Below are 72,089 nucleotides of genomic sequence, written 5' to 3' on the forward strand. Positions count from 1 at the left end.
CGTCTGGTTTTATGACGAGTAAAATAACGCCACATGCGTGCTTTGAGTGTACGCTGAAATCGTTCCACGATACTGGCTTTAGTGTCCATATTACGAGTGGTAAAAAAATGAATGGATTTAAAAGCTTGTAAGAATTCTCGATTGGTAAATTCTTTTCCTTGATCCGATTGAATGCGGACGGGACGTCGACCGTCTTGTTGAAAAATCTCTTGTAATCCTCGAATCATTTCTTTTCCTGTTTTAAAGGCACTACCCAGGCATATTTAGATAAGACGTCAATGGCGCATAATAAAAACGTATATCCATCATTATGTTTCTTTAAACTGGACACATCTGCTAAATCTAATTGCCATTGTTCATCTATATCTGTCACTCTAGTCTGTTGTCTCTGGAATTTTCTTTGAATGGGTTTATGTAAAGTATAAGTATCTTGCTCTTTTAACCATTCTCGAATCTTTTTCAGGGAAATTCCTAAAGGTTTGACCTGACGATACAAAGCTTGTTTTCCTCCGTACCCTCTTTTAGGATCATAATAAATCTCTTTTAAAATATCTACCACTTGTTTCTTTTTCATATTTTAGGCAATGAAAGCCAATTTTCATCGATTTGTCCTAATTTCTTTTCTTCTTCCTTTTTAGCTTTAAAGGCTTTTAAGTCTTCTTCGACTTGGGCTTTTACTTTCTTTCGAGCTAAAGGACTATATCTGGATCCTACCCTTGTCCCTACAGGGGTTGAAATGGATTTTTTAATGACGGTTCCTCGATCTTCTATGGGTCTACTCACTGGAGTGTCAAAAAAGGAAGAAAATCCACTATCGTCTATTTCTTGACTTTTAGGAGTACTGATTTTTCCAGGTCTCTGCATGGCTTTTATAAGGTTTCCATTACTCACGTATTCCAGAGGAGTACGCGTCTCTTTTAAAGCTTGAGCGAATTGTTCTAATCCTGTAGGAACCGGATGATTTTTACGAGACTGAGATCTCATACTATCAGCCATTAAATCCACAATGTTAGAATCGGGAAAATTTTGACCTCGATAACTAATTTCACCTTCTTTATTCCAAGTTAACACTTTAGGGTTTTTCTTTAAATGATTTAATAATAATCCAGCTTTTCTTTTCATGTTTTTATTCACTGTTTCAAGGATTTCATCGTCAATTTCAGCTGATGGTAATTCTGCTGCTGCTGGGGCTGGAGCTGCTCCTGCTGCTGCTGGAGCTGCTGCCGGAATTTTCAGTTTAGAAATAGGCTCCTGTCTAGCTTGTTGTAAATAATTCCTATATCGATGAAGTTCCTGGCCATATAAAGCGACTTTTTCTTCTGGGGTTAAATCTTCACGTCTTGTAATCTCGTCCAATTCCTGACCTAAACTGATGGTTGATTGAAATTCCGGAGGTTTGGGTAATTTTGCCTTGAGATCATTTAATAAGACTTCGGGAACTAACACCATTTTACGACTCATTTTCCTAGGAGGGAAGAAGCTGCTCCCAAAAGTAAAGGAGCGACTGCTGCTAAAAGAGGGAATAAGCCTCCTTTTTGTTGGACTAACAAAGCTCGTCGTCTCTGGACAGATTGAGGTTTGACCAGTCTCCTGAAGATGTGTTTCTTAGGAGCTAGTTTTCGTTTATGAGCCGAACTAAGAGGTAACACTCCTTTTAATAGGTTGTACACGATCTCGCAGATTTTGAGAATACAATCTCCAGAACAATGTTTTAAAATACCCGTCTTTAATGGAGAGGAATAGTGAGGGTCAGATAACACTCTTAAAAGAGGCCAATGAGGTTTTAATCGTGTAGAACAGCAAGTCCTTCTTTTCTTCTTCTTCTTAGCCATCATGGGGTTAAAATGAGGACATGTCCCAGGTTTCTCCCCTTTTTATACTCTCAAGGAGGAGCATACATGTCGTGTTTGTCCTTCTCGTGTTTGTCTCTATTTTTTGGGTGACGTAGATTTTGGAACAATATCGGCATTTATATCTCATTCCTTTAGGAAGTTGAGGTGTAGAAGCGGTCAGAGGTTGAAAGCGTGCTATTTTAGGAGTGTGAATGGGTACTTTAATTCTAGGAGTGTGAATGGGTACTTTAATTCTAGGAGAGGGAATTCACACATTGACTTGAGGAAACATTTCTAAATCGGGAGCTCTTTGACTGCCTATGGGTCCCATAGGACGATCCATTCTCATTTCAGCTTGTTTTTTAATAACTCCCCAATAGTTTTTTGTCTTTGTTCCTTATAATACTGATTGATTTCGTTTTTTAAACTTTCAGGCATGGCTTTTCGTTGAGCTGGAGTTTTTGGAGTAGTTTTTTTCTTTCTACCACCAGGGGCTTTTCTTTGAGTAGCAGCAGGTTTTCTCTTTTGAGGTTTTCTCTTCTTTCTGGTCTTTTGGGCTGCTCCTCCTACTCGGACCATCCAATCTGGAAACACTCTTTGTTTCTTATTATCGACTCGCACTACCACACTTTTTAAACGACGAACACGTCGTTTCTTAGGTGCATTCCATTTAAATAAATGACGAATGATGACTCCGCCTAGAAATCCGGCTCCTCCGCGTTTTAAAATGGCATTTTTTCGGTCTTGATCACTCGCCGACTTATCGGCTATGATACTTAAATCTTGTCGATGATTATTAATAAACTTTTGAGTCTGTTTATTGATAGGTAAGACCCCACGTATCAAATTTCGAGCTCCCATAGCAAACCAATTCAATAAGGCTTTACGCCCTAATTCGATTAAATGGGCTCGCTTGGCAGGATCTCGTTCCCGCTGTAAACGTCGTAACGTTTTCACTAATTTACTCTTGGCTGAGAGAGGTCGATCCATGACGACTGTATAATGATAAATGACAAGTTTAATGTTGGTACATTTTTATTTATACTCTTGTGGCATGTGTATAGTTAACAATTCAAACAATCGACTTCTCAATCTGTATTCGTCTGGGGTCTGTGGATTCAAGTCAACCAGGAGATACCCGTGAGGAACACTGGTGGCTTCTTGATAGGCCGACATCAAATGAGGTAAGGCTAACTGTCGACTCAAGACACTGATTTGAGATTTTTCTCTGGGATTTTTAAACAACACTAAATAATGAGCATTCAAACTAATGATGCGATGCTGTGGTGCCCGATCAAATAAATTCTGAGTGATGTAAATCACACTGGTATTCCGATGATGCGCTTTCCGGGTAAACCAATCCACGATCGATTCGATGGCTTTTCCTCCCATCATGTCGTCAAAAATGAGTAAGTGAGGAATACTTAAATTGGCCACTAATTTCTCATCGTCTTCTGGAATATTTCGAATGAAGGAGACCTGATCTGTTAAAGAAGTATAAGCAGGTTGCCATTCCCGATAACACCAGACAATTTTTTGTGGCATGGGGGTAATCCAATGTAAATTTTCCACTAATTTTTTAACAAATTCCGTTTTCCCCGATTTAGAAGGTCCTGCTACCACCATGGTAAATTCGTGTTTCAATTGAAAAGACAGGAGTGTCTCGTCAGGTTGCATGATGATATATGAAGAGAAAAATAGGGTTTCAATCCTTTTTATTCAACACAGAAATATACGTTGAGTTCTTTTCACATCGGCTCGACAGATGGGGCAATACCGGAAGGTGGGAGCACATAATGAACAGCAACATACGTGTCCACAATGGAGTAAAGCAATTTGTAATTCTCCCTCTAAACAAATGTGACATTTTCCTGTGGCCTGAATCTCTGTAGAGGTTTGGTCTAGTAGAGGTTTAATTTCAGGTGAAGGTTTGTATCCCACCCGGAGTAAATGGTTAATGAATACATTCATCACCCACTCACGTCCTTTATAGGTATTGATGTAAAGACAATTAGGGTTCCAATAAGCATGTTCTACATAAGGATCGTCTGTAAGTTCCCAGTTGGTGAAAGTCATACCACAATGAAAACAGATGGTCTTATCACCCACTCCCCTGTAATAAAATCCAGCTTTGGCTAGGTTGGGTAATAATCCTTTTAAAAACTCGGGCCATCCATCTTTAAAGGCAGCTTCTCTCTTTAAGAGCAGAGCATAGTTAGGGTAAACAGGAAGCCCCTCTGGCTCCCTAGAATGAACAGCCATGACTGAAGTGTTAAAATATTTTTGCCCCCTTTTTATAACCCTTCATTTTTTTGGGGGGTTTTCCCCATAAAATAACAACACATTTTGAAATACAGTTTTTTAATAACCATAAGGTAAAGTATTATAATCATTCATCAATTGTCTCTTATCATAGACAATTCTATATTGTTTTTCTAAAGGTACTGTCTTGACTTCATGTTGACGAGTCCTCTGTATTTTGTAGGGATAAGAGACTTGGATTTCATCAATTTCTTTCTTGAGCATTTTTTCTAATGTCTCTGGGGACACGATATTGGAAGCCCGATAATTAAGAGTCAATCCTTTGACTTTACACACGGAATTTCCCTTGCCTGTGAGGTAAGCATAATTTTTAGGGCCTCCTGACATGAATTTGATAATGTGGTCCCCGTCTAATTCATCGGTCCATTCTCCTAAACTGTTGCCAAGGGTAGGATTAAATTGCCCCTCCTTATGTTGGTATATGATACTGTCCGTATCGAAATAAAGGACCCGATTTCCTAAAGGTTGTAAAGTCTCGTAAAGGTGTAATCGGGCATGGGCGGTAGTGAAACAGGCCAGTACCACGTTTCCGAAGGGACACTCTTCTACAAATTCTTGTTTCTCTTGATAATTGACTAGCATCATGTCCGATTCGGGCTGCTCTTTATTTTCTAAGAGTTCTAGCCCTTTGATGTCAATGGTCGAATCTTGTAAGAGTTGCTGTAATTCCTCTTCTTCGGTCAAGTATCGAGTTTTAGGTAATAGCAGGCGTTGAGCGAATTTTCCCCACAAGCAATTTAAAAAGAGTTTGGCTATCGTTCTTCGCACTGGATTTTTTTCTATACTTAACAGGTCCATTCTAATCCCTTCTCTTTCTATTACTTTACGAATGTAATCTAGTTTCTGTTCCTCCGTCTGACAATCAGGTGGGAATCCAGAAGCTTCCTGTTTGATCTTTAAGAAGGTATCGATGTAAGATCTGAATAAATCTTTACTGCTTTCTGGAAAATGCCAAACCTCGTAAATCCGCTCTAAGGTATATCCCATGTCTAAGGCTTTATGTAATTCTGTAGTCACCCAAGTACCTGTAAGACTGCGTTCCTGGTCTGTGTGTTGACATCGATGTTTAGAAGTAGAGTCCTGTCGTTCCGCACACGTTCGACATAATGGAAATAATAACTTGCCTCCCGTGCGATAAGGTAAAACGGGGTGATAAAGGCCTCGGGGTGGTAAGACCCGACAGTGAACGAGACCGAAATAAGTTCTCAGGTCCTGGAATTGGTCTGTTATGATCTGAGGATGGCCTAGGGGAAAAAGTCTGTGTTTTAGTACGTAAGGGTATAAGGAACAGACGTCCACGTATCTCATGTCCCCCTCCTCACAATACAAGAGTGTAGCATTAGTTCGGCCTCCGTACAGGGCTTCTCGGGGGTTCAAAGGATCTGGAATGTCCAGGTCTCGTACATAATTCTGTAATGCCACCTCTCTTTGTACTTGTTGATCGAAATCGTGTTCCCAGATACTATGTACGGAATACCCCATTTCCTCTAAGACGGTATTCCTCCTTAAAGTTTCCTCGTGTAATTCCTGGTAAGTAAATTGTGTCCGGTGAGGATGAGTTTCGGTCTGTAGATTCGGATAGCAAGTAGGGCATCCGTGCCAATAGCATCCGTAAAATTCGTAGATGGTACGAGTAGCTTCCTGGTATCCATCTACAGTATAAGTTCCGATCTTGACTTCTCCTCCGTTTCTAGCATGTCGTATGTGAGATCCGCTCTGGTGACTCATCCAGGTTAACCACCGACAGGCTTTGGCGGAATATTGACGCGCAGGCTGGTACCCCATGTTGGGGATGATGGCAATGTTATCTTCGGGCATGAATCCTCGACGGTAAGCTAAATTGGCCGCACTGGCAAAAGTGATGGATTCCTGGAAGGGGTCTACATTGACCAAGGTCTTGAGAGTGGCTCTAAACTGAGCACAGCATCGTCGTAAAATATCGACGTCTGAAATACAATAGTCTAAAAATTCCTTCTGAAAATCAAACACATTTCCGGCTTGTTCGTACCATTGGTAAAAAGCCTGTCGTCCACTTATAGACACGTCGTCCGGATTGTAGAATGCCGCCGGTGGATAAGGGCCCACAAAATTCTGGTTCTGTTCTGTATTAAAAAATGAGGGAAATACCCTTTTTTCAGTTCGGTGAATCCGAAAGCAGAGGGTATTTTGGACAGAGCAAAAGGTAAAAAATTATAAGAGTCGATGAATTTCAATCCGCAGATTTGCATGGATAGGATTTTACTGCCGTTCATGATGACTGTAGGCTTCATGCAGGCGGAATGCACCAGGTAATTTAAAATGAACTGTCCGTCATATCCTTTGAAATTGTGGGCAATGATGATAGCCTCGTCGTGTAATAAGGCGGAATTCTTATTTCCTGTGTCGGGTTGTAATAACCAGTCCATGAAGTGTTTTAAGGTATCTGGCCCTTTAAACACGTGTTGACGGAGTCCCATGTGTCGACAGTGAGGACAGCGATCTTCTATGGGTAAGTGTCCGCAATGTTGACATACGCGGTGTGCCACACATAAATTAGGGACGTGGATGCCGTTTTCCTGTGTACATTCGAAATCGAAATAAATATAAAACTGTAATGTCTCTTTGCCTTTCTTTTTCTTTTTCTCAGGCTTCAGTTGAACGTAGCACTGATGATCTGTGTCTACAGTTTTCTTAAAAATCTTACATTGTTTCTGTCCTCCGCAATGATGATGAGGGAGTAACATTTTAGGCATCCATTTCTCACAATGCTCGCATCGTCCCATTAAACTGCACACCGTTGTGGTTGTATTCTTACTGTGAGGTTGTAAATGGTTTTCGTAGCAAGTTCTGCTCTGAAAAAATCCCTGGCATTGACTACATTGAATGTGGCTCCCGTCTGGAGGGCAGGGTTTGTCCGTTAAACAAAATGAACAGCGGTAAGGACACTTGGTACGATGGTCTGTAATGTTCCTGTACCCCACATCGCAATGATCACAATAATATGGGTTGCCCGTCACACCTGGCATAGACAAAATAGCATCGTAATGATGGTCATCTAACAAAACATTTAAACAAGTTCCATCTCCGCAGCCTTTATAAAGGGGCTCTAAAATGAGTTTAGAGGAGGTGGACTTGAACTGATATATTTTCAGTCGATAGCGAGAGGCTAACACTTGTTGTAATTTCCCCCATTCTTCGGGTCCACAAGGCTGATGAATATCACACCCGGCTTGTTCCATGAGAGCTATAGCTTCATTTTTCTGGTATAATGACTGAGAATCTCCCTTCCGCATACGTAGCCATTGTTTTTCCCATTCAATTAAACTCTCTGGATTTTCCGGTTTTTGACTGTGTAACCGGGTGACTACGATAGCTCGAGCTAAACAAAATTTATCCCAGGGATTGTCGATCTGAACGATGGATCGTTTATTCTTTTTAAAACTCTCCTTATTGACCATCAGGTGTTTGTTATTCTGTCCACCACTGCCTTCTGGATATTTGACATGAAACATGTCGAATTCCATAGACCCGTCTCCCAGTTTAAAATCTTTCTTGGATTGTTGCACGGCTTCTATTTTGTTTAAAATGACGTCCTCGTACCAAATGTCGGAATCCAGAGAAGGGTGGTGAATGTTCAGGCGTACATAATCGTTAGGGTTACACTGCATTTGATATTTGACATTCTGTAGCATGTCTCTAAATAATCGCCGAACAAAGCCTCTGTTTTCCTCCTCTGGAAATTCTTTAAAACTCACACTGTAGACATCTTCTTTAGCTTTAAATTTTCTGGAATGCTTAGCTTGATTGAGTCTCACTTGGTAATACTGGGAAATGGTCTTTGGCTTCGGTGGTGGTGAATGAGGTGGCGATGAAGAGGGAGAGGGTTCTTCTTCTTCAGGTACATTCCTTAAAACTTGTAGATGTTGAGCTCGGTTGGCTTTGGCTCTCTTTAATCTTTCCATTAATCTTGCATTTTTTTTCCCTGAGAACTAATTCTCTGGTTCTCTGTCGAGAAATAATTCTTTCTAATTCTTTCTCCCGTTTTTTCCATCTCATAAGTTGTTGTGCATGTAACAATCGTTTCAAGGCACTATCAAAATTCATCTTGATAGATCTGACAACAAAATGAGCTGAAAGTCGAAGAAAAGCTGTATTTATAGAGTGTATGACGGCACAATGCATAGGTAGCTCGCTGATCCAAGACTAAGTATTGAGACGTACACAGTACGTACAAAAGGGTATATAAAGCAGAGCTGGAAATTTTAGGATCAGTCTTAGTGGGCACTTCGAACTTGACGGACGTAAAAAAAATATGGCAGAGGAAATTTCCATGAATTCACCTGACAATGAAGGCTATGCCTTACCAGAGACACAGGATAGTATTGAAGGAAATGAAAGAAGTTTGATATGTGATATCTTAGATCAAATTACCATGATAATGCAGGAAATTGATAATAATATACGTATGTTTAGAGAAGTGGTGATGCATGAGCTTCGTGAGTTTAGAGAAGAGATGGGGAATGAGATTCGTAATCTAGGAATGGAGGCAGACCAGGGAAAAATCCCCATTACTGTGAACAACAAGAGGAAACTTCCTGGTACCCAGACGGAGAAGACCCTGAAAGTCCAGAAGAAAAAGTAATTATGTACATTTTTTTTGTTGAATAAATCATCTTACACACTTTACTCTGTTATTGTTTTTTCCGTTTTCAGAAAATAGAGAGAGGGAGGTTTGCTCTGAATGACACATGACGTCACAATGGGTATACTTGAATCGCTGCCAAGATTGTGTATTGCCTATGTATTGACTCAGCACAAACGTAGATCAAACGTACCCCCCCTTTTGCTTGGGTTTTTCCAGGGTGTATACTAGATTGAACCGGCCATCTCCCCTCAAGGGACAAAAAAGTGCACTCAGTTGACCCACCCAGCCAGGATCTGGGGGGACAAAACTGCACTCAGTTGACCCACCCAACCAGACCCGTTATACTACTTGTGTGCTTAAAAATATGCAGGTTTTTATAATATTCCAGTGTTAACATATGATGAAAATTTTGTTTCATCAAAATTCAATTCAAAAGTTATATTGATTTGAAATTTTGACTTAAGTCTGTTCTCAGTCTATGGTCTTGGGGCCTGATCTCATCTCTGGAATTTAGGAATCTGTGTTGTCTGCTCTGTTCTCAAAGTCCTTTGTTAATAGGAATTTTGAGATCGATCTCTGTTTGGTATCTCAATCTATTTTTTTTTCATTGTTCAGTATATGTTTGTAGTTGAATATCAGTTAATTTGAAAACAAATTCAGGATATTAAAACTAAATTTGGGACTTAATTTTATTCTCATTTAAAGTTCTTAAAGTCTGTAGATTTTTCCTTTTTCTATAGGAACAGAGGTAACTTTTATTTGTATTATATGAAGCAAAATTTGTTCAAAATCTTTTACATGAAAAGAAGAAAACACTTGCTGTGAACTTCAACTCGACATTAAGATATATCAACGACGTATTGTCGATTAACAATAGTTATTCCCATTCTTATGTCGACACGATATACTGTACGTGTACATAATTTGGCGTATTCAAAATCACTGGGTACATAGTTGTTGGCGTAATCATGAATTAGCGCTACACATGTCTGTGTCCTGTATTGTATTTAGAACTTATTTCTTAGCGGTATTCATAAATTATAGTTGTCCGCACCAAAGCCGCTAAAATATGAAGCCCGCTTTTTTAAGTACACATACAGTTTCCCGGTGAGCTTGAAATAAAGGATACCACAGAGTCTGACACATCTGTTTTATATTTAGATCTTTTACTAGAAAAAGACGTTAATGGTTATCTAACAACAAAGCTTTATGATAAACGTGATGACTTTAACTTTTCAATCGTCAACTTCCCTTACTTATGCAGCAATTTACCCTTGTCACATGCATATGGGGTGTATATCTCTCAGTTGATTCGATACGGAAGAGCATGCTCCACGTATGTCAATTTCTAAAACGAGTTAAGTAATTCACAAACAAGTTGATGAAGCAAGAATATCAGCAGTCTCGTTTAAAGTCATCATTTCGTAAGTTCTATGGTCGATACTATGACCTTGTCGGCAATTAAGTCAAATGCTGACTGACTTGTTAGGCCATTATTCACACACTGAGTTGTCCACGGATTTTCCCGTTTTTTCACGAACATGACAAGGAGCACACGGTGGGTGTGACCGTTCGGAATTGGATGCTCACTCCTCCATGGCACCTGATCCCATCTCTGATGTTTAGGAGGTCCGTGTTTGCTCCGCTTCTATTTTATAATGTTTAATGGACTTTTGAGCTCGAATACTGTTCGTTATCTCCACATGTTTCATAATCTTTATTTGTGTTATGATATAAAAAAACTGTTGCAATCTTTGTTTATGTAAGATATGAGAAATTATAGAGTGAAAGAAGTATTTTTTTCTTCACATGATTAAATGTTCAGAAGCTTATTTTCATACTTATTGCCTTTATTTTGTTTTTGAGTTGTCTTTTAGTAAAGCAGAGTCTAGTATCGTAGAAGCATGATCCCTACATTCATATAAACTTTTTGTGATATCTGGTCTCCCTATAACACTGTAAAGTACAATATATGGAGACCTCTGGTCTATGTATTCATTCACAACTTTACGTGACCTCTGCATGGTCTCCCTAAGTATGTTTTATATAAGAGGACCTCTGGTCTTGGCATTTATATAATCTCTATGTGACCTCTGGTCTCTCTAAAGAACAACATAAGGAAACCTCTGGTCTTCACAATGAAATACAACATAAGGTGACCTCTGGTCTGCCTACTGATGTACAACATAAGGCAACCTCTGGTCTCCGTATTGATGTACAATAATAGGTGACCCCTGGTCTCCCTATTGATGTACAACATTAGGTGACCTCTGGTCTCCCTATTGATGTACAATTTAAAGTGACCTTTGGAATCCCTTATGATGTACACTATAAGGTGACTTCTGGTCTCCCTATTGATGTACAATATAAGGTGATCTCTGGTCTCCCTATTGATGTACAATATTAGGTGACCTCTGAATTCCCTATTAATGTAAAATATAAGGTGACTTCTTGTCTCCCAAGGATGTACAATATAAGGGGAACTCTGGGCACCCTAATAAAGTACAACATAAGGGGACCTCTGGTCTCCATATTCATATTATACACAGCCTTATGTGATCAGTGGTCTGCAAATGATGAAAAATATAAGATGTTCTCAAGTCATTAAATTCATACACAACTTTATTTGATCTCTGATCTCTTGAATAATGTACACCATAAGATGACCTCCGGTCTCCGTTTTCATTAACACTTTCATGTAAAATATGGTCTCCCAATGATTATCAAAATAAGGGGACCCCAGGTCTCTGTATTCATGCACAATATAATGTAACATGGTCTCCCTACTTATATACAACATAAGGTGACCTCTGGTCTCCCTACTAATGTAAAATATAAGGTGACCTCTGGTCTCCCTATTGATGTAAAATATAAGGTGTCCTCTGGTTTTCCTATTGATATACAATGTAAGGTGTCCTCTGGTCTCCTTATAGATGTAGGATACAAGGGGACCTCTGGTCTCCCTACTGATGTAAGATATAAAGGGACCTTTGGTCTTCCTTATAATGTATAATGTAAGGTGACCTCTGGTCTCCCTATTGATGTACACTATAAGGGGACCGCTGGTCATCCTAATGAAGTACACCATATGGGGACCTCTGGTCTCCGTTTTCATATTTTACACATATTATACTGTACTCATATACAATATAATGTGACCACTGGTCTCCCTACTTACGTAAAATATAAGGTGACCTATGGTCTCCCTATTGATGTAAAATGGAAGGTGTACTCTGGTTTCCCTATTGATGTACAATATAAGGTGTCCTGTGGTCTCCCTACTGATGTAGGATATAAGGGGACCTTTGCTCTCCGTATTGATGTACAATATAAGTGATTTCTGGTTTCCCTATTGATATACAATATAAGGTATATTCTGATCTCCCTTCTGATGTAGGATATAAGGAAACACCTGGTCTCCCTATTGATTACAATATAAGGTGACCTCTGGTCTCCCCATTGATGTACAATATAAGGTGTCTTCTGGTCTCCCTATAGATGTAGAATATAAGGGGACCTTTGGTCTCTCTGTTGATGTAGGATATAAGTGGACCTTTAGTCTTCCTAATAATGTACAATATAAGGTGACCTCTGGTTTCCCTATTGATGTACAATATAAGGGGACCTCTGGTCACCCTAATGAAGTACACAATATGGGGACCTCTGGTCTCCGTAATCATATTATACACAGCTTTATGTGACCAGTGGTCTGCAAATGATGAACAATATAGGGTGTCCTCTGGTCTCCCTAAAGATGTAGGACATAAGGGGACCTCTGATCTCCCTATTAATATAGGATATAAGGGGACCTCTGGTCTCCCTATTGATGTACAATATAAGGTGCCTTCTGGTCTCCTTATAGATGTAGGATATAAGGGGACATCTTGTCTTTCTTTTGATGTACAATACAATGTGATCTCTGGTCCCCCTAATGATGAAATATAAGGGGACCTATCCGTATTCACATAAACTTTAAGTTACGTCTGCTCCCCCACATAAAGAATATGGAAACACGAGGTTGTCTTATATTGTACATCAATAAGGATATCAGAGGTCAGACGAAGTGGTATATGAATCAGTAGACCAGAGGTAATTTCATATTTTCATTATTAGGAAAACATGAGGTCACTTGAAGTTATAAGGAGACAATAATTTTTGAAAAATGTGGCATGTGAAGAATTATTTTTCAAATCCACTCCAAACAAAAATTGAGACCCTGATCTTTTTACAAGCAAACGATTTCACAATTTCTCCAAATTAATTCTCTACATGTATGTAATTGGATGGGGGATGATATTAGACAACTTTTGCATGATATACAGTACATGCATCCCAGAAGCAATTGACAATGGGTCCATGTTTTTTAAGTTTATTATTTTGGAAAATATACTAGAAGTTTTTATTCGTTTATGAATTTGATAAGTGTAAATTCCAGGGAGAGGGGGAGGAGAACTTCAGCCTCCATCCTCGCATGACAGGGCGTACATCTACTCTGTAAGATTGATATTAACCAGATGTTTACTTAAGTATTAAACTGATAAGGTCGCCTATTGAGGTATGACCTCAAAAGGGAGACCAAAGGACACCTAATATAATTTATAAAACAATAAATAATTATTCCATTATCTTTAAGGATCAGTGAAGAGTCCGAGTGGGGTAGGGGGCAAGACCTACAATGTACCGCCTCCCCCTGCCTGTTAGATCTGCGAATGCAGAGACAGGAGGTCGCCTACTCTGATATATTAATAAGGGGATCAGAGGTTAGGTACCGTGTTAAATAGATACTGTTGCCTTACATGGAATAAAATAATATCATTAGGGAGACCACAGGTCACCCTACGTAATCCATTGCTGTATAACTTATATTTTATAATATTGCAGTCAATGTTGCTCCCCCCCCCCCCGTATCTTTCCTCATATCAGATGGTTATTCCTTTGACAAAAATAGATTTTCTGTTTGTAGTTTTACACTGTAAAGGCTTCACAGTAGTGCGATTTATTCTATTTTCACTTTACGGTTGCAATGCACTACATTTTGTCGCGGAGTAAACAGGTTTGATAGTTGTGAACTGAGCTGGTGACCTAAGGTCCTATTTGAGCGTACGTTTTATCCTTCTGCTAGGCTTCTGTAGTTAAAGAGAACAAAGCAAAAGCGTTATTTGGTAACTTAGAGCGGGATTTGGTAACGGTATAGCGGGATTTGGTAACAAAGCGGGATTGGGTAACTTGTGCCGGAAATGTTGACTTGATTTCATTTGAATCCTATCTTACGGGCATAGGGCATTGAGAAGAGTACCTAAATTTCTGTTAGACCTTACGTTCTCAGATATATTTAAAGAAGAAGCTCTTGGCTACTGTACTTCAGGAAATCAAAGCAAAAAGGTCAATTGGTCAATTAAATTATATTCCTTCTTGAATTTTCGGAAATAAAGTGCTATGTGTCCGATGAGATGGGGGCCTAGATAGCGTCTACTATAGTACAGAGTAAATTGACAGTGGAGACTGATGCTGCTTCATGTTCACGCTAGCAAGTACTAACAATACGATCACTTATTATTAGGAAACAAAATATGGGCAAAAATTTATGATATTTAGAAGAATAAGCCTTCATCAATTGTGTTTCAGACCGTTCCTTTTATCATCACTATATCGCCTATTACACCTAACCTAATATACCTGTACACCTACCCATTGCCCTTTCCTAGTATACCCTGAACAATTACTCATTTACCTTGTTTACCCATTACCCCTAACCCTGATCTAATATACTCTGACTCATTTCTCATTAAGCTGATCTAGTATACCTCCACCCATTACCCAATACACCTTACTTTGCATACCCTTTCTAATTATTCCTGGTTTTTTTTTTCAAATTCATTTGATTTTTCGTCTTACTAGCTATTAGGATCTTCTCATGAAGAATTCAGAGTCTTCATGACATTCAAGGGTTTTGGAAGGTATGCAAGATATTATTTAAGTATTTTGATCGTTTCAACCAAAGTATAGCACTATAATTTCTTTTAGCGGTTTATTAATTGTGTTTTAATGAAGACTTCTTTCCGCTATTTGGTAACACTGAAAAAAAAAAGACTAAGTCTAACAGAAAAAAAAACGTTTTTTGGGGTCGTGTTTTCTATACGATTTGGGTCATTTCCTATCCCAAAAATGGGTCAAATTTTGGTCATTTTGTATTACTGAAACAGTTTCCAACGGTATTTGGTAACGTGAAGTGCGGGAAATGGTAACGTAAGCTCATTGAAACCATTTCTAATGGGTATAACAAATGGATAAGAGCATTATTTGGTCAATGGGTTCGTAATTTTTCACATGCAGGAAGATGACACCCTTGGCTTCAATAGTTTTTGAAAACAAAGCAAATGAGTGATTTGGTAACTTAGAGCGTTATTTTGTAACCTAAAGCGATAATTGGTAACTTTTGCGGGAAATGGTAACCTAGAGGGGTAACCTTTTTCAATTGAAGCCTTTCTAAAGGGCAGGAGAATTAAAGAAGAGCAACAAGTGTTCAAAAAGTTGCAGGTTTATCACATTCTGAAAGATGACACTCTAGGCTTCTGTAGTTAAAGAGAACACAGCAAAAGCGTGATTTGGTAACTTAGAGCGGGATTTGGTAACGGTATAGCAGGATTTGGTAACAAAGCGGGATTGGGTAACTTGTGCGGGCGAAGCTAAGCGCCGAAAAATTCGGGAACACGACTGAAGACTTTTTGGGCGGGAGAGGCCCTCATTTGCTGACCAATCAGAGCTTAGCCCGCTTCGAGATGTCAAAGTCTAATAACTACTTATTTTCTATTAAAATAAATAAAATTATATATATATATATTTAAATTATTTCAATGGTATTTAATAGTTACCACTCATAAAATAACAAGAAGTAACTCAAAACACTTAGAAATAATTATTATATATGTATAACCTGTAGTGAGCCCCAGAAATTGTTCTACAACATTCCCATGACGTCATACTTCCGAAAGTAGTCCCGGCAGACATCCGCAGTGAACCTGTGATGTCATATCCAGCAACAACTACGTCATCAATTCAGAACAACGCCATTTTTCAACGGTAAGGTTGTATTTATGGACGAGACAGATTTTCTAGGTAATTTACAGTTTATAGGCGATCAGAACGCTGAGATTTTTTCGATTGCGTTGACTTTAAAGAGGATACTGTTGGTAGCGTTAATTTTTTTGTTGTTGTGCAGTCATCGGGAGTTTTGAGTGAGTAGACTTACAAAAGATTTTAGCCTTGGTAAAGCAACTGCATGGGCGAGGAAAACTAAGGTAAGTCTGCATTTATTATCTGTTTATACAATTGTAAAACTTAATTCATTAAAAAAAGTTTAAATATCATTTTGTCTTAAGACAAAGTTATTGCATCAGATTTATTATTTATCGGAACTCTTCTCTGTTTTGGACGCGCAGAAGAGTTCCAAACACAAAAGAGCTCCAAACACAGAAGAGTTCCAAACACAGAAGAGCTCCAAACTCAGAAAAGTTCCAAACACAGAAGAGTTCCACTAAAAACGGAATTTTTTTTCCCCGGAATATTGCATTCCGGAAAAAAATTTCCGGTTTCAGTGATTTTTTTTTTGTCGGAAAACTATGGAATTGTTTTTTCCAGAATACTATTATTTTTTTCCGGAATACTTTTTAAATGATTGCAAAAATTTTGCAGCTCAGCTAAGCAGTCCAACCTGGCACAACTTTGCAAACCTGAAGCTGCAGGACCAACTTGGGGAGATTCTGTACCAGATTATCCAGGTTATCCTCACACGGCTCACATAGGTGAGGGGTTAAATATCTCTTGCAATTCACAGCATTTACGGTTTTCTCTATATCCCTTTCCCTCTGACTGTTTTCTTTGGGGATTGAATCTGTCTGACATTAGTGTGTCATTACATATGGTAAAATTCTCCATTCATTGGGTATACACTTCCCATCCACTTCTTGTACCTCCTTCTCCTCCCTGTGTGCATTTCCCTCCCAATTCTTTTTTCATTTTAAGATTGGCTGTAGCTGGGTAATGGTCCCCTCTTCTTACTCTAATCTGATTCATGCAATGCAGGTTATAGTGAGGGTTTTATGATGGTGCTAGTGTTCCATGTTCATAAAAAAACACAAACTTAGCGCATCTGCCTCCACTTCTGGTTTTCGCTGGGCAATTTTTTTGCGCAAGCTCTTCCTTGCATCTTTTAGCAACTGCATCATTCGATGGAGGTGCTCTTGCTTTCTTCCAGTTGGGAGGTCTGCCTTCACGCAAAATGCTAAAAAGTCTCCCAAGCTTGTCATATAAGCTTTCACAGTGCTAGCCTGCCACTGCTCCATGGCCATGTTGAAGCAATCCCCGAAGATTTTTTCTTCATCTAAAAGATCCCCGACAAAGAATGCATGGGTCTTCCGCACCACTTTCCAGATCTTCATCTTCAGTTGCATTCTTCAATCTTTTAAGCAATGGTGTTCTCTCCATTTCCTCCTTTCGCCTACGTGTAGTTTGCCTGGTTGGTGTGTTCCACTCGCAAAATACTTTGTTGTTTGCTTTAGTCTTGTTGCAGTCCTCCGTCTTCTGTATTTACAAGGATATTTAACCCCCTCATCTCTTTTACAGGTAGGCGCTAGAAGTAGAAGACGTACTGCAGATCCCCGTCACCCTGCTGTTCACGGCTTCTTAGGAGAAAATTTAAAGGCTCCAGATACTTAAAGTCTATGATGAATTCTCGAATTTTATTTAATACTTCAACGAAAATCCTGAAATAGTTTCCAACGGTATTTGGTAACGTGAAGTGCGGGAAATGGTAACGTAAGCTCACTGAAACCATTTCTAATGGGCATAACAAATGGATAAGAGCATTATTTAGACAATGGGTTCGTAATTTTTCACATGCAGGAAGATGACACCCTTGGCTTCAATAGTTTTTGAAAACAAAGCAAATGAGTGATTTGGTAACTTAGAGCGTTATTTTGTAACCTAAAGCAATAATTGGTAACTTGTGCGGGAAATGGTAACCTAGAGCGGGATTTGGTAACGGTATAGCGGGATTGGGTAACTTGTGCGGGAAATGGTAACCCTTTTCAATTGAAGCCTTTCTAAATTGCAGGAGACTTAAAGAAGAGCAGCAAGTGGTCGAAAAGTTTCGGGTTTATCACATTCTAAAAGATGACACTCTAGGTTTCTGTAGTTGAAGAGAACAAAGCAAAAGCGTGATGATCAACCCTACTACACCGACACCGATTTCCCTTGGACCGAGGAAGAATACGCCAATCTCTTCCAAAGTGACAGCGAGGAAGAGGAATTCCAAGGATTCGAGGAGGAAGACGTCAACTGGAACATTCATGGTCGCCAGTGAATTAGTGTCAGTGTAGTTAACAATCAGTGCTGTGAGGTGCTAAATGACAATTTAATATTTATTTTTTAAGTTGAATGTGCTAGTTAATGTGCTTGATTGTATCTATGTGCTTGTGATTTAACTATAGTATTGTTAATAAAGTTCTAAAAAAAAAAAAACATTGTTGCTTTCATTACATGTGTTCAGGTGATAATTGTTAAAAAAAACAATGGCCATAGCCTACGTGACAATTTAGTGGTCTATGCTATATATAGGAATGACGCGACAATACAATGCCTAACGAATTGCACCTATAAATGCATATCTGAAATAAAAAAAAAATAATAAAATAAAACTTTAAAGATAATTCAGAATATATAACAAAGATTATAGGTGTTAAATCGTTTATTGGTATTATTTATGTTTTAAGCGACATGCAATTCGTGTGTACAATTGTAGATGATATAAGCGACAGCAGTTCAAAATGGCGGAATACACAATGGAAATAAAAGAAAAACAAAGATCGTTTTTCATAATGATTTATTATTATGAAACAAATATCTTTCTTCCAACAGATAGGTTAGATGTACATGACTACAACAGGTAGGACTGATGTATATGAATCTCTGAAATTAGAGTAATAGTAGTATACTTCGACGTAACTTGTAACGAAGAGTTATCAATTGAAGAAAATGGTCCTTGGCACTGTGAAAACGACCTGAAAAAAAGGGGGTTGAATTTTGTTCCTATGTATTGAGCGCACCCCTACTTTTGAACGATTTTCTGGCGGAAAAAAGTGCGGCCAATACACGGGATTTTACGGTAACCATGCCAACTGGAATCCTCGAGAACAGAATAAAATTAACAGAATATAAATCAAGTATAATTGATATCAAACTAGAAATCAAGGAGGAATAGTATTCGAAAGAGCTATTATAGTTACTATGACGAAATAGAAACGGTACACAGAATTATGTATCATAGAATAAATTATTTCTGAAGCGACATCGAAGTATACCCTTGCTATAAATAATCCACCAGTGAAAAAAAAATAAAAGAAACTGAAAATCTTTTATTTCTTCGTAATATCTCCTTTTTTTTCTTCAAATTGAGCTGTTTACTTTCAATTATGTTAATTAATATGAACTGGGGGAATTGGTAACGCCGAGCGATATTTCGTAACCTAAGCGGGCGATAACTCGCATAGAATTTTAGGCAAACTATGGTCAAATTTTGAGCGGGATATGGTAACTACCCTAACCTATCTCGCTTCTGAGAAGAGTTATATGCATTTTAGTGGTGTGCATAGTAACAACAAGGAATTTTCTATCAGGTGTGTTAAAAGAAACCTTCAATTCCGGAGAAAAATATGAAAAATGATTTTAAAAGAATTTCAGGGGCAGATAATTTTGCGATATTTGGTAACATCTTTTATTCAAACTCTTGTCAGGACAACATACGTAATACGTTGAACCTCTCCCTTAAAGGGATGATAGAGTCAGACAAACCCTATCTAACTTCTGAAAGAGGACCCAAAAAACTCATTGAAAAAGGTTGAAAAGTCATTTTAGACGAATACACGGGGAATAACTCTTATAAATTGTCTTCCCCTGTGTGATTTGGTAACTTCATGTTACCAATTAACGCACAAGTTACTATTTCCCGCTAATACCAATGACCGCTGAAATTACCAAATACCGCAATCTAGCGGCAAATGGTAACGTAACCTGTTTTTAAAGAGGACCAGGCAAATATATTTGAGTACTAGGGGCTGAAGGAGTTTAATTTACGTATATGACATGAAAATGGGGATGGGGATTGGAGTCTGTGAAGAGAAATCAGATAAAGTGCCAGCGGTAAATTGTAACTGGCCCTTAATAAAGACCTGGAGAGGTAATAGGGAGCTGGAGGGGCTCACATATATCAAAAGGGGCTTCTTATATAGTGTAGAAATATGATAAATTTCGTGAGAGCGTTATTTGGTAACATGAAGCGGGAAATGGTAACCAACAAACTCTTACGCGTGGCTTAAAAGGAACTTTTCGAGCACTGGAAGGTGAAAGGGGGTCATATCAAGGTACACAGCTAAAGATGATCATCAAAGAGTGCTTAATTCTTGAAATCAAAGCAAAGGTGTGATTTGGTAACTTAGAGAGTGATATGGTAACGTAAAGCGGGATTAGGTAACAAATGCGTTATTTGGTCACAAAGCGATAAATGGTAACTCAGAGCGGGATTTGGTAACCCTAAGCCTTGTAACGTAAGCGTGAAATGGTAACTTAAAGCGGGATTTGGTAACGGTATAGCGGGATTTGGTAACAAAACGTTATTTGTTAACGTAAGCGTGAAATGGTAACTTAGAGCGGGATTTGGTAACGGTATAGCGGGATTTAGTAACAAAACGTTATTTGGTAACTTTAGCGTGAAATGGTAACCTAGAGCGGGATTTAGTAACGGTATAGCGGGATTTAGTAACTACAGGGATTTGGTAACTGTAATCGATAAATGGTAACTTAGAGTGGGATTTGGTAACTAACCCTAACCTATCTCCCGTTTGACTGGGTTTAAGGGCAATCGTTAACTACGTGGGGCTGGAGGGTCTTCATCTGTATAAGGTAGTTAAAAATGGTGTTCCAACGAGGGTCCTAAGTATGAATTATGTAGGAATTATATGCGCAAGCGTTATTTGGTAACTTGTCCTAAACTATCACCTGTTTGAGTTGGTTTTAGTGGGTCTAATGATATGATAGGGGTGTGAGGGGCTGGAGGGGCTCAATCTTTATAGGGTGTGTAAAAATGACGTTCTAAATAGTCTTAGAAATATGAAATATTAATGACAGCGTTATTTTGTAACCTGATCCCTTATAAAGGGCCTTGAGGGAGAACCCCAGAGGGTAGTGAGCTGGAGCTCTATGGTGTCAAAAATTTTCAAGCTAAAACTTCAAAAGAAACAAGCTTGAATGAATCAAAGTCGGTCGTGCGGTAATCGGTAACTAAGTTTTGGCTCAGTTACATTTTACCGCCAATGCCTTTAAGGGGATATCTCCGGACCCAGACATGCAAATGAGATGGGGTCTTGGTTTCTTGGCAGGCCAACAAGTGCTCTTTTGAATGGCATAAAGTCAAAAATATAAAATTTGAAGTTTAAAAAATTCAACCACCCACCCCCAGCAGAAAACATGAAACAGATCTGGGGACCCTTTTGGGTCTCAATCTATCACCCCATGGCAAAACCGGCGCACAGCAAGTGTCCTATGACCTCAAACGTTGAGTTGAACCCGAAGGAGCCGTTTTGCTGACCCCTCCCACTTTAGACATTAACCCTTATAAATGCTTCCTCGGACTGCGGGTGTGTTTTAAAAAGTTGTCCTTAAAAAGATCTACCACAAAATGTTGCGGAATTTGAAGAAAAAGGGGTCTTAGGGTAAGGAAAAAATTCTCAAAGATAAAGTAAATCGGGAAAAAACGCTTGAAGTTTGGCATTTTTGAAAAAAAATGTTGCAATTGTTCGATTTTAAAATTTCTGCATTCCCATAATAGATATGCTCTTAAAGAAAAATTCAATTTTTTTAATTAGGGCGGAAAACATCCCTTTTAGGGGCTTATTATTTTTTCTTGGGAAATGAAAAAGGCAAAAATGCTGAAATGTGCCCAATTTTCCTGACCTAGGGTTAGGTATTAGTTTTTGCTTTTGGACTCCCAAACTCAGAATATTGAAGATTCTTGAAGGGTTCTAGAAGCCCTATTAAGGGGGATATCGAAATATTTGAGGAAGGTCCTCAACCTGATCACTAAAGATGACCAACTTCATGTTGTTAGAAAAAAATGTTAAGTTGGAATAAAAAAATCTTTGAAAGTAATATGTAGTTGGTACGTCTTTGGAAAGCTTAAAAAAAATCAAGGGCCCCTACTCTCTTCGTTAAGGGCCTAACCCTAACCCTTAAAGTTTGTAGCGTTAATTGGCAACCTGCTAGGCAATAGGTAACTTATTTTCGGACCAGATATTGGACCTTTAAGTCACTCTTTTTTTGAATTTCAAACATTTTTAAAGAAAAAGACTAGGTCTTTTACTTGCACCCTTGAAAGTCGCAAAAAATGCAGATCTTCTCTTTGAAATAAAAGGTCAATCATAAAAACCCTTACTCTAACCCTAACCCAAAAATATTTTGTTCTCTACAAGTCTCCATAATTTTTTTTAAACTGCCCTGATGATGGGGGTTAGGGTTTTTGGCTCCCCTCTATCTGTTCCAACCGAAACCGCTTTGAAATATCCAGTAGTTTGGCTAACCCTAGGTTGAGGTCCAACTTTGACCAAAAAAGGAAATTACCTCAGAAGTGGTACCCCAACTAGGGGACTTTGAAGTTTTCAATTTTTAACCATTTTTAGAGTTCAGAGGGTTAGAAATTTTCCTCAGAGGGTTAGCGGGGTTAGAATAGAAGCCCTTAAAGCACGAAAAAAGTCTCCAAACCCCCTTCTTATAAGGGAAATATAAGGGACCAAAGTTTGAGCCATTTTTCGACCTGTTTAAGCCAGAAACACAAGTTTTGAACTGGATTGGCCATATTTAACCATTTTCCAAGCCTAACCCTCTACAAAGGCCACTCCAAAGGCTTCATTTTGAGCAAACGCCCGAGCCTCAAAAATCGAAGTTACCAAATAGCGACCACCAAACCACACCCATGCTTATATGGAAGCATCCTGGGGTAGTGTAGATTCTAAATTGTTCAAATCATGACCCCCGGGGGTAGGGCGGGGTCACAATAGGGAATCCAAGTTTTACATTGAAATACGTAAGAAAAATCTTTAAAAATCTTCTCAAGAACCACTGGGCCAGAAAAACTGAAACTTATATGGAAGCATCCTGGGGTAGTGTAGATTCTTAATTCTTCAAATCATGACCCCCGGGGGTAGGGCGGGGCCACATTAGGGAATCCAAGTTTCACATTGAAATATATAAGAAAAATCTTTAAAAATCTTCTTTTCAAGAACCACTGGACCAATAAAGCTGAAACGTATTTGGAAGTATCCTGAGGTAGTGTAGATTCTAAATTGTACAAATCATGACCCCCGGGGTAAGGGCGGGGCCATAAAAGATATATATTAAAAGGGGTAAGGAACAGCATGGCCAAAATAACTCAGGTGAGCGATGTGGCCCATGGGCCTCTTGTTTCCTTGTGGTTCTCCTTTATTTCTACCTGGTGATATCCTGACTTGGCATCGAGTACTGTAAAGTATTTATTTCCAGCTAAGTTCTCCAAAATTTCCTCGATTCTAGTCAACACATATGCATCTTTCTTGGTAATGCTGTTTAACTTCCTTTTATTCACGCACATTCTCAACTCGTTGTTCTTCTTTCTAACCAATACAATGTTACTAGAGAAGGGGGATTTTGATGGTCTTATTATACCTGCAGCTAAAAGTTGTTGTAAATGATCTCTTACTTCTTGAAACATAGCAGGTGGAATTTTTCTGGCACGCTGTTTAAATGGTGTATTATTAGTCAGTTCGATGTTATGCTTGACCGTTGTAACACATCCAATATCAGTAGGATTCCATGAAAAAATGTCTTTATTTCTGGCAAGTAAATTCCGAACTTCTTCGTACTGTTCCTTAGTCCAATTCTCTGTTGATATATTTAATGCATCTATATTCTGTAGTAGTTCCTTTTTTTCCTCTTCCTTTTCATTTAGTCTTTCAATGGTAACTGGCTGAATTTGTGCTATTATTATCCTAGGAGGAATTTTAATTGTCTGGGTCGTGATGTTGCTAACTATGATTGGTAGTTTTTATTTATTTATTTATGGCAATGTGTTTATTTATTAACTTATTTTATGTTCAATTTGTTTACAGTTTAAAATATAACAAATTACTACATTACTACAAGTGTACCACGGATGTCCGGATTGCTTCCAACAGGATCGAACTGATGTCAAGCACCCTCCGACAAACCAGACGTTAGGTTAACTCTTCAAGATGATCAAAAAGCGAGAACGAGAACTCAAAGCGCTTGGATACGATCTGGTCGTCGTATGGGAGCATGAGTTTCGATACCAGCTGGAGAAAAACACTGATTTGCGACAGTTTATCTCCACATTGGATCTGCAAGACAGTCTTGATTCCCTTGACAGTTTTCTTGGCGGTCGCACCAATGCCATAAAACTCCATTATAAAACTAAAGAGAACGAAACCATTCAGTATTACGATTTCACCAGTCTCTTCCCTTGGACAAATAAATAGTGTCGTTATCCCGTGGGTCATCCGACCATTATCGCAAAAGATTTTCAGGACGTATCAAATTATTTCCGCCTTGCCAAAATCAAAGTCCTACCAAGTAGAAAATTGTATCATCCCGTGCTTCCGTACCGGTCCCAAGGAAAACTAAAATTTCCTTTGTGCCCAACGTGTGCGGACGCTGAAAATCAGCATGATTGTACCTGTTCTGTAGAGGAAAGAGCCATCACGGGCACGTGGTGTACTCCCGAAATCCAAATGGCAGTGTCAAAAGGGTACCAAATTTTAAAAATTATGAGGTCTATCATTTTGAGCAATCTTCGCAGTATGAACGTTCTTCGGGTGAGGGGGGTCTGTTTGCAAAGTACGTCAATTCGTTCCTTAAGGTTAAACAAGAAGCCTCGGGATTTCCCCCCAAGTGTGACAGCGAAGAGTCAAAACAAGAATATATTCGGCAATACAAAGAAAAAGAGGGTATAGACTTAGAGTACGACAAAATTCAGAAAAATCCAGGGTTGTGTTGTTTAGCCAAACTCTGTCTCAATAGTTTTTGGGGGAAATTTGGTCAGAGACTAAGCTTTGTTCTTTCACGAATCCGAATCTGATAATTTTTTTCAAATTCTCACAGATCCTACTAAAGTCCCTCATAATTTTAACATTGTTTCCAGGGACACCCTTCAATTTGAATGGAGTAATCATCCCATGTTCATGCCCATGGATTGCAAAACAAACATTTTTTGGCAAGTTTCACCACTGCGCATGCGCTTATATAGTGTATTAGATCGGTTGGGGAAAACGTTCTGTATTTCGATACAGATAGTGTCATTTTCAAAACACAGAAATCGGACGACTGATATTATCTGCCTATTGGAAACTGACCAACGAGATCAAACCAGAAGATGGTCATATTGTGGAATTTGTGTCGGGGGGTCCCAAAATTTATGCATATCGTACACTTTCTGGCTGGGAAGAATGTAAAGTTCGTGGGTTTACATTAAACCGGGCTAAATCTAAAGTGATCAATTTTGAAGCAATCAAATCCTTGATCTGTTCAACAAAAGATAAGCAAATTGAAATCATCAACCCCTGTAAAATATCCAGGGACAGTCGAAAAAGAAAATAGTTAAACCGCGTAGAAACCAAACGATATCAAATGGTGTACACCAAAAGGAGAATTCTACCCAATCTAGATACGCTGCCATTTGGATTTTGTTAAAACCATGAAAATAAAGATGTACATTTTAATACCCATTTTTATTTTAATATTCACATTACAATTCAAGGTATTTATTATCATTTCCAATAATATGCATTACAGTATATACAATAAAATTTGTTTTTAAAAGAACAGTCTTTTTTTTCCAATGTAACACTCAGTACGTAAGCCAAGGAATATGTTTCTTGCGTCGTTTCATGGACACATCAGGAGGTTTTCCTATTGTTTGAGTTCTACTGACGTAACCACTCCCTGTCTGTGAGGTCTCATTGATTGATTCACTCAACGTTGTATCGGTTAAGGTCTTTTCAGACATTTGTTTTTGATCCTTGTCGTCATTCATGGTGGCTGGTGTTACAGGCTCTTCTTTATCCTCGATTTTTTTAAGAACCTATCTCTGAGAAAAACATGCAAAATCTGAAAAATCGTCCGAAAGGGTATATAGAACTTTTCTTTTTGTCATATATTTTTAAGATCTAGGTTGTATCAGGATATAAAAAATAAATTAAAAAGTGTGTCATTTGCTTCTATTTTTAGTAACAACCTAGTTTCTATATTTAGCAATAATTGGCATTGAATAGTAAGAAAAAATAAGAAAGTTTGCGGCCCCATAAAACCACTGCAAAGTTATTTCCGAACCAGTATTTTATTATATCATCAATACATATATGTCAAGATTACAAATATTTATTTTTCCCAATGATTACATATTTTTTCAATCTATGCTGAAGCCCCATATAAGGCTGAATTTGGAACTTCAGAATTAATATGGATATTTATTGCAGTGGTACAGCGTAAGTGGAATTAATAATTTGATTTAATTATGTGCTTTATAATATTTGATTGATGTCCTTTCAAATATAAAAAAAATCACCGTTGGCAATTAAGTGAAAATATATTTAATAAATTGTTGAAATGATGACCTTAGTATGTTAGCATAGCTCTCTATTTGTACCATAGAATTAATCAAATATTATTAATTTGGCTTCATTTAATCAATAAACATGTTTTAGTGTAGATATATGTTTAGAAAGTCTATAAAAATTTAAAAAGTTGATAAAATTTAAAAAAAAAAAATCTCTGAAAATAATAAAAGAAGATAAGATAACAGAATGAGTATGTGTGTGTAAGAGTTATCTCCCGTAGTGGAAGTCTTCATATAAAAAGGGGAAAATGATATTTCAATGTGTCAGGGTCGCCAAGAACAATATCACGAATGTGACTTCGGCGATTTTTTAAACATTTCGTGCCGTGATGGTCAAGTACTTTATTTGTATGACTGTATTAAGGATCTATGACACTATTTGCGTTTGATTAAAGCTCTGACCCTGCCCCTATCAGTCTGTACGGAAAACGTTATGGATCTACTGGAGGCAATCGTTCGATTGTGAAATGGAGTTTTTTCCCCCTTGACCATGTTGACAGTAGTGCATTTAAAGTTATGAATCTGTCAAAGACATGCAGAAAATTTGGGGTTAAAAAGGCGAAGATGAAAATCAAGGTGCTCCTATCCTGAAGTTAACGAAGAAAGCAAAGCCAAACCAGACCGAGGGACTACTCTCATTCTTATTATGTTATTAGTAGAACCTTTTGTAAAGAATACTGGTTGAAAACAAGATAGACAAAACCATACAGTTGGATCAGGTAGGCCAATATAGAATTTGCAATGGAAGTTGAAATAATGAATGAAGCTGTTCTTAATTTTACAAAATATAGTGCTAATCTTGATATTGGAGGAGGGGGTAGTGTAAAAGTCTACAATCTTAAACTCTAACCAGGAACAGTAAATATTGATGCTTTAATATGTGTGTACAACTGTAAATGTATACTTTTTGAAATAAATTAAATGTAGTTGTTTGGGAAAAAAAAATAAAATTAGAACTGCAAGTTAGTGTGCTTCTTAAAGATACTCTGAACCAGGGGATGTGAATTCAAAGTGGTTTACGAAGAAGGAATAGGTAGTTTTTTATTCAAATTTATCCAGGGACTGTTTCTAAAAGTTATTTTATCACACTTATATTTTTTTCTATTACGTAATGTTTCAATATTTTAAAAAACACATTCAAAATGAATACACAGTTTTTCAAAATGATGACATTTTTAAAATATAATGGGTCATGATAATATGAATTCATAGCAGCAGGTTTATACCGATTATTTTAGGATGCTTATGTGTTACACCATGTGTTGAAAAGATTTCAACTGCTAATTCAAATGGTCTAACAAATTTTAGTCAAGTTATAAATAATTTACAATTAACTTTCACTTCTTGTAGCAACATTTGTCAGTGTGCAGAGGAGTTTTTTGCATCCCATTGAATTAAAAGAGAAATGTCCTGATCCAGATTTATATGGTAGAGTATCAAACTTCATGCACAATCTTCATTTGATAATGTAATTTAATACTGGAACACATCTATCCTTCTACTTCATTAATATTTGTAAGAAGTAATCCAAAAAAAATATTTTAAAGTCTGATGTGAAGAAAAACAATAATCAAAAGCTCTTTAGAGCTTTTGAATGACACAAAATGTCATACAGCTAGTTAGTTTTGACTGACTTTTTGGTAAATAAAGAGTTGATTTTTGGTATACTCTTGATATTGATTCATTTATCTACAGATCAAGTATAAGTGTAAATGTTGAATGACCATTATACATGAAAATTATTGCCCTTACAATTAAAATTCTAATTTACCAATTTTTTTCCAAACACTTTTTTTCCTGATGTTCTTGTAGATCAAAAGTTGACAACTCTCAAATGGGACCTAAAACTACATACAATCAATCAATCAAAGTTGACAACTGCATCAAGAAAGAAAAAAAAACGAAATTTTGTTTATATTTTATTTTTAAATGTTAAGACTTTCAAATATTTAAAACTTTTTTTTTCTTGCTTGGACATTCATGTTGCATCTAGCTTTGGTCAACATTCTTGACATTATTGTCTTTCATTATTGATATTACAATTTTTAGACAGACACAAGTTACTTTTATCACTTTTTTGTCAGAAATGTAAATAGAAATGGTGCACATGCATACACATACACCAGTTTTACATTGTAGTTATATTTTTCAAAAAAATATGTTTTTAATATAACATATATATATATAATATTATTAAGGTAAGGTTTGCGACCCCCTACAAATTTTATTTTTTTGAAATTGTACATATGTCATACATCAATTTGTTTGGGAAGATTAGCTTCATCATTTAACACCATCTTAAAAGATATTGCCCGTCCCGTTTTTTGAGTAAAAGACGCCAAATTTGAGGTATTTGACGCTTTACATGTTTAATTATTTTCAATGAAAAAAAATTGATTAATTTTATATATTATCATATTAAAATAATTAAAATGGCATGAATTATTTTATTTTATGCTTAATTTATCTTATTTTTTTATTTCTGTTACTGAAAATGTAAAAATTTGGGTTAAAAAAGAGGTTTTTTCAACTTTCCATAATAAAGTGAAACCGTTGCCATGGCAACAAACAAGTAAAAATCACCATTATCTATATCTACCGATTCCACAAAAATCCAAGAAATTGTTCAATGGATAATTTTCATTACAATGGACTAAAAAAATATATATGTCCCCAACACCGTTTCCATGGAAACAGAGGGTATATAATGGGTTTTGTACATGAAAATCAGACCTTTTTGCATTTTAAAGTAAACATTGATACAATTTTCAGAAAGTGTACTCATCAAACTAAATTTTATATGAAATTGTTTTTTTGGGCAGAAAATTGACCACAATAACACTCCTTCTATGTCCTACATATCGCACCTTTACAATATTATTGATGAAAAAGTCAATGGAATTATGTTTCAATACCTTTTAGAAATACCTGTATCTATAAACATGCTTGTGGTGTATACATGTACATGTAATTGTTCATCATGGTTTCTTAGCATGCTCCTGTTGGAAAACAAGTTTAAGTAAAACTTTCTGACCTTATGTTGATTTAATCATTCCAAAGGATTTCAACTACATGTATTAATTTCTAGGCATCCTTAGCTGATATCTTTACTCATCTACGACTGGTGAGGCTTTACATGCTATCACTTGAGTGAAATGTTGCAGGCATTTTATCCAAGTAGCTGCTATCTTAACAACAGTAACAAATATCTACATATCAATCATTTTAATAGTCTGTTCGTTTGTTTGCTTACCCTCCTTTCAAGATTATTTCACTCATATTGAGACGCCACTACTTGCCAGTGGAGGGCTGCAAATTTAGACCTGTACTCGACACTTATGGCCTTCTGAGCAGTGAGGGATCTTTTCCGTGCCAGCAAATACTTGATACGGGACTTCGGTTTATATGGTTTCACCTGAAGGACTGGTCTCCAAGTCCCGCAGTGGGATTTGAACCCGCAATCCAAGGATCAACTCCTTTCCCTGTAATTCTAGAGCAAAGCTCTAACCACTGCACCATGAGGGCGACTTTGATCAGTCCCAGATTCTGGATAAATGCAGCTGTATGTAAGAAGACAATAACATTGGATTTCAAGTTACAAATTCATATTTTAATGAGTTTACAGTGCAAGTACTTCCGATTTCAGTCAAATGGTAAAATTCTGCGAAGTTATTACACTGTCATGAATATTGGACAAGAACAGAAAAAATATAACAATGCCATAATGACACAGATACATATTCTGTCCATTATCTATGGATATTTTGCTACAACAATTTACATGAAATTTTACAAACACTTTTTGAATGCTACATAGAAACTTGTTAAGCAGACATATGCCACCTCCAATTAATACATCTGATGCATAAATTTATTTTACTGAATGCAAGTTCAAAGATGGAGAAGCAATGTACTATAATCCTCTCAGACTCTTATTTTTTCTAAATTTAAAGAAAACAGCTTATAGATAGAATGTTGTTGTGGAATCATTGTTTCCATGGATAACATTTATTGGGTAACCAGTCTCCTCCAAATCCTGGGCCACTGGTATTGGCATATCTGGTTCCACACCTTTGCTCGATCTTTCAACTTTCTTGAACATTCATGAGCTGGAATACAATGGTCTTTACCATAATAGATGGCACTGATCTTCTAAGCAAGAACTGAAGTACTTTTTCTGATTTATTTCCAATTAATGATCCATAATCTGAAATTGTGTGTTCATTTTCATATAATGAAAGGAATGAAAAGAAAATGAAATGAATGAATTTCCAACATACTCACTTTATAACTAATAATGGTACAACTATTATCAAAAATAAATGTATACATTAATTTATATAGATTGAATTAGATGAATGCAATTATATAAGCTTGATGAGCAAATTTTCTAAAACACAACCTAAGCAATGCTAAGATTAAATAGTCATGCATAATCTAGATCTCTTTTTATTTAAAAAATGAGATACTAATAAAAATAGAACTTCATTCACAGAAAGTATTTCCAGGCCCTCATTAAAACCATTCAATCTAAATTAAAACTATCCACATGGTCTTAGGAACTGGAGTGGGAGGGAGGCATCCCCCCCCCAATTTTGCTGATATATAGAACACTATACACTATAGAAAACATCGCTAAATATATGCTTGTGCCACCTAAATAATAACGTCTGATGACCTTTCATTTTGGCTTGCCAAGGAATTTTAATATTATTGGTAGTGCCCCCCCCCCCCAAACTGAAAATGGGTTTCTTTGTGCCCCCCCCCCCCCCCCAGCTGAAATTGCTTCTTACGGGCCTGATCCAGACTATACTAATGTACGTATCACTTGGTGAGGAAAAAATAAATACAAACTGTACTTTAAAAAAGCTCACCTGTATTATGTCATAATTCCAACCTGTGCCAGCTGTCTCTATAAGACCCCATCAAAGGTTACTTCAAACTTAAAAAAAAAAAATAATGAAAATAATAAAATAAAAAAAAATAAAAATAAAATACTTATATTCACATGTACCAACTGACCATGTATCTATTTTGAGAGAACCAAAATTTACCATGTCAGAGTAGGAAAATCAACTGAGCTTAGCAATCAGTAAATCATAATCAATACTGGAACATATATAGCTAGTGCATATAAGTAAAAATAGGAAAAGTATTGAAAATGTCTTGATACTGAGTCCCAGACTTTATAGCTTTATATTTACATTCCACATGCTTTAAAGTGTAAGGAAAGCTATGGCATTCAACACACCATAACACGGACAGGGGGTCAAAAGGTTAAAGTATGCATTTTATTTTTACGTCACAAACGTTGAGCGCCATGGAAATGCAACGTCATAAGTGAAAATCAAAATTCACGCTCACATTGAACAGAAGGCTGTTGCAACGGCTCTTCATTCATTGTAATTTACCCGAAGGATAATACAGGGTTTTTGAAATATAAATCACATTTGCAATCAAGGCAAGGAGTTAAAAAATGTAAATATAAGCATTGAATCATTATTTTTTGAAAGATATAGTCTCATAACTGCAACGGTGTGTGCCAACATATTTTCATAATGCCCTAATGCGCGTTACTCAATTAGTTTGCACACACCGTTGCAGTTATGAGACTATATCTTTCAAAAAATAATGATTCAATGCTTAAAAATCTCACTCTTTTGAACCTACTTTTCAAATCCTCTTTGAGATTATTAAATTAAGGTTTATGATAAAATTCATATTAAAATCTATCTAGGGAGAAAATCCATGTGCAACATATAAACTAGTATGTTTTGACTAAGAGTTAGAACATTTATTTGTTTACTGCATTCAAGATTCATCATTGATACTTTTTAAATGGATTTGGGCTTCAGATCTTTTTCAGTGAGAACTAATTTGCATTGAAAAATAATGTGTCAATCAATAATTCAAACAATTTCATAAAAAAACCCTGATGAAAAGGCTTTCCTGATTGTATTTAAAAAAATAGAGAGAGACGGAGAGAAAGAAAGAGAGAGAGATTTTAAAAAGTTGGATGAAAACTTTTTCTGCATTGCGGGATTAAAGTCACATGCACCTTATCTGATATTCGCTGAACATGTCACAATATAAACAGATAAAAGCAGGGTTTACAGTCAGAGGAAACTCGGATTAACATGTACCCTGAACTGTTCATGTCCGTTTAGGTCACTGACAAAGTTCTGTAATCCGTAGTTGTAATACGCGATTATGAACTACAAATACTTAAAATTAACAGTTAAATAATTACCTGTCTGATGCAACTATATCAAGCTGTCAAATACTCCATGACTTCTCTTCCCTGTTCGGAGTGCATACTGCATACACCACTCAGAGTGTAACAGGATCCTGGATGTTTCTTTCTTTCGATCGTGTTGTCATTTTAACATGATTAAGTGACGCGGTGAAGTGCATGATTTACAATACATCTGATTCTTTGCTCCTGCTGACTTGAATAACCGTGCAACTTGCGCAGTTCCATATTGAAAATAAACTAGTGCTCTTTTATTGCGTCATCAATCGTGCATCACGCTAAGCATTTGTCCGCTGAATTCTTCTGAGATTCCTTTACTTTAAATTGTTAGGCCTATACGATTTTCTACTGGAAATGTCCTTTGTTTGTGTTCATCATTTCATGTCATGGTGTTTCACAGCCGAAATTCATTAGCGATTGAATGCTTATTATCGCTGGTTTAAATTTCGCCGGTTTCAAACGCTTAAGTGATTCATAAGAGTTATCTCCCTGTAATCGCACACCTTACCTTAAATAATATTTATTCTTTTCCCTGCTTTCTGTTTCACAAGAGCATGGGGACATTAAATCTCATTTGTTTTTCCAGCTGTTAAGCTAGCTGTTCATCTTTCTGAAACAAAAAACTTTAACCTTGGTCATAATTTCTAAATGACCTTCCATATGACCTTAATCTCACTATTAATTGTTTCACATTTAGCACAGTAAAGAAGAAACTGTACTTAATATTTTCATTAAAATGCAAAACCTGAAATTGATAAGAACTATGCAATGGTATCACAATTTTTTTTTACCTCGACCTTCCCTATTACCTTAACTTCATTTTTCAAGATATTTTATCAAACTTTATAAAAAGTTTGACACAATGGTAAGAGCAATCTGACAATGACCTTGACCTTTCTCATGACTTCACTTTTTCTCTTCACTTAAATGACTTTTGATTTTTAATATTCTAAGTTGGTACATGTATTGGTGACAGCAATCACTTTGTCATAATTTCCTTACTTAGACCTTTCCAATGACCTAAAGTCTCTATTCCTTCATTTTGCAGTTACTTAGGTTCTGTATGTACAAATATAAATAAATAAATTATTTTTCCTTTCATAATATTTTATTGATATAGGTAATACAGAATTTTCCAAGATTGCAGGACAAAGGAGTGGAAGTGTTTCATTTCAACAAAACCATAAGCTAACTGATCAAGTGACAGATGATACCAGTTGCAATCTTGAAAAACATTTGGCAGTTGGAAATCACACTTAATACGGTATACAAATTCAAGATAAAGTAAGAACATATACTGATGCAAATTTGTATGCCACAAAATGTGAAAGCATTAGAGAGTTTCACAATTTACTGATACAAACTGTAGTGTCCTATCAGAACAGTTATTGATGGAATCCAGTGAGAGCCAACAGGAAAAAGAATTGGTTGGGCATTAAAATGCAGAAAAAGATTCTACCAGAAAGTGAAGGATTACTTGTATGTGATATTTGAAGAATGTGAAATAACAGTAAATTGTCCAGATTGTGTTTTAGAAGAATTGAAGGAAGTAACAGATGAAAATGATGAAAGATTTTATGAAAGACATGAATTGCTAAGTAGCTCACAGAATAGAGGATTTCATAATTGTCCCATTTGTCAAAAAAAAAAAAAAACCCAAGTCATTGCGCATCCTCCAGTAAAAAGGCAGTTGTTGTCTGAGATATCTTTTAAAAATGTTTGTATTGATGCATTGGAAATTTGCAGACATTGTTTGTGCTTAATTAACACTCATAATGAATATGATGATCAAATGACTCGTCTGCTGTATGATGTGTTTACTTCTGTAAATATTCAGTAAGAATGTATACAACTATACATGTATTAAAGGTAATCAAGTTACTTGTTTACTCATATAAAATTGAAAAATAACAAAAGAAGTTCAGATTATTTTTATAACAAAATATCTCAAAATTTTGATCATTAATTGACTCCCACTTTGTGTTTTATTTTTATTTCTTTTATGGGGCTTTCTATATGTAAAGATCAACCAATAAGATTTATCACCAGTCACATTTTTAGAATACATTTGAATGAAAAAAAGATTATTTTTATGCATAAAATATTGTGAAACAGAGGAAATTTAAAAAGATAATAATGTATGTCATTTTTGAGAGCAAACCATAACCGATAAATTCATGTGATAAAATGTTTCATTTATCTGCTCTCAAAAAAAAAATATTGTCAAAAGATTGAAGTATTAACATTTAGAAATTCACATCTATAAATTGTGAATTCATGCTATAAATTCAATGGCTAATAGCAAAAAGGTAGGTCATCAATACATACATGTGTCTTAGTAATTCAAAAGCTGAGTTTTCATTATCATCATTGGATTTTTTTTATTCTGAGTAAACAAGTACTTTAAAGGCTTGTACATTATCCAAGTAATGGATTATAGGGGATTCATAAATACACCCCCCTATTTTGTCACCCGCGTGGCGCAGTGGTTAGAACGTCTGCTCTAGAGGAATTGATCCTTACGTCGCGGGTTCGAATCCCACTGTGGGACGTGGAGACCGGTCCTTCGGATGAGACCGTATAAACCGAGGTCCCGTGTCACAGTAAGTGCTGGCACGAAAAAGATCCCTCACTACTCAATGGCCGTAAATGCCGAGTATAGGGCAAAATTTGCAGCTCTCCACCGGCAAGTGGTGGCGTCTCCATATGAGTGAAAAATTATCGAGAGGGACGTTAAACAACATACAAACAAACAAACAACCCCCCCCCCCTTTTTGATGTATTATTTGGATTCAAAGTCATTATCTTTTAAATTCTGAGTTATGTATGTTTAAATTCTAAAATGCAGATATGAAAAACTCTAGAAATTATTTTCGTTGTATTTTTGGAGGAGTTGTAAGGTATTTTTATGAGAAGCGCTAACTGTGTTCTTCAAATCTTTGATGTGAAAATTTGACAAACTTTGACTTTCAATTTACTAAAAGTAAATTTGCCACCAGCAGTTTTCTCATATTTTGTTAACATAACCATCCTTAACAATAAGCAATAAAATTTACTGGATTAAAATATCCACTTTGGTTGTTAGAGCTATTTCAATTCTACAGAAAAATGTCACTTTTTCGAAAATTGGAACAGTGCCAATTTTATGACCTTTTTGCACTAAAACAAAATGGATGTCAATCATCTTGACTATGCATCTAAGAAGAACTAATCTTCATCCTTTTACTACAAAATAAAATCTTTGAGTAATTTTTAGACTTGCAATTTTATTTCTCCTCTAAATCTATACTTATAAATTAAAAAATTTTGCAAATAAACTCCGAAACGGGTGCACCAGAGTTCTTACTTACGTTTCTAAGAACACACTAGATACAAGAAGATGTTCGTAAACTATATTTAGAATTCACTCGCATAGTAAGTATCGCACATTAAATTAAAAGTCTACTGTCATTTTCTATAAACAGCCATGAAATAGCAAAAACGTGAGTCCCCGTGGGGACCCGGGGTGACAAGAATAGGTCCCTGGCACCCCCTTGCATGTCGTAAAAGGCGACTAAATGGGGCAACCTGTTGGCCGTGGGTTGCGACCCGTGTTGGTGGAGAAGGGGATCCTGGTGGCTGAGGTCTGCAGGTGTTGGGTGTAACGACCTGACATGACCAACACTCCACTTTGGCCCCATATTCATCTAAACGGGAGGTCAAGTTTGGCCCGACTTGATCAATCGTCTGGTCACGCCGAGCTTGTTTTTATTGGCATGCCATAGTATTGATGTATTTGTAATATATTTGTTATTATCTGCCTTTTTACAAATTTCCAATACGCCGACGTTTCCATATTAATATATGTAAATCAAGCGGTGGCTTAGGGTCAATCAGGCATATCATGTCTGAGTGTAGTTTCTTTGTATCCTCTTGGTGTCATTCTTACTGGATATCCGTTTGACTTGACATCGCCCTTGTTGGCGCTCCGTGGCGGGCGGGGAGCAAGGATTCTGAATTTTATTCATAAAACCATGGCTACTACAGAAAAACCTTGTTACCCATCAGGTTTAGAATACTTTATGAATGATGAGCAGATTACTTCAGTTGTGGAACACTGGCCCCGCTTCATCACACTTGAAGCAAAATTATCAGAAAAAACAAAGCCCCTTACAAAGGTGTCGCCTTTTCTCATACAGAAAGGAATACAGGGAGTAATTGGAACTCCGAGATCAGTTAAAAAGTTAAAATCTGGAGCTCTTTTAATTGAAGTTACTAAAAAACAACAGTCTACATCTTTGTTGGCATTGACTGCTCTAGCAGATATCCCTGTAAAATACACTCTGGGCTCAATCAAAGCAAAGGTATTCTGTTCAACAGAGATCATGACCTTAATGACATTCCGGAACAGGAAATCCAATGTGAATTGGAATCTCAAGGCGTGGTCTCTGTTAAACGGTTCACGAAAAAGCGCAACGACAACATCGAACCGACGAACACTTACCTGTTGACTTTCTGTACACCTACACTTCCAACAAACATTAAAGTCGGCCTGTACATCATGAAAATTGAAACGTTTGTTCCAAATCCACTGCGCTGTTTTAAGTGTCAGAGATTTGGACACGGGCAATCAAACTGCAAAAGTGCTGATGCATGCTTCAGGTGTGGTGAGGAGGGGCATGATGGCAAAGGCTGTCAAAAAGACCCTAAATGTAAGAATTGCAAGGGAGACCACATGGCTTCTTCAAAACAATGCCCTGTATGGCAAAAAGAAAAGAATATTCAAAAAGTTAAAGCAGAAAAAAGAATTCCGTATCCAGAAGCGAAAAAATTGGTCAATATGTATAGCGTACCTAAGCCTAATCTGCCCTCATATTCAACAGTTTTAAAAGCATCCTCAAAGAAGGATATGTCTACTCAGGTATGTGAGAATGATATTTCTCAACAGACCACAACATCTAAGGTTTCTCTGTAAAATGAATCATCCTACATTTATACAATGGAATTGCCGAGGTTTTAGAGTCAACTTAACAAATTATCTTTACTAATTCAGGACCATTGCCCGGTAGCTTTATGTTTACAAGAAACACATTTGAAAGAAACTGATAAGATAAGTATTAAAAACTATAGTATGTATAACCATTATGCTCTGACTGAAAGAGCATCGGGTGGTACGTCTATAGCAGTCAATAATAATTACATTCATAGCCAACTTGTTTTAAAAACTAATCTTCAGGCAGTAGCTGTTCGCGTTTCTCTCGATAAAACAATAACCCTTTGTTCCGTATACGTTCCCCCAAACTATCAGTTACAATCTTTAGAACTTACAGAATTAATACAACTGCCTACTCCATTTCTGATTGTTGGTGACTTTAATGCCCATAATCCGCTATGGGGTAGTGACAAAACCACAGATAAAGGAAAAAAAAATAGAAGATGCAGTATCACAACATAATCTTTGTATACTTAATGACGGCTCGAACACTTACCTACATCCGGGCAATGGTTCATATCACTTTAGTAGATCCTTCTTTACTCTTAGATTTTAACTGGTCAGTACACGACGATTTATGCGGGAGTGATCATTTCCCTATTATCGTTGAAGTGAATAATCCCCCAGAAAATAGTTATGTTCAAAACTGGAAACTAAACAAGGCTGATTGGATGAAATTTGAATACTTATGCTTACAAGATCTTTCGGCTGAGAAGTTTGAAAACCATCCTGATCCTATTAAAAAATTTACTGAAATACTATTAAACACAGCAAATAAATGTATACCTAAAACGTCGGCAAATTCTACTAAAACTAAAAAACCATGGTTTACAAAAGAATGCAATGATGCTATTAAAGCTGGCAAAAAAGCAGAAAAACTATTTAATAGATTACCAACATCAATGAATTTAAGCAATTTTCGCATATTTAGAGGAAAAGCTCGTAGAACTATAAATTTTAATAAACGAAAATCTTGGAAAAAGTTTGTTTCCAGCCTTAATACGCATACTCCGATAAATAAGGTTTGGAACGCAATAAGAAAAATAAGAGGAAAGGGTCCTCAAAGATATCATCTTAATATTGGAAATAAAATTATTACGAATAAAACAGAAATAACTATGCATGTAATGAAATAGCTAATACAATTTCAAAAAATTCTTCCACAAAGAACATGAGCCCTACATTTATTCCCTATAAAGATTCACAAGAGAAGGAAACCTTAGATTTTACATCTGGAAACCGGGAATGTTATAATCAACCATTTACTTTAAATGAACTGCAAAAGTCTTTAGATAAATCTCATGATACTGCGGTAGGACCGGACCAAATACATTATCAAATAATTAAACATCTCCCTAAAAACAGTAAAGAATGTCTCTTGCAAATTTTTAATTCTATCTGGGCACGAGGTCTTTTTCCACCTTCCTGGACGCAAGCAACAATTATTCCTATTCCAAAACCTGGAATGAACCACACAGATCCTAATAATTACCGACCAATTGCTTTAACAAGCTGCTTATGTAAAACCATGGAAAGGATGATCAATGAACGCTTAATATGGTTTCTTGAAACCAATAACATTTTAACTAACATACAATGTGGTTTTAGGAAAAACCGAAGTACTATTGACCAGTTAGTAAGACTGGAAATGTATATTCGAGATGCCTTTATTAAAAAAGAGCATGTCGTATCTGTACTTTGTGACTTAGAAAAAGCATATGATACCACATGGAGATATGGCATCTTGAAAGATCTCTACAGTATGGGCCTTAAAGGACACTTGCCCAATTTTATAAAGAATTTTTTGAATGATAGACATTTTAAAGTACGCTTGGGGTCTACATATTCGGACAATTTTGAACAGGAAATGGGTGTGCCACAAGGAAGTATTTTATCTGTCACATTATTTAGCATAAAAATTAATAGTATAGCAGAAGTCCTTAAAAGTGATATGCATGGAAGTCTATATGTCGATGATTTTGTTCTTTGTTTTAAATCCAAAAGTATGAATTATATTGAGCGAAAATTACAGCCTTTGTCTAAACAAAATTCAAAATTGGGCTGATAAAAATGGATTTAAGTTCTCAAAAAGTAAAACCGCTTGCGTGCATTTCTGCTCTAAACGGAAAGCACATGATGAACCACATTTGCTTCTAGACAGAATCCCTATAAAAGTCGTAAAAGAGATAAAATTTTTAGGTGTTATCTTTGACAGTAAACTCTCTTTTATCTCGCATATTAAAATGCTTAAAGAAAAATGTACAAAGGCATTAGAAGTATTAAAAGTTATTGCAAATACAAAATGGGGGGCGGATATAAATACTCTTTTAAAACTCTATCGTTCTTTAGTTAGATCTAAATTAGACTTTGGTTGCTTTGTATATGGTTCGGCAAGAACTTCATACATGAAAGCTCTTAATTGACGCAGTCCATCATCAAGGCCTTCGACTGTGCTTAGGAGCTTTTCGAACTTCTCCTGTAAATAGTCTATACGTTGAAGCAAATGAGCCACCGCTGGACTTAAGAAGAATCAAACTTACCTTACAGTATATTCTCAAATTGAAGGCAAATATTAATAATCCTGCTTACGATTGTGTTTTTCATCCGCAATACGAAAACCTATATGATAAAAGTAAAACATGTATAAAACCTATTGGTCTAAGATCTAGAAAACATATCAGGGATTCTGACTTACCTTTGGACATTATAAAACCTACAAGTTCCTCTGAAATACCGCCATGGAAATTAATTAAACCAAATGTAGACACATCTTTAACTGAATTTAAGAAATCAGAAACCAATGCTCTTATTTTAAACAGAAATTAGCCGAAATAAAACAATCTAAAAATTCTACAGTCGAAATTTATACAGATGGTTCTAAAGACAAAAATAAAGTAGCAGCGGCTGCAGTGAATAAAAATAATGTTTTTTTCTTTAAGGCTTCCAAATGAAGCTACAATATTTACAGCAGAGGCAAAAGCCATACAGCTTGCATTTGAATATATTAAATCTTCAAATGACAACTCTTTTTACAATATTTTCGGACTCGCTTTCTTGCTTGCAATCTATACAAAATATGAATATCGATCAACCATACATTTTAGATATATTAGTTCAGTTCTGTCATTTCACTCAACAAGGTAAAGTAGTTGACTTTTGTTGGATTCCAAGTCATATTGGCATCATTGGAAACACTAAGGCTGATAGTGCTGCAAAATTGGCACTTCAGTACGAAATTACCATTTTTAAAATTCCTTATACTGACCTAAAATATATTGTGAAATTTTATGTAAATTCTCTTTAGCAGATATATTGGGAATTTTGTGATACAAGTAAACTATATGCAATAGAAAACAAAGTTAACATATCATCTAACTTCGGCCTGAAACTTCAGGACAAAGTGATTATTTCAAGAATACGTAAAGGTCATTCTAAAATAACACATGCATACTTATTAAATCGAGAACTTCAGCCAGAATGTATATCCTGTGACTGTCCGCTTACTATAAATCATATTCTTTTAGAATGTTCTGATTTTTCACCTATTCGAAGTAGACTTTTCAATAATGTACGAACGATGCGTGAACTGTTTACAAATGTTAATGTTAATACAATTTTAGATTATTTACATGAAACTGATTTTTATAGTAAAATCTAAAGATACACAATGTAATTAATTTTTTGATAATCACAGAGAGAGTTTTATTTTAAACTTTTAAAAATATTTTTAAATTTTTAAGTCCGTCGGATGGGACGTTAAATGGTGCCCCGTGTCAAGGATTGCAACCCCCTTGGCACGCAAAAGATCGTTTTTTCTGGTTTTTGGAAAAGAGTAGGCTCACTGGGGGCCGCCAGAGAAACCAAAAATCTTTCACAACCGATCATATAGAATTAATGTTCCGCCGAAATATGGCTGAAATATTGCCGACTCGGCGTTAAACCCTAATCAATCAATCAATCAAAAACGTGAGTACGGTGGCGTTTCCGGTTGGTGGATCGAAGCTACTGGCAATTTTTAATGTAACTGGCAACTAGCAATCGTTTATTTATTTCATAAAACGTCATCACTGAATAATTCATTCAAAACTTGATTTAAGTGATATAAAAGAAATAAGTTGTGATAACCGATTAAAAACGGAAATGTGCAAATTATTTTCATCATTCACGTATCTTAATATTGACGGAACTTTCTAGAACATCGTATAGCATCGAGCCCGATGTTAAAAAAAAAACGATGCGATTATAGCTGTATGATCATAAATAAGGCTTTTGTGTAAATGGTTATTAAATATTATTATGCTTCCTGTCAGTTTGTCTCTATATAATCAATACCCAACTATTTTCGCATAGTGTTCTAAGGATTTATATAGCGTAAGCATATTATGCCGAAATAGTGCACGGCTGTCTTTTCTAGAGAAAATGTAATTAGCACCCACGCTGGGGATCGAACTCACGATCTGGAGAACGTCAGTCCAACGCGTTACCGATTACGCCACAAACACCGCTACTTTACGGAATGTATTTTCAAGTATATAAACGTAGTTTTTATACATTTGTCACAAAACAAGAAATAAATGAATATAATTTCTAAAAGACTGATATTATTGATAAGGATCTTAAAGATAAATTCTCTAACAAATAATCGAATTTATCAGTAACCAAAATTACAACGTAACATGAACTGGTTCTTCGGAGTCAATAAAACGCTTTTTGATATAACGCTTGATTAAAGTATGTTCAAGAAAATTTTCATTTAGATTTAACGTCTGCAAACAGGTTTGGGATTGAGAATTTAATTAAATTGTCGTATACAAACAACAGTCAGCATAATAATTATAATAGTGTTATTATTTGGATGTACTATGCCGAAATAGTAGTCAGGGTTTAACACATAGTGCACTCGCCTCCGGCTCGTGCACCATGTGTCAAACCCTGACTACTATTTCGGCATAGTACATCCAAATAATAACACTATTATATAAATGGTAAATCATTGACAACACTGTAAGTTATGAATATATTTATATCGAAAGACTATTACATGTAGTAGGTTTTCCTAATAAATTTATCGGTAAAATTTGCATATACATGTATTCCTTACTGAGAGCATCGTGGAAAAGAACCCGAAGTAAAATTTGTGCTTCATAATAAACTTACTTACATGAAAATAGAAAATTAATGAATAAGGTATTGTTCAAAGACAATTAAAGCTGTAAAATTTTGTGCTTTAATAAATACATTTCAATTTTTTTTCCTGAATACAGTCTTTTGTATCAAATACTCGGCCTATTTATAGGGCATTAAAAGCTAATTTTCGCACAGGTACTTGGGTCTTGGTGTATATGTATATGTATGTACTTTATTGATATGTAAAAAACTAAAGTATATTTTTTACATATCAATAAGGTACATGTACATACATATTTATAAACCAAGACCCAAGTACCTGTGAATTTATACCCCCCCCACCCCCCCAAATAAAATAATACCAGTAAAAAATAATATCAGTAAAATGTGCATTTTCGCTGCTTTTAAACTTGACGGAAATGAAATAAGAGCATTAGAAGTACAATATCCATAACATAGTATAACGAGTTTCACAATAAACGTCAATTAATGAAATTGTTATTTTTCAAGTTTTTACAAAATGGGGAGGGGGGTGTTTATCTACTTAATGCGGGACTTTGAACAAAGTATTTCTTCCTGCTATAAGCCTGTAGGCTTTCAGTAGAAACTAAAATATATTTTTGTTGGTAGTGGTTTAAATTCAATTCCCCGCGCTTGCGCGGGATTTCATCTAGTATGACTAAAAAATTAAAAATATTACCTCAAATTTTGTTGCAAAAGAGCTATTTTAGTAACAGGCCATACAACTTATACGGGTTTGATTAGCACGATAAAAATTTGTCTGATTTCTATTTATGCATACTAGATTTGGCTCACAAAGTGTGAAGGCAATCAGAGAAACTTGCTTCCGGACCATTTTGCATGATTTTCTCTGAGGCATGCTGTTAAGATGTTCGTATTTTAATTTAGGTACTAGTATCATTTCTTTCGCCATTTTTGTCAATATGATGAACAATAGATTTCAGTTACAGTGAAACTAATGGCAGATGTTTTAATAAAATCCCACGTTTCTGTTTCTTACTGACTTCTCTCGATCCCAGTGATCGAATGTACGATTGGTAAGGTTTCAACTGATTTATATACTTCTTAGTCAGAGGATAAATTCCCGTGTAGATATTCAAGGCTGATAACATCGTATTGTTCACTAGTCAAAGACTTAACAATCAATTTCTGTTAAGTGCTGTTTGCTCTTAGCATAAAATGTATACATGCTCTCTGCTTCCGTATTCTTCGATTCATTTTTGCAATATGAACAAATTGTGATCAAGTACAGGTATTTATAGGGGTTGATAAATAACCATGTCCTCTCCAGGCAAGATGTGAGATCGCAGTTGGTACTCTTTGTTCTGGGTAGGTTCTAAACACACATGCAAATAGCCAAAATTTGGACGTGTTGCAGCTTCGTATGCTGCTTTGAAAAATAGTACATATCCTGGTAATATTTGTGATCCGAAGGTAATGATCTGGCGGGAATCACGGTAATCCTTGAATAAAATCACACTTAGACAGTTCAGGGATATGGTCCTGGCATATTTACCAGGAGGGTACAAGTTTTGAGAGAGCATCACGGTGGTAACGTTACGGTAATGAGAAGTCACAGCAAATAGATGTACACAATCTTGAGATTGCGCAACTTGCAGCATAAGATCGTCTAATACCACTATCGTGTGGTTTACACGCTCTGTATACTGCTCTATATCTTCCTTTGAGGGTAATCGTTGATGAAGAATAAATCTCGGTATGTTTGCAATCATTTCGTCAAACATAGGTTGATATTCAGAATAAGCATAGATGATTTTATCTACAGAAGTGGAAAAATGCCATCTGAATTTTGCAAGAGTGAAATGTGTCTTTCCGCTTTGCGTACTACCACAAATTAAAATTGTGGTGGGTACGGAGAATGGTAGTAACGATTTTGTTTTCCACCATTCGCTCTGTGTTTCCCTTTCCTCTGCTGATTCTCTAATGAATTGACATGTAAAACTGAACGAGTATTTATAAGAACTCACCCATGTGGTATATCATGTTTATTGATACAAGAATTCATGTATGAAACTACGTACAACGTCATCATTTAATTGAATGCTACTAGAAAATAAAGTAAAAACATGTGGCAAAGACATTTTAAGACACAATCTATATATTAAAAACACAAGTACATAAAGCCCACACAAATCTGAATAGGAAGGTTGAAGTCGTTTATATTTAAAGTTACAGTATTCACTATTCCTATTAATAAAGTTTTCAATCTCTTGGTAATTCCCAGGTGGTTTCCCTAGACTGTCGAAAAAGTCGGCCTTCGAGGAACTGTGTATGATTACAGCGACCCAATGTTCTCCTGGAAATGGCAAAGGTTGCGTATTGATGATGAAGGCACAAGGGTAATGCTTCACGACTTCCGGTAAAGTATTATTGGCATATACTCCTTTTACAAATCGTTTTAGGACAGGTTCATTCAATTGTGCACAAAATCGAGGAGCTGTTTTGAATTCATGGTTGAATGTAATTGATGTCCCGGGACTTGTCCACTTCTAGTAGAGAGGAAAAGGTGGCAAACACCAAAACGTTGGCAGATTTTGCTGTTGCTTGTTTGAACTTCAGTTCGAGTCTGGTGTTTCCTCTTCGAATCAGGTTTAAATATTCTTCACCAAAATCGCAGGGATCTATGGTAAAGACGAACAGAGAATATCCACTTCCAAGGTTGTCTCGAGTAATTACTAGACCGGCGTCTTGACTCCATTTTCCAGAGGCCTCAAACAGTCGAGCATATACTGATGAATAATGCCCTGTCGTGAAATCGGTTTTTAAGGGTCTTCCCCGGACGCTTTCTCAGTTTACGTACATCCCTACATCCGTTACACCAAAATGCTCGAGATTAAACGGATTAGTTGTGTAATCCCCATTTACAGCTATCCTACAACAATGCGGTCGGGTACTGCCTGAGGAAAAATGTTGTCCCAGTAAAATTCAGTAGATCCTTTAAGAATGGTGTTCATTTTCAATTCATTTCTTGAGATGGTGTATTTTACAGGGGTAGATTCTATCTGCTTGCTGTGGTTCAATAAAACACCAGGATCTAATTCGCACTTTGGCCACTTTGTACACGGCATCTAGTAATTCCAGTCTGTAAGCCGGGGTGCTCTGTGCTGGCATCATTACAAAAGGTGCACTAGATCTAAAAAGCTTGATGTAGATATCTACACCATTGATCAGATATTTGTCGATGTAAAAAATATCTTCCATCAGGTTACCTTCCAGTTCAAATACTTTACTTTCCTGTGTATAGCCATAGCGCAGGACTAGTCCAGCATTGCCACCATTGTAGGCGTTCGCGTCACCCAAATTTCCTTCGTCCTTAAAAAGCAGCTGGGACTGCTTTTGGGAAGATAATTCCTCTTTTCCACCAAACAAGACTGTTTTCAGGTATGCCTTCCAAGGATAATTATTCGTATTAAAGGAAACCAACTTATTAAGTAGACATCCGAGAAAACATGCTTTGCAATGGTAGATTCACAATTCCAGTCTTCTCATTGGCCGCTAATGAGGAACCATCCGCTTTTAAATTTCTGGCTTTTACATACAATCGACTTCTTTTTAAATCGATATATTCCGCTCCCGATACAACTATTTCTATGGAGGTATCTGACACTCCAATACTGGAAATCGGTCTGGCTTCAGTAACATACACTTATTCGACTGCTACTTGATTAGTGGGTGAAGCAGAGAGAGATAGCTCCATTGGCTGGTCTATGTCTTTATTATCACTGCTTAAGAAGGCCATCTTCACTGCTTAAAAACGTTCTTGTAACTATCGATCTTAGAGGGTTTTTTTTGGCTTTTGTGATGCCTTTTTTCCTCCAGATGTATATCGCTTTTCAGATCTTCCGTTTGTTTTCTTTTTCGAGACTGGTTTTTTCGTCACAAAATTGATTTTCTTGCCCTTCCTCTTCTTGTGCGATGTTGACGTCTTCAATTTTTTTAGTAGGAATGACAGAGGAGTGCTGCGATGGTCTTTTTATACCCTTGGTGACCTTGATAAAGGGAACGCCTTCTTTAACGTCTTTACATGTTCCGATTTGACTCTCTTTTCCACGGCAGCCACGGGTGTCACTTGAGGAATAGGGTTAACAGATTCTAACTGTGAATGAGGTCTAATGAGAATTACGCAAGATTTTCGTTTTCTCATACCCCTTCCAATCCGTTTTGGTTTATATTTGTACGGGCTGAACTTTTTCTCTGCCATGTTTTTATAAAAAGCTTCCCAGATTTTAGGGTCACTAATGTACATCTGACTATTCATTATAAAACGTAAGGGAATTTCTTAAAGTGAAGTGTAGCGCTCACCGGTCCGTCTAAGAATGACACTAAGTTGCCTGCTCTATCTGTTATATATATACAGTTCTGTTGTAATTGATAAATCTTTACGGGAAGGTAATAAGGTAACGTGTAGAGGATGTTGTTTTCCTGTTTTTCTCCAAGAAAAACTCGTCGTAAGAGGGGTACGTCCTTGCCACCAACAATGGTTTCCTCACATATGTCACAGCATATGTACACATCGGGAGTTTTCTTGGCTGGATCCCATCTCTCTGTAGTAAATTCTGTTAAAGCAACTACCAGTATCCATCCAATTGAATTTGTTTATTCAAGTGAACTCGAAAACAATTGGGTTTATTGTCAAAATATTCGTAGCTGTCTGTAGACCTCAACACCATTCGAAGGCTCATCTTGACTGATGATAATTCGTTGAAAAAAACTGTTTTTATTTGGTGTTTTCTAGAGAACTTTCGGGAATCCACGAATAGAATTTACTAGGCCATCCGTCCCATTTACGTACACTTCCTTTGTATTACCGCGTTTTCTGTTTTTCAACACCGTTTCCACTCTATGCAGAATATCTCCCGACTTCATGACTTTTTGAAGTTCCGATTCATAAAAAGTGCCTTCTATTGGATCATCAGCTTAATCATTTATTTTGTACACAGGTATACCAGCTCTCTTGTAGCGATTAGACACTTTAAAATACTCTTCAGTCCATTTTTACTGGTAATCTCTTTCAAATGGATGTTTAAGCTGTGAAATACGTACGTTACTCCTATTTTGTACTTAAAAAATGGTTCAGTCCTTTTCTTTATACTAAACGATTTGATTGTTTTTTCCAATTTGTTTTTGCTCACAGGATTCTTTTTCCTCGTACTGAGATAGGAAATGAGTCTCACTTCATCTGCATTTTCCTTGGTGACAGTTACAGGTGATTGCTCCCTAGAGATCTATGAGGTCTCTGGTTATAACTAGTCACTAAATCTTGTAAAACTTCAACATAACGGTATGTTCTATTTTTCAGAAAATAACGATACATAGATTTTTCATGGTACGAATGACTCTTTCAGCATAGTTTGCTTTAGTTTCTTTTTCTTTGTATATGACATGCACACCCTCCTTTTTATACCCCCGCTCCGAAGGAGAGGGGGGTATACTTTTTTACCCTTGTGTGTCTGTCTGTCTGTGTCTGTCCGTAACAAATTTTCGTCGCAGTTTTCTCAGCAACTACTCATCACAGATGTACAAATCTGATGTCAACTTCCTGTTTATCCGTGCGTCTGTTCGCAACAAATTTTCGTCGCAGTTTTCTCAGCAACTACCTATCGCAGGTGCATGAAATTTTAGCACACTCTTTGTCTTGGCATGCTATATGGCCGGATTCATTTTTGTACAAATCTGATGTCAACTTCCTGTTTATCCGTGCGTCTGTCCGCAACAAATTTTCGCAGTTTTCTCAGCAACTACTCATCGCAGATGCTTGACATTTGAGCACAGTCTTTGTCTAGGCATGCCATATAGTGGGATTCATTTTTACACAAATCTGATGTTAACTTCCTGTTTATCCGTGCGCGTCTGTCCGTAACAGATTTTCGTCACAGTTGTCTCAGCAACTCCTCATCGCAGATGCTTGAAATTTTAGCACACTCTTTGCCTGGGCATGCCATATGGCGAGATTTATTTTTGTACAAATCTGATATCAACTTCCTGTTTAGCCATCCGTCCGTCTGTCTGTAACAAATTTTCTTCATACCAAACTTCTCAGCAACTACTCATTGCATGTGCTTGAAACTTTAGCACACTCTTTTAAACAAGGATACATATAAGTATTTACATTAGTCCGGAACATTTGGTGGACCTTCCAATTTTTTGGTGGACTCGGGCCGCCGGTCCACCGTTAGTGTCGAACCCTGTGAATAAGCCAGTGAAGACTGTAATCCATATTTTCTGACAGTTCCCTAAACTCGTCTACTAGATCTTTAAGTTTTCTCCAGCTGAAGCGCCCACTTTAATATCTTTTCATAATTTTGACTTGTGTTTTAAGAGCAAGTGCGCTTCTAATGCATTTCATCAGACGTGTAATGTGCATCAGCAGCTCTTCTTCTTTTCGATTGGTTAAAAAAAATTTCTACACATTCAGTTCCATTGCAATTTTGTTCTTAATTGTCTTTCCATTGCCAGACCTTCCATTTTTAGCAAAAGATATGATGTCTTACGCAAAAAACACCTCAGTTTATATACACGACAGTCCTTGTCACTCACTTTTTTTAAAATATTAATTACACTTAACCGCAGACATTTTGATGTTATTTAGTTTTTGAAGTAGGATAGGTGACAACAACTTCTCGACTTGATCAATTTTTTCTTTTAAAATGAGCCCTGTCAACAGCATATTAACATCCATATTCCTTTCCGTTCTTCATAAGGAATTGCAACTATATGTACACGATTATTAAATTGAATTTTCCTTTGCATTGGTTTCATTTTGTCTCACTAATGGAGTGTCTGTTCACAGAGAGAGATCGATCTAAAATACTAATATTCACTCTTCCTTCAATTTATTTATTCCAACTAATCATGAATATGACGAGATGCCCAAGTCTATGCACTTATTTGTTGTTCACTGGGCCTCCAATCGCCCGAATACTCTTCGTGTCGCAAAGTTCCATCAGGCCACAAGAAAGTCATCGTACCGTTGCAGTAACTTTCAATATAAGATTCGTAATGAGCGTCTTTCATGATGCTGTACGGTACATGGTCGGCCATGATAGTTTTCAGGACTTCTGAGAACTGCATTGGTTCCTCCAAAGACACGTCTTCAAGTTCACATGCGCGCAAGCAAAAGGTTGCCATCTTCAGTGGATCGATTTTTGATTCCTTGGCCAGTTTCACCAAACAATGTTTCTCGTGTACAAATTTCGTTCTCAAAGAATATTTCTTTTTACAAAAGTAACAGGACCGGTAATCTCCATTATCTGCAATATACTTATCAATCCGTTTTTTGACAATGGCTCCCCCCTTCAGAAAGTTTCTAAAGTTTATCTCATCATTGCATAGAATATCCTCACTGCTCCAATAATCATCCATTTTGCTGTTTTATAAAGAATAATTATATATTTTAGTCTCTTCTCCTTATATGTATCGTCAGACGGCTTTGGGAGTGGTTAGTGATTATACATGTGACCCTAGACGGTTTTTGATGGGATGGGTGACCCAAAACGGTTTGATGGGATGGGGTGACCCCAAACGGTTTAATGGAATGTGTGACCTCAGACGGTTTTATGGGATGGGCCGTGTCGTCATTGATCCCAGACGGCTTCATGGGATGGGTGACCCCAAATAGACCCCAGACTATACCCCTTACTACTTCCTTCGCCATGCGCTCGGCACTTTGAAGTGAAAGTTGCGGGTCCTTCGGATGAGACCTTAAAAACCGAGGCCCCGTGTCACGGCAGGCGTTGGCATGATAAAGATCCCTCACTGCTCAATGGCCCTGAGTGTCGAGTAAAGGTCAAAATTTGAAGCCCTTCACCGGTATATAGTGACGTCTCTATATGAGTGAAAAATTCTCGAATGGGACGTTAAACAACATACAATCAATCATGATACAAAGTACTGTATTCAGATTAAAAAACCCTGAAATGTACCGATTAAAGCACAAAATTTTACAGCTTTCATTGTATTTGAACAATACCTTATTCAATTATTTTCTCTTTTCATGTAAGCAAGTTTATTACGAAGTACAGATTGTACTTGGTTTCGTTGCCACGATGCTCTCAGTAAGGAATACATACAAATTTTACCGATAAATGTATTAGGAAAACCTACTACATATATACGAGGGTTGTTCGGGAAGTTCGTGGACTATGCCAATTTTCGTTATACTATCTTCAAGAAATTTAAAATGAGCACATTATCATATGTAAAAATATTTATTTTGTGTTAGTGTGAAATTTCATTTCATGTGATTTAATAGAATTCATGTTATTTGATTTTAAAATCAACACGTTTTGTAACCACGGCGCAAACTCAACAACACTGTCACGTCAAAAACATACCGACATGAGGTTCTCAAAAATACTCTCCCTATACATTTCACACAGTATTGCCCAATACCAGTGCACTGACTGAATACGTTTCTCTATGACGTGAAATCTATTTTGCTAACAATTGTTCCAGTAGACATAATTTGGAATCAGAAACGATGAAACAATTCTTAATTTGAACGTGTAAATTTTTTCCGTTTTTGTGTCATTTTACAGAAGATATGACTTCAGACATTATTTAATGTCTTGATTGTAAATTACCAAATTCTGACCTGCTCCGTGATCCGATTTTCGCATTTTAAAAGTCTAGATAAGTGTAAATTAAACCACGATATTCAAAAAAAAAAAAAATACATATCATTTGAATTTACTGTAGAAAGATTTCTTCCAGATTTGGCTATAATATGACGTTCAATAAAAGAGTTATGACAGTTGTCCACGAACTTTCCGAACAACCGTCGTATATAATAGTCTTTTGATATATAGATATATTTACAACTTAGTGTTATCAATGATTTACAATTATTTCAATGAACATTCTCTCAAAAGCTTTTTAGTTCACCTGAGCTGAAAGCTCACAGGAGCTTTTCTGATCACATTTTTTTCCGTCGTCTGTCTGTCTGTCTAGCTGTCAGTCTGTCTGTAAACTTTTCACATTTTCGATTTCTTCTCTAGAACCACTCGGCTAATTTCAACCAAACTTTCCATAAAACATCCTTGGGTAAAGATAATTCATGTTTGTTTAAATGAAGGGCCATGCCCTGTTTCAAGGGGAGATAATTAAGAATTAATGAAAATTTGGTGGGATCTTTTAAAAATCTTCTCAAGAACCACTGGGCTGAAAAAGTTGAAACGTATGTGAAACCTTCATAACATAGTGTAAATTCAAGTTTGTTAAAATCATAACCCCCTGGGGTAGGGTGGGGCCACAATGAGGGATCAAAGTTTTACATAGGGATATATAGTAAAATAATCTTTAAAAATGTTCTTCTCAAAAACAACAAAACAATGCTTAGTCATATTGATATGGAATCATCCTCAGGTAGTGTAGATTCAAATTTATCCAAATCATGACCCCCGGAGGTAGGGTGGGGCCACAATGGGGGATCAGAGTTTTACATAGGAATATATAGGAAAAAGCTTTAAAAATCTTCTTCTCAAGAACAACAAAGGCACAATGAGTCATATTGATATGGAATCACCCTCAGGTAGTGTAAATTGAAGTTTGTTCAAATCATGATCCCCGGGGGTAGGGCCAGTACTGGGGATCAGAGTTTTACATAGGAATATATAGGAACAATCTTTAAAAAATCTTTGCAAGAACGGGAAAGCCATGATTAGTCATATCGATATGGAAGCCTCCCCAAGCATTGTAGATTCAAGTTTGTTCAAGGCACCCTCCAGTAGTAGATTGGGGGCATAATGGGGGATCAAAGTTTTACAAAAGAACATATATAGGAAATATCTTTAAAAATCTCATTCTCAAGAACAACAGAGCCATGGTTTGTCATATGGATATGGAAGCATCATCAGGTAGTGTAGATATAAGTTTTTTCAAATCATGACCCCCCTCCCACCGGGTAGGGTTGCAGACACCTTTAAAATTCCGTTTTGAAGAACAGCAAAACCATGATTAATTATATGAATATAGAAGCATCTTCAGAAAGTTAAGATTCAGTATCATTCAAAACGTGGCACCTGGCGGTAGGATATGCCTAGAACAGGCGATCAAACATATGAATATATAGGAGAAGAAATCTGCTGATGAAGATTAACAGGATCTTATTGACTCGGGTGAGCCTTGTGGCCCATGGGCCTCTTGTTTTATTATCACCTCGTTTTCTTTTTGAACATCAGGCTTAATGCTATATGATGTTCTAGAGGCTCCCGTCAATATTAAGATCGGTGAATGATGAGAATAATTTGCACATTTTCATTTTTAATCGGTTATCACAACTTATTTCTTTTGTATTTATTCAAATGATTGATCGAATAATTCAGTGATGACGTTTTATGAAATAGTTAACGATTGATTGTTGTCAGTCTCGTTAAAAATTGTCAATAAAATTAGATCCGCCAACCGGAAACGCCACCGTACTCACGTTTTCGCTATTTCATGGCTGTTTATAGAAAATAAAAGTAGACTTTTAATTTAATGTACGATACTTACTACGCGAGTGAGATCTGAATATAGTTTACGGACATCATCTTGTATTTAGTGTATTGTTGGAGGAGTAAGTAAGAACTGTGGTGAACCCGTTTCCGAGTTTATTTGCAACATTTGTTTATTGTAAGTATAGATATTTGTAAGTCATTTTAAATAGTAATATAGCATGGTAGTATATCTCTTATTTTAAAAAAAATATTGTAATTTAATTTTCGTAGAATTTATACACAATTTTCATTTCATTCAACGTTTTAAAAGATATAAACCCTGGTTGAAAAACATGAAGAAAAAGTTCTCCTAAAGCAGTCTATTCATCTTCAAAATCTTTGAATGTTCTAGCGTTTTCCTGATCCCTTTGAAAAAACAGGTGATATAACCTTAACAATTTTTTAAACCCAAAATTAATGTTTAAAAAGTATAACAAAATACAATGGCGTATTTATAATATATTATCAAAGATGATCACAAAAGATCGAAAAAAGAATATTCTAAATACATATATTATAAGGTTTACAAAATTTTAAAATTGAAATAAAAAATATAAACTTGCAGAATGTCAAGATACCTCTGTGCCATTATGTCATAAAAGCTGAATTGTAATTATTCGACTGTTGGTAGATTGATGGAAATGGCTCGTATTTAAAGGTGTTCACTTTTGGGTGTGTATGAGGCTAAATGTCTTTCTGGTGGTCAACATTGAGAAAGTCCTTTTTGAGGGCCAATACTGAGAAAATTGCGGCAAAACTAACATGCGTCTGTTGCGTAGCATTTATCCTTCTCCGGGTTGCTTTATCTTCTAAAACTTCGTAATGTAATAATAAAACTATTGACACCCCCCCCCCCCTTAAAAATATTCAGCTATTTATCAATTACAATCAAAATTTATTTAAACAGGAGCCGGAAAAAAGTACAATCAATCCATCAATCGACATTTCCACATCACAATCGAGCGATGTTGTATCTGTGTGTGTCCCCGAAGAACTAAGATCATACTAGTGCTAAAACTCACGTGGTGGAAAAATTCCGCTAATATAAAAAAAATTAACCTCTGGTTCGTTGGCCTGGAGTAAGCAAGACCAATCTCTCCTACTACCCAGTTCTTAGCCCGACTATTCCCGACTACGCGGGCCATGTGGGATTGAAGTCCGCGGCTCCCGGGAAATTTCCTGGGCTTCTACCTACCGCGGATTACTGTAATTTGGGAGAGGCTCTTCCCGGTAGGAGTATGTGTATGTAAAGTAGGTTGCTCACGAAGAGCAATGCTCTTATCGAGATCAGGTACATAACTTACTCAACGGCTGTTCACAAGGAGCAACGGGTATTTATACTATAAATAAACATTTTACTTAACAATCTAACTTAGGGCGCTAAATGAAATAACTAAGACTAATTATAGAAAATTATTATAAATATTAATATATAAAGACTTTACAATTTCCCCCTTCCTAGCTTTTGGTTCCGTAGAAAAGACAAATGTAAATAAAAATGTAATCAGTGCTATTCTATTGTATCATATAAACAATTTTAAAAAAATAATATATACAAGCTGCTATTTACAAAGTCACTTTTACGCAGAAAAGTCTCCATCACTCGTGTTTTCCCTCACGGAAATGTTCTTTTACTTCCTAAAACACTTCGTTTGCGACGCTATTAAAGTCAACATTTTCCGGATCAATGTCTTCAGAATATAGTATTTGCGAATCTCTACACACTTCATTTTTTCCATCAGGAAAAGTTGTCACTTTATTTAGAACAATACAAATGGTTGATTTGGTTTGTGACATATTGTTGTTTCTGTAGTCAATATCACTATATCCTCACTCTCGGACATGGTCTCGCAGTTCACGCAACTCTCAGGTGTCTCAATCTGTCCCTCACCGTGTCGTTCGTCTATGCCCTCCTCCTCGAACCGAGTTGGCTCTCGGTCTCTAACAAGTCACAAAGTCACAAACGGAATGTCACAAGAATCCAACGAAATATCCTCTAAAAAAATCCAGTTCACTTTGTGGTGGCTTTTCGGTTTGATCCCCCTCTGTTGCTCTCTGTGAATGTGAATTTTTCCTCATCCGAGGAAATGGTTTCGTACAGGTCGCTTAGCACATATACCGGTTTACGCGCCTTCTGTAATGTCTGCGTAAATTAAAAATTCTGGTAAATGTCCGCTGGCAAAAACTACATTTTAAGCACTCAAGATCAGGAGCCAGAAGCATGTTGTTCTTTTACGTGTAAATTTAAATTGCTGGTTCATGAAAATTTTCGTCCAAATATATCACAACGCATATCTCTAATGATTGTCTCTGATACGAAGCGGTCTTTTTTATAATTCTTCCGTGCCTGGTTGTCTGGGTCGGAGAATTTGGGGCGTCTCAATCTCCGGTCGTCCCTCAGAATCGGAATCTGGCGGCTGATGACTGAAGTCTGGTGTCTGCGACAGGTGGACGTACAGGCGGCGTTTTCAAAGGTTTTGGTTTCCGTCTGCTGACTAGAGCGCGGCGATACCTAACAGGTGCTCTCTGCAGCTGGTCACTCGTGTATTCGGCGTTTTATCTCGGCGAGTATTGTGTAACACAATGGCAGTATAAATTTAAATGTAAAAAGTATTAATTATTATTGTGAAATACTATTCAGTATATTTTCATAAATGTATTAACCTTATTTTCTTATAAAGATTGTGTTTATGTTCTGTTGATACTTAACTGCGCTTTCATCCTAAGATACTAATTACTAAAAGACACTACTACCGTGAACTAATTATCTACACCACCGAGAGGGTCAGGTATAGAAACTTATGTGTACCTCTAATTAATCGGACATTGTGCAAGAATGTGCTGACCACTCTACTGACCAGCATCTGGTAATGAACGCATCTAGTGGGCAGGACTCAGGACATAGTGGCGACAACACAGGAATAAGATGGACTCTTTTTACCAGTTTTGAAGACCTAGACTACGCAGATGACTTGGCCCTACTGTCACATCTAGAAAAGCATATGCAAAGTAAAACATCAAAATTAAAGAGTAATGCAGAAAAATTTGGACAGAAGATCAATACCAAGAAAACTTTAGTTATGTCATTAAACACCAAACAACCAGAAAGAATACAGGTACATGGAAATAAACTGAGCAACACAACATTTACCTATCTTGGCAGCATAGAAACATCAGATTGGGTGCGGACAAAGATATAAAGGCCAGACTAAGTAGGGCTAGGGGTGCCCTCATCAGCCTCAAGTGCATCTCGAAAAACAAATGACAATTAGGACAAAAATAAGAATCTCTAACAGCTGCGTTCTCTCTGTCCTACTCTATGGGGCAGAATGCTGGAGAATGACAGAAGGAGACATGCAGACTTTCTAGTTTCCACAACGGATGCCTCAGAAAGATGATGAGGATTTTCTGGCCATGTAAAATTACCAATGTGGAACTCCATAAGAAAGATATGAGAACTTTATTGACAAAACGGAGATGGCGATGGATAAGGCATGTGTTAAGAAAACCAGCCAACAACATCACTAAAGTAGCTCTTAGATGGACACCAGAAGGGAAGAGGTAACCTGATCAGTCAAATAACACCTGGTGAAGGACTGTGGAAAAGGAGATGAGAGAGCACAAACTAACTTGGGGAGAACTGAAAAAAAATGCTCAAGATAGAGGGAAGTGGAAAAATCTAGCCCTTGCCCTATGTGCCCACGGGCGTAACAAGGACTAGATAGGTAGGTAGGTAATTAAAATTTATTTAAAAAGGATCCGAGTTGCCCGCGTGGCGCAGTGGTTAGAGCGTCTGCTGTAGAGTCGCGGAGTAAGGAGTTGACCCCACTGTGGGACGTGGAGACCGGTTCTTCGGATGAGACAGTATAAACCGAGGTCCCGTGTCGCAGTAGGCGCTGTTACGAAAAAGATCCCTCATTGCTCAATGGCCGTAAGTGCCGACTATCGGACAAAATTTGCAGCTGTCCAACGGCAAGTGATGGCGTCTCCATACGAGTGAAAAATTCTCGAGAGGGGCGTTAAACAACATACAAACTAACAAAAGAAGGAGCCGAAAAAAAGTACAATTATTTCCCACATCACAATCCATCAAACGACATTTCCATATTACGAGAATTAAGTTTGAGATAAAGTATTAGTTATAGTTATTCATGTTGAAGGCCGGAGCCGACCTATTAAATATCCACAGGGACAGCAATTAAGTATATAAGGGTGCAGGTCACACTTTCAACTAATAAGACTACAGAGCTAAGCTACAAATAGATACCAACATAGCACAAGCACATGTTACATGTATACAGAAAGTGGAAATAAAACTCTGCACTTTGTTGTCCGCCGCTTTCGCGAAAGCGAGGGGAAAGTAAATCGCATTCGTCTGTTTGTCAATCTGTCTGTGACAAAACCTTTAACCTTGGTCATAACTTTTGAACGAGAAGAGATGGAGCTTTCATATTCCACCTGTACATTACCTGTGGCAAGACCTCTCCAAGTATACCATGAATTTTAACCCCGTGACCTTGCCTTCTGACCTGCTTTTCAAAATTTTAAACATTGCTTTAAATTGGTCATAACTTTTGAATGAGAAAAGATAGGGCTTTCATATTAAATATGTATATTATCTACGAGAAGATATTTCCAAAAATACTATGATTTTTGACCCCTTGACCTTGAAGTTTGACCTACTTCTCAGAAATTTTATCTGTGCTTATAACTTTTGATTGAGAAGAGATAGAGCTTTCATATTTGACATGTGCATTATCTTTGACAAGACCTTTCCAAACATACTATGGTTTTTGACCCTCTTGATCCCATGACCTTGAAATTTGACCTTCCTTTCCAAGTTTATATCTTTACGTATGACTTTTCATTGAGTCGCCCGCGTGGCGCAGTGGTTAGAGCGTCTGCTTTAAGAGTCGTGGAGTAAGGAGTTCGGGTTCGAATCCCACTGTGGGACGTGGAGACTGGTCCTTCGGATGAGACCGTATAAACCGAGGTCCCGTGTCGCAGTAGGTGCTGGCACGAAAAAGATCCCTCACTGCTCAATGGCCGTAAGTGCCGAGTATAGTACAAAATTTGCAGCTCTCCACCGGCAAGTGGTGGCGTCTCCATATGAGTGAAAAATTCTCGAGAGGGACGTTAAACAACATACAAACAAACAAACAAACAAACAAACTTTTGATTGAGAATAGAATTGAAAATGGTTTCATATTTGACATGTGCCTTACCATAAAAAAGAAGTATCTGAGCATGCTATGACTTTTGACTCCTTGACATTGACCTTAATGTTTGACTTGATATTTAAAAAAATTACTAATTCTTTAACAAAAAACTTTGGTGATTTCTTTTGAATGACATATGATAGGGCTTTCATATTTGACAAGTGCATTAACTGTGTCAAAATATTTTCGAATGTGCTATGATAGTTGACACCGTGACCTTGACCGTCAAGTTTGACCCATTTTTTATCCCCCGCCATGAATATGGCCGGGTCATATAGTGTTTGTCATGTCCGTCTTCCATCCCACTTTGCGTTTCGCTCTGTTCAAAGCTCAGTTTCAAAGAAACTATCCAAGATATTTTTTTATCAAACTTCATATGCTGATAGATATTGATGAGATCTATGCAACTGCATCAACATTTTTTGACCTTGACCTTTCTTTTGACCTTGAGCTCACTTTTCTTAAATTAGTTGTTTAGCACAGTTTTGAAGATACCATTCAAGATAGTGTAATCAAACTTCAGGCCCCGGGGCCATAAAACTTAGACAAGCTCACTTTTGATCTCAGTCTCACTTTTCTTCTATTAATTCCTTTGGTAAAAGTGAAACTGAGATCAAAAATAAGCTCGTCTAAATTTTATGGCCCCGGAGCCAGATGTTGATACATACTGATGTAAGCTATTCAACTGCATCAACATTTTTTGACTTTGACCTTTCTTTTGACCTTGACCTCACTTTTCTTAAATTAGTGTTTAACTCAGTTTTAATGAAACATATGCTGATATATACTGATGAGAGCTATTCAATTGCATAAACATTTTTTGACCTTGACCTTTCCTTTGACCTTGACCTCACTTTTCTCAATTTGTGTTAAAATGTTGCATTACTAATATACCCTCGGCGGGGCATTCATGTCCTATGGACATATTTCTAGTCAAACACTTCATCATTGTTGCTAACTTTTGAAGGAGCGAAGATGGGGGATTCATTTTCGGGTATTACCTGTGTCAAGCATTTCCAAATGTACTATGATTTTTAATCCCTTGACCTTAAAGCTTGACCTACTTTTCAAAAATTTTAACACTGCTAATAACTTTTGATTGAGAGAAGATATAGCATTTACATTTTACATGTTCGTTACCTGTTTCCAGACCTTTCTTACTGTATACTCTTGTTACTGAATTTTTTTTTCACATGTGCTTTTTCTTGTGACAAGACCTTTCGGCCTTCATTATAATATTTGACTCTATGATGCTGATCATGAAGTTTGATGCAGTTTTTTGAAGCTTTAATTTTTGCCATATCTGTTATTAATTCAATAAGACATGTTTGTTTTATATATATATATATATATATAATGCACAGACAAGACAGGACACACAAAAAAGACAGTTACAATATGCCATATTTTAAATAATGGCATCCCTCCACTAAGACACCGAAAGCGGGGGACCGCAGTTCTTTGAATTTTTTTAGTACACTTGTTGATATAGCGCATCCATATATTATTTCTGAAATTAAATGTTTTCTATTTGTAGTTCTGTTTTCCCTTCAGTCTTCTAGGGTCTTTTGGGTCAGCGTTAAATGAAATAGAAGTATATTCTCGGTTTACATTTTCATTCCAATGCAAAGTACGAAGGAGAGCACGCACTTTATATTGTTCACTTCCAACTGCTATTCTTTTGTCTTGATAAATATTTTATGCGTTATTGAAACTTAACTCAAAGCATGTATCTTTTCCTAAATTAGAATGATGCGGAGTCTCATATTAGTATATAGTGGATGTTAATATATATTTTTATATTGTGTTAATACACTAAGAGAGATAACTCTTGGTGGGGAACTCTTCTGTGTGTAGAGATTGTTTTTGGTGAGGTGGTTGTTTATGTGACTGAGGTCAAGTGATGATAATAAAGTGCTTTGTGGATTCAGTCAGTGTTACTCCAAAAATAGAGATTAACAAGTGGTAGCAGAGCGTAAAATCAACCCCAGTGTCGAGTGAAAGGCAGTGAACTGTGTCAGAAGAAGTATAGACAGGGTGAATCGGGGGAAAAAAAGGAGGGAAACAGTGAATCCAATATGGCGACCAAGATCAATCCACCAGTGTTCAAATCCAAATCTAAGCCTTATGAACTATACAGACATGAGTTATTGGCTTGGAGTGAAATAACAGAACTTGCAAAAGAGAAGAAAGGCATTGCTGTTGCACTTACACTTCCAGAGGAAGATGACAGTAAGATTCGTGAGAAAGTTTTTGACCAAATCAAGCTTGAAGATTTAAAAAAGGAAACAGGTTTTAAAACCCTTCTTGACTTTCTTGATAAACACCTTGCTAAAGATGACCTAGCAGACAGTTTGGAAAAGTTCGAGGAAATTGAGGACCTTCATAGAAGTGAAGGACAATCAATGAATGAGTTCATAGCAATATTTGACAGTAAGTACAGAAAAATTGAGAAAAAGAAAATGACACTTCCTTCAGAAATATTAGCTTTTAAACTTTTGAGAAAAGCAAACATCACAAAAGAGCAAAAAATGTTAGTTTTGACTGGAATGAATTATGAAAATAAGGCCACATTATATGAAGAAGCAAAGAAGTCGTTAAAAAAGTTCATGGGTGAAGGAGGACATACACAGTGTGACAACAAGAGTATAAAACTAGAACCAGCATTTTTAGCAGAAAATGAAGACGTTTTATTGGCTGCGGGCTATGTACGAAGAGGTGGCAATTATGGATATCGGCGAGGTGGGCGCTTTAACTACAGTAGGGGTGGTGGCAGAGGTTCAGAATTTTTCTCATCACAGCGTGGGACTAAAAATCTCAACCCACAAGGTGCAGATGGAAAAATTATGACATGCAGATCTTGTGGATCATTCAGGCATCTCGTGGCAAAATGTCCAGACAGTTGGGAAAACATATCTAAAGTACACATAACAGAGGAAGAGTCGTTAACAGAGCATGCAGTTTTGTTTACGGGATACCATAAAAATGAAATCAGCCAACTTGGGACAGAAGCACGAAACTGTGCAGTACTTGATAGTGCATGCAGCAGCACCGTATGTGGAAGAACATGGCTACAAAGTTACCTTAGCTCACTGAAGGAAAGTGATCGTGGGAAAGTCTTGAGACGCGAGGGGCATAAAGTCTTCAAATTTGGTGGTGGAACAAGATTGAAATCTGAAGGAGAATATGAATTACCAGTCAGTATGGTTGGTAAACCTGTTACAGTCAAAACAGATGTGGTTGATTCTGACATCCCTTTACTGCTTTCCAGAACTGCAATGAAAAAAGCAGGGGTAAAACTGGATTTGGAGAAGGATACTGCTGTCATTATGGGACAATATGTGGCACTTAATTTAACTACATCTGGCCATTATTGTATACCAATTGACAAATCAGAGACTGTACCTATAGAAGAGGTGAACTCAGTTCAGCTTGAAGAATTGGAGCCTGAAAAACTCAAGTCTGCTCTTTTGAAACTTCATCGGCAGTTTGCACACCCCCCGAAAAAGAGACTTGTGGCTTTGTTACAAGATGCAGGAGTATGGAAGGAAGAGTTTGAGGAACACCTGTTGGAAATAGAACAAAAATGTGACCTTTGTAAAGCATACGCAAAGACACCACCAAGACCGGTAGTAGCAATGCCAATGGCAAAGGAATTCAATGAGAAAGTTGCGATGGACCTCAAACAGTATAAGGGTCGCTGGATATTACACATGATAGACATGTGGTCTAGATATACAGTCTCTGTCTTCATACAGCGAAAGAAGCCAAAAGCTGTCATTGATGCTATGATGAAAAACTGGGTTGGAGTTTTTGGAGTAATGGGAGCCTTGATGACTGACAATGGTGGAGAATTTAGTTCAGATGAAATGCGAGAAATAGCATCTATTCTCAACATTCGTTTATGCACAACAGCAGGAATGAGCCCTTTTCAAAATGGACTTTGTGAACGTGTTCATGCTGTAACAGATATGATGCTGCTCAAACTTGAAGCTGAAAACAAAGCTGTTAATATTGAAACACTTCTTGCATGGGCAAATATGGCAAGAAACTCATTACAGATATGGAATGGTTTTAGCAGCCATCAGTTAATATTTGGACAGAATCCAAATTTGCCAAACATCATGAAAGCAGATTTGCCTGCCCTGGAAGGAAGTACAAGTTCTGAGACACTGGCTAGGCATTTGAACACCCTGCATGAAGCAAGACGTGCCTTTGTTCAAAGTGAAGCAGATGAAAGAATACGAAGAGCACTGCATTCCAAAGTTAGAGCAGCAGAAGTAACATACGACAATGGTGATTTGGTGTTTTACAAAAGAGAGGGTCGAGAGCGCTGGTTAGGACCTGGAAAGGTGGTATTTCAAGACGGAAAAGTTGTGTTTGTGAGGCATGGGGGTGTCTTTGTGAGAGTATTCCCTAACAGACTGTGTAAAATTACACAAGATCAGACAGAAATGAATCTGAGTGAAGACAGTTTAGAGAAACCGTGTGAAAATAAAAACAGTGAGGATGTTGCTATGAGAACAAAGACCGACTTTCCAAGTACTGTTTCAGAAACACTTAGTCAGGCACCAGAGCAACTTAACCAGGAAGTAGCTATAGATCCACGACCTGACCAGAGACAGCGACCAAAGAAACATGACAGGATCAAGTACAAGCTACCAAACTCAGAGGAATGGACTGAGGCAACAGTACTGGGAAGAGCTGGAAAAGCGACAGGAAGGTACCCTTCTTGGTATAATGTTAGAAACAGTGTTGAAAATGAAGATAAAAGTCTTGATCTAGATATTGTGGAGTGGAAAACTGTCAACCCAGAAGAAGCAAACTTAGCCCACTTCGACACATGCAGTGAAGCGTCTCATGGTACCAGTGATATGTTTATTGAAAATGCCAAACAAACAGAACTAGACAAACTGCGTCATTTCAACACATATGATGAAGTAGAGAACCATGGACAGAATACAATATCAACCAGATGGGTAATAACTGGCAAAGACAGTAATACAAGAGCTAGGTTAGTTGCACGAGGGTTTGAGGAACATTCTTTTATTCCTTCAGATAGTCCAACAATAGGTAAAGGGGCTATCAGGACATTTCTCACTGTGGCAGCTAGCAAAAGATGGATAGTAAAAACTACAGACATAAAGTCTGCATTTCTGCAAGGGAATACAATACAAAGGGAAGTGTTCATTAAACCTCCCTATGAAAGTAACACACCAGTTGGTTTTATATGGAAGCTAAAGCATGGACTATACGGCTTAAAAGATGGTGCTCGTCAGTTTTACATGAGTGTGCGAGATGAGCTGCTTAAACTAGGATGCAGTCAATCAAAAATGGACCCTGCTATGTTCACTAAAGAAAATGGAAAAATTCTGATAGGGATGGTATGCTGTCATGTTGATGATTTTCTACATGCCGGAGAAAGGGAATTTGAGGATTTGTTGTGTAAACTAAAACAGAGATTTCTAGCTGGTAAAGTTGAGGAACAAGATTTTCATTACATTGGATTCCACATAAAACAGAATGAAAATGGTATTACTGTAGATCACTAAAAGTTTATGGAGAAATTGGATCACCCCCACCTTGATCCTAAAAGAGCAATGCAGAAACATGAACAACTTACTATGGAAGAACAAACTTTATATCGTAAATTAATCGGACAACTCAATTGGGCAGTGCAAGGTTCACGACCATATTTAGCATTTGAATTAGTTGATCTAAGTACAAAATTGAAAACTGCAACAGTGGCAGACATACTAAGAGCTATAAAAGCTATTGGGAAACTGAAAGACATAATACCAATCCAGATTTTCCCTTCTCTACATGGGTCAGCTGAAAAAGACTGGGAGATTTTTGTTTTCTCAGATGCAGCGCTGGCAAATATAAACGAGGGGAAAGGAAGTACTGGAGGTCAAATTTTGTGGTTCAAAGACCGCGTTGGAAACTGTTGTCCTATTCATTGGCAGGCCAACAAAATAAAGAGAGTTGTTCGTTCAACAATTGCGGCAGAAGCTTTAAGTTTGCAAGAGGGCCTTGAGTCTGCATTGTATTACAGGAAAATGCTAGAGGAGATCTGTACATTGGAAGCAGATAAAATACCAATTACAGCATTCATTGACAACAAAAGTGTTTTCGAGGCATTACAGTCTACAAGAATGGTGGATGACAAGCGCCTTCGAATTGACATAGCAGCAATTAGTGAAATAAAGAATAACAGTAATGTACATGTGAAATGGTGTCCAGGAAAAGTGCAGCTAGCCAATTGTATGACCAAGCGTGGAGCAAATGGAATGGAGCTGCTTAAAATTCTACAGACGGGGAAGTTACCAGAAGAATTCGTATGAATTTTTGTGATAGACATTGTATGTTCAAATGCATCTCTAGATGTAAAGGGGCAGAATAATCCCCTGATGTCCCGAGGATAGTCTAATCCAATGAAGGTCATCACTGTCAAAGTAATTACATGTAAATATGAACAAAACATATTCATTGATAGGTAAAATTTCTTTATTAACTTCTTTATCAAATTTTGTTCAAAAAAAAAAAAAAAAAAGGAAATTGTAATTAATGTTAATATATATTTTTATATTGTGTTAATACACTAAGAGAGATAACTCTTGGTGGGGAACTCTTCTGTGTGTAGAGATTGTTTTTGGTGAGGTGGTTGTTTATGTGACTGAGGTCAAGTGATGATAATAAAGTGCTTCAGTGGATTCAGTCAGTGTTACTCCAAAAATAGAGATTAACAGTGGAATTTATGCATGTAATGGCACTTCTCAATAATTTAACTGCCACTGGGTTTTCAATTACAACCTTTTAAGGTTCATAATTTGGATCCTGTTTACATCTAGAGCTGGAGTGACATTGTTTGTGGTTCAACAAAGTTCTCAAAGTAGTAGAATTACCACAACAGTGCTTGGTTGCCCAGTAAAAATGTGTTGCTACTGGTTCCACTTAATCAATTTTTCAGACCAGGTATTTCCTTCCTTGTATCTTGGTCCAGTTAAAATAGCAATCAAGGCTTTTTAACACTCTTCATGCCATGCCAAAGATCACTTTCATTACATGTAAATCCATGTTCTCGTTCCCTCACAAATGTATTGATGGCCATATTCCTATAGTGGGTATGTTCATTCATAGATAAATCCCTATTATCAAAATTTTCATAAATATTCTTTGTTCCAACTATCTTGTGTCTTTATAAAATAGGTTCCTCTGCCTGTGTGACATGAGCACAATTAAGTGCTTTATGGGATCTTTCCCACATGGCAACACTAGTGTCTTGTTCATTTTTTCTCTATCCATGGCGTGCATGTTATTATGTCTATTTCATCCAAGTTTTCATATAACCCAACTCCTAAAATAGCAGTCGTACATGAATCCTCGTATTCTTCTTGTATAAATTGTTTAAACATTTTGAAAATGCATCTTTTTTTCTAAGGAAAGAATTCCAAGTCCTGCAGCATTAAAGAATTTTAAATAATGTGAAGGAAGCATCCTGATGTATAGAAATGCATGGCTAATTCTTTCCATTAACAAGGTATTTCCCATTTGGTAAGTATGGAGATGTATGGCCCAAGTATAGGAATGTTTTCCTCTGTCGCCCCGGATGCAATTTAATTTCATTGAATACACATGACTTCTTTGGTGTAAGTTCCCAGTGATTTGAAATCTTCACTATCGCTCTTTTCTGGGGATTTACTCCAGGTACAGTGGCTGCAACGTTATTGTTGACAACATACACGAACGATCACGTTACACGAACGATTCCTCACGATTAAACCTGTTACACGAATGTATACAACTTTTTATCAATTGAAATCGCAATATTGTGATATTTTGAATGAAAAATTAAAATCTATGAGGTTAAACCTATTCATTTTACTTATATTAACATGACTTCAGTTATTATTTTCAAGATTTTTGATAAAAGTTTGTATCATCTAAACTTAATTCTATTTGTTTTATTTTAAGACTTTTTCTAGTAAAATATCCAAATAAAAACACCCTGGGTCACAGCGCCAATATAGTTTTTTTTTTTATAATCTACATATATAAACTGTGATGGCGGAAACAAAAACAACACCATATTATAAAATCCGCACCTTTATATAGCTAGTAGTCGCCTATAAACAATACGATATCAGGACTTTCAAAAACAGAAGGAATGCGGGTACATGTCACATAATGTGTGCAGTGCACCACGTGACTGGAGGTAGCATGGCAATTTGTGCCTGATACCTCCAAGTCCACTACAACTATCAGTGAATTTTGTGTTTACTGAGGTGACCGTTAAGCCCCATGGGCTGCGTGTTCTTTAGATTCTAAGAGAACTATTTACAATATCAATATAGAGATCTCTTGACATAAACAATATATGTGTTTCTTAAAAAATGGAAATTTACTTTAATATTGCCTTTATATAGATGAGTAAATATTTTCATGTAATGAAAACATTCTATGTTTTCACATATCCTGTTGAAAAACAACAACACGTCATAGATTGCGCATCCCACAACAACTCGTCATAGTCCCATTGTTTTTGTTTGAATGTTTATTAACGTCCCTCTCGAGAATTTTTTCACTCGTATGGAGACGCCACCACTTGCCGGTGGAGAGCTGCAAATTTTGTCCTATACTCGGCACTTACGGCCATTGAGCAGTGAGGGATCTTTTTCGTGACAGCACCTACTGCAACACGGGACCTCGGTTTATAAACACGGTCTCATCCGAAGGACCGGTTTCCATGTCCCACAGTGGGATTCGAACCCGCGACGTCGTCATAGTCCCATGAAACATACATAACTTAAATCTTCTCATAGATTGCGAATGCAAACACTGCCTATGTTCGCTGAAACGACGAGTTTACTCGGAGATCTCTATTTACTTTAAAATATACTGGGAGATCTCTATTTACTTTAAAATATACTGTAGTGAAAAGTGTCCTTCAATTAATATCAAAACCTAAATCTCTATTTCGGCTGATCCTATGATTCATATTGCATGCAACTTTCATTTGTCATAGATGGGCTAAGATTGCGAATGCAAACACTGCCAATGTTAGCTGAATCGACGATGTATAACGAGATGACCCTTTGATTCTTAGGGGGAGGGGACCGGATATTTCTTGTCATGCCAGTGAAGAACAGATTATTTTATTTTCAAAGGAATCATGGACAGATTGATTATGTATTTCTTCCAATAAAATAATTTATGAAGCTATAGGAAGAAAATCGACAAGCTATTCCATGATTTGGAAAGGGAGATGTTTTCCTGAGTTAAGGAATTATATCAATAGATTATTTATTTCCAAAACCTTTGTGCCCCCTTTCAATTGATAGTACTCTGAGGGAGAAAATGATGAAAGACATTGAAACCCGAAGCATAATGTCAGTAAGATGCATTTAACACCTGTAACTAACAAACCAGTGGGAAACTTCCCAGCAATTTAGCTCGTTTATAAGATTGATTGATTGAATGTTGTTTAACGTCCCATTCGAGAATTTTTCACTCATAAAGAGACGTCACCATATACCGGTGAAGGGCTTCAAAATTTGACCTTTACTTGGCAGTGAGGGATCTTTATCGTGCTAACGCCTGCCGTGACACGAGACCTTGGTTTTTAAGGTCTCATCCGAAGGACCCGCAACTTTCACTTCAAAGTGCCGAGCGCATGGCGAAGGAACAGTTGCTACCCATTTTTAGGTCACCTGAGTTTACTCAGGTGACCTATTGCTATCCGTTTTCGTCCGTCGTCGTGCGACGTGCTTTAACATTTGAACATTTTCAGCTTCTCTGAAACCGCTCAACAAGTTTCAACCAGTTTTGGCATATAGCATCTATGGGTGAAGGGGGACAAAATTTGTGAATTTCATATTTCATGGTCCCTGCCCCCCCCCCCCCCCGGGGCCTGAGGGATGGGGTTAAAACCACCAAATATAATGTAATCTTTAAAAATCTTCTTCTTTACTCTTGGACATCAAGCAGTAAAACTGTTGGCATGATTGTAATAAGCATATAGCTTATATAGTGAAAATGCATTATTTCTTTGAAAATCTTCTCTGCTCCTGGATATTAAATAAACCAAGTACATAGTTATGATGAGCAGGAGTGCCTCTTCCAAATTTGTGAATTTCATGGCACCAGGGTCAGGTGTTATGGCGGGGCTCTATTGATTATATAGTGAAAATGCATTTATTCTTTGAAAATCGTCTCTGCTCCTGGATATCAAATAAACTAACTAAGAACATAGATATGATTAGCATTACTGCCTTTAAAATTGTGAATTTCATGGCCCCTGGGTCAGGGGTTCAGGTGTTAGGGCGGGGCTCTATTGATTATATAGTAAAATTGCATTAATTCTTTAAACATCTTCTTTTCTACTCCTGGGTTTTAAATAAACAAACTTTGTGCATAGTAATGGTGAGCATGGTTGCCTCTTCCAAAGTTGTGAATTGCATGGCCCCTGGGTCAGGGGTTCTGGTGTTAGGGTGGGGCTTAATTGGTATATATAGTGACAAGAGGCGCAAGGACCTTAACGGTCACCTGAGTATAATACAACACTTTAGAGGATCCATAAAGTATAAAATAAACTGATAGATGAAACTTTGTTGCCCAAAAGCAAGAGAAATAGGATGATAAGGATCAATGAAATAATTAGTCTAGTATTCCGTAACAACTCATAAATTAAATTCTAAACTATCCCCCATTTATCACTTTCGCAATGCAGACAATTAACAAACTAGTATTAACTCTTCCGTACTACTTTTAACCCCATATTGTGACCTCTCACATTGGCCCCTCTTGGTTTTTGAAGAACATTTCATAAGTTATTTTTGTCTCATTTTGATTTATTTATTATTTACAAGTCTACCTGATCATTAAAACTATGAAAGTACGTTTTGTATTACACAATAACATTTTTTGCAAAATTCTCTTAGTCTATTGACTTTCAAATACATGTACATCATTTACAGTGATTAATTATCAAAACTTCTCTCAACAGAATACAAATTAATAGAGCGCGCTGGCCAGGACCAGAACACTTGACCAAATGGTGCTGATGTTCAAAAATCGGGTAAAAATATCCTTGCTTATTAAAACTTTTATTCTGTTTGCCTTCGATTTGCCAAGGAGCAGAGAAGATTTTCAAAGTAATAATGCATTTTCACTACAGAATCAACACAGCCCTATCCTAATACTAAAACCAATGTCCTAGGGTCATGAATTTCGCAAATTTGGTAGAGGTACCTTCATCATCATAACTATGCACTTAGATTTTCAAATAATTAACACATTTTCACTATATTATCAATATAGCCCCCCCCCCTCCCGCAAAACACCAAAACCTGGGACCACAAGTATTTAAAAAAAATGTAAGATGCACAATTGTTCATCATAACTATGTACTTTGTTTATCTGCTCAGCAATAAGGGACAGACAGGATTATTTAACAGAAGTAATGCCTTTTCAATATTTTATCAAAGAAATTATGCCTTTTAACTATATGATCAATAGAGCCCCCCCCCCCCCCAACCCTGGAGCCATGAATTTCACAATATTTGAAAAGGCATCATTGCTTATCATAATCACTCACTTAGTTTGTTTAAATAATACCCAGGAGCAGAGAAGATTTTCAAAGAATTAATGCATTTTCACTAAATAATCCATAGAGCCCCGTCCGAACACCTGAACCCCTGGCCCAGAGGCCATAAAATTCACAATTTTGTAAAAGGCATCCTCGTGCATCATTACCATGCACTTAGTTTGTTTAAATAACACCCAGTAGCAGAGAAAAAGATTTTCAAAAAAGTAATACATTTGCACTCAATATAATCAATAGAGCCGAATCCTAACACCACAGCCCCAGACCCAGGAATTTCATAATATTGTAAAAGGCATCCTTGTGCATCATAACCATGCACTTAACTTGTTTAAATAATACCCAGGAGCAGAGAAGACTTTCAAAGAATTAATGCATTTTTATTATATAATCAATAGAGCCCCGCCTTTACACCAGAACCCCTGACCCAGGGGCCAGGAAATTGACAATTTTGGAAAAGGCATCATTGATTATCATAACCAGGCACTTAGTTTGTTTGAACAATACCCAGGAGCAGAGAAGATGATTTTCAAAGAATTAATGCATGGAATTCACAATTTTGGAAAAGGCATCATTGATTATCATAACCAGGCACTTAGTTTGTTTTAATAATACCCAGGAGCAGAGAAGAAGATTTTCAAACAATGCATTTTCACTATATAATCAATAGAGCCCCGCCCTAACACCAGAACCCCTGACGCTGGGGCCATGAAATTTACAATTTAGGAAAAGGTATCATTGCTTATCATAAGCATGCACTTAGTTTGTTTTAAAAATACCCAGGAGCAGAGAAGAAGATTTTCAAAGAAATAATACATTTTCACTTTATGATCTATACAGCCCCGCCCAAGCACCAGAACCCCTGACCCTGGGGCCATGAATTTCACGATTTTGGTAGAGGGCCCAATGCTTATTACAATCAACTGTTTGAATGCTTGATGTCCAGGAGTAAAGAGGAATTTTAAAGATTGTATCAATTTTGGTGGCTAGCCCCACCCCTCGGGCCTCAGGGGGGCAGGGACCATGAAATCCACAATTTTTGTTCAAGTCACCCATAGATGCTATATGCCAAAATTGGTGAAATTAGTCAAGTGGTTTTGGAGAAGGAAGTTGAAAATGTTGAAAAGTTAACGCACGACGACGGACGAAAACAGATAGCAATAGGTCACCTGAGTGACTCAGGTGACCTAAAAATGCATTATTTCTTTGAAAATCTCTCTCTCTCTCTCTCTCTCTCTCTCTGGATATTAAACTCAGTACATAGTTATGATGAGCATGGCTGCCTCCTCAGAAATGCTGAATTTCGTGGCCCCTGGATGAAGGGTTCTGTTGTTAGGGCGGGGCTCTATTGATTATATAGGGAAAATGCATAAATTCTTTCAGAATCTTCTTCTCTGCTCTTGGGTATTATTCAAACAAAGGAAGTACATGGTTATGATAAGGAAGAATGCCTCTTCCAAAATTGTGAAATTCATGGCCCTGGGTCAGGGGTTCTGGTGAAGGGGGGGGGGGGCGCTTTTGATTATATAATGAAAATGCATGATTTCTTTGAAAATATTTTTTCTACTACTGGTAATAAAGCAAAGAAACAAGTGTATAGTTATGATGAGCAAGGTGCTTCTTCCAGAATTGTGAGTTCATGGCCCCTAGGTAAGATGTTCTTGTGTAAGGGGGGGGGGGGGCTTTTGTTTATTTAATAATACAGTGAAGATGCATTTCTTTGAAAATCTTATATGCTTCTGGGCATATTCGAGGCAAACAGAGTAAAAGTTTTAATATGCAAGGGTATTTTTACCAGAATTTTGAACACCTGGATTATTTAGTCAAGTGTTCTGGTCCTGACCCGGGTCTATGAACTTGTATTCTGCTGAGCAAAGTTATTCCCCTTTGCCATTCACCTTTTATAAC

The 72,089-nt window shown here is 36.9% G+C and overlaps 2 protein-coding genes and 1 long non-coding RNA gene across 3 annotated transcripts; 1 reads left to right on the forward strand and 2 right to left on the reverse strand.

The window, feature by feature from the left end:
- Nucleotides 1-3,551: 3,551 nt before the first annotated feature.
- On the reverse strand, nt 3,552-4,094 carry LOC133198379 (death-associated inhibitor of apoptosis 2-like). Its single transcript, XM_061334475.1, has one exon. It carries the CDS (start codon nt 4,092-4,094, stop codon nt 3,552-3,554), a length of 543 nt encoding a protein of 180 aa, XP_061190459.1.
- Nucleotides 4,095-30,630: 26,536 nt separating this feature from the next.
- LOC133198834 (uncharacterized) lies at nt 30,631-32,822 on the reverse strand. Its single transcript, XR_009722608.1, has 3 exons — nt 32,742-32,822; nt 31,366-31,433; nt 30,631-30,698 (listed from the first exon to the last, which is right to left on the reverse strand). It is a non-coding gene; the product is annotated as an uncharacterized LOC133198834 (long non-coding RNA).
- Nucleotides 32,823-36,301: 3,479 nt separating this feature from the next.
- On the forward strand, nt 36,302-37,698 carry LOC133198380 (uncharacterized). Its single transcript, XM_061334476.1, has 2 exons — nt 36,302-36,375; nt 37,104-37,698. The coding sequence occupies exons 1-2, from the start codon at nt 36,302-36,304 to the stop codon at nt 37,696-37,698; spliced, it is 669 nt and encodes a 222-aa protein (XP_061190460.1).
- Nucleotides 37,699-72,089: the final 34,391 nt, after the last annotated feature.

Source organism: Saccostrea echinata, unplaced genomic scaffold (assembly GCF_033153115.1).
Source record: "Saccostrea echinata isolate AGI-Se365-2 ecotype Australia unplaced genomic scaffold, CSIRO_AGI_Sech_v1 ptg000033l, whole genome shotgun sequence".
NCBI classification, from domain to species: domain Eukaryota; kingdom Metazoa; phylum Mollusca; class Bivalvia; order Ostreida; family Ostreidae; genus Saccostrea; species Saccostrea echinata.

What these genes read in the sequence shown, in the direction of transcription:
- LOC133198379 (XM_061334475.1), bottom strand. Translation starts at nt 4,094, where the DNA reads ATGGCTGTTCATTCTAGGGAGCCAGAGGGGCTTCCTGTTTACCCTAAC.
- LOC133198380 (XM_061334476.1), top strand. Translation starts at nt 36,302, where the DNA reads ATGGGGCAACCTGTTGGCCGTGGGTTGCGACCCGTGTTGGTGGAGAAG. An exon ending in CTGGTGGCTGAGGTCTGCAG is followed by an intron (nt 36,376 to 37,103) that starts GTGTTGGGTGTA and finishes TCTGTTCAACAG; the next exon opens with AGATCATGACCTTAATGACA.